Source organism: Porites lutea, chromosome 6 (genome assembly GCF_958299795.1).
Source record: "Porites lutea chromosome 6, jaPorLute2.1, whole genome shotgun sequence".
Taxonomy (NCBI): Eukaryota; Metazoa; Cnidaria; class Anthozoa; order Scleractinia; family Poritidae; genus Porites; species Porites lutea.
In genome coordinates this window covers 15,121,178-15,191,779 of record NC_133206.1, presented here as the reverse complement: position 1 = coordinate 15,191,779, position 70,602 = coordinate 15,121,178, and the positions used below count along the sequence as shown (strand labels likewise).

The 70,602-nt window shown below is 40.2% G+C and overlaps 5 protein-coding genes, 1 long non-coding RNA gene and 1 pseudogene across 6 annotated transcripts; 1 reads left to right on the top strand and 6 right to left on the bottom strand.

Annotated features, from left to right (window-relative positions):
• Positions 1-1,744: 1,744 nt before the first annotated feature.
• Positions 1,745-2,755, bottom strand: LOC140941925 (melatonin receptor type 1B-B-like; annotated as a pseudogene).
• Positions 2,756-8,213: 5,458 nt separating this feature from the next.
• LOC140941623 (beta-2 adrenergic receptor-like) lies at positions 8,214-9,443 on the bottom strand. Its single transcript, XM_073390645.1, has one exon. It carries the CDS (start codon positions 9,425-9,427, stop codon positions 8,396-8,398), a length of 1,032 nt encoding a protein of 343 aa, XP_073246746.1. The 5' UTR covers positions 9,428-9,443; the 3' UTR covers positions 8,214-8,395.
• Positions 9,444-12,787: 3,344 nt separating this feature from the next.
• LOC140940757 (melatonin-related receptor-like) lies at positions 12,788-15,773 on the bottom strand. The gene is made up of 2 exons (XM_073389719.1): positions 15,720-15,773; positions 12,788-14,761 (listed from the first exon to the last, which is right to left on the bottom strand). The coding sequence occupies exon 2, from the start codon at positions 14,720-14,722 to the stop codon at positions 13,694-13,696; it is 1,029 nt and encodes a 342-aa protein (XP_073245820.1). The 5' UTR covers positions 14,723-14,761; positions 15,720-15,773; the 3' UTR covers positions 12,788-13,693.
• Positions 15,774-19,913: 4,140 nt separating this feature from the next.
• Positions 19,914-22,428, bottom strand: LOC140941924 (allatostatin-A receptor-like). Its single transcript, XM_073390929.1, has 3 exons — positions 22,301-22,428; positions 20,408-20,800; positions 19,914-20,202 (listed from the first exon to the last, which is right to left on the bottom strand). The coding sequence occupies exons 1-3, from the start codon at positions 22,426-22,428 to the stop codon at positions 19,914-19,916; spliced, it is 810 nt and encodes a 269-aa protein (XP_073247030.1).
• A 3,028-nt stretch (positions 22,429-25,456) lies between these two features.
• LOC140941716 (coiled-coil domain-containing protein 57-like) lies at positions 25,457-54,789 on the top strand. Its single transcript, XM_073390730.1, has 16 exons — positions 25,457-25,846; positions 26,654-26,819; positions 28,080-28,195; positions 28,475-28,610; positions 41,463-41,756; positions 42,834-42,973; positions 44,255-44,413; positions 45,287-45,449; positions 46,533-46,899; positions 47,746-47,934; positions 48,717-48,817; positions 50,095-50,295; positions 51,008-51,131; positions 51,649-51,819; positions 52,950-53,198; positions 54,093-54,789. Exons 1-16 carry the CDS (start codon positions 25,644-25,646, stop codon positions 54,560-54,562), a joined length of 3,249 nt encoding a protein of 1,082 aa, XP_073246831.1. The 5' UTR covers positions 25,457-25,643; the 3' UTR covers positions 54,563-54,789.
• A 649-nt stretch (positions 54,790-55,438) lies between these two features.
• Positions 55,439-58,159, bottom strand: LOC140940926 (uncharacterized). The gene is made up of 2 exons (XR_012166386.1): positions 57,998-58,159; positions 55,439-56,573 (listed from the first exon to the last, which is right to left on the bottom strand). It is a non-coding gene; the product is annotated as an uncharacterized lncRNA (long non-coding RNA).
• A 1,498-nt stretch (positions 58,160-59,657) lies between these two features.
• LOC140941923 (uncharacterized) lies at positions 59,658-64,594 on the bottom strand. The gene is made up of 3 exons (XM_073390928.1): positions 64,365-64,594; positions 61,224-61,549; positions 59,658-60,089 (listed from the first exon to the last, which is right to left on the bottom strand). The coding sequence occupies exons 1-3, from the start codon at positions 64,408-64,410 to the stop codon at positions 59,658-59,660; spliced, it is 804 nt and encodes a 267-aa protein (XP_073247029.1). The 5' UTR covers positions 64,411-64,594.
• Positions 64,595-70,602: the final 6,008 nt, after the last annotated feature.

The window sequence follows — 70,602 nt, the reverse complement described above, 5'->3', positions numbered from 1 at the left end:
ATTTTACCGTATTAGTTTTTAGTGCCAGAGTGGGCAAGTGGGAGCTGTATTCTCGGGCAGGAGGTAGTGATAGTGTAAGTTCGAATCTCTGCGTTGATAACCTCTTCTTCTTCTTTGAACATTTTCTTCTATTTAGTTTTATTTCTGTAAAAAAAATCATATTTCTTTCTGTTTGGCTCGCTTTACTTTATTCTCACTGCTTACCCCCATTTTAGCTTCGCGAGGTTTTTGCAATAACGTATTCCTAGTACTTTATTACAGTCGAACCTCTCTCAGTAATACGGACACCGAAGGGACAGAGCGAAGTGTGCGTATTAGAGACTGAGTGGTGTCCGTATAAAAGAGGTCACCATAATGACGTTACTTTTATGACTCCACTTACAATTTTAAGCGTTCCGTAGCTAAAACCAGGCTCACACTCGTCTTTAAACTGCATTTAAAGTTATTAATTCACAGTACAAAGGCACTGTCTTTCAGTAGCATACAACATTGTACATCTCAGCTACAGACAAAACAAAACGAGCTACAGCGCAATGTTCCATGTAAAAAGTTGTAACGTAAAGCACAATTCTGAAAGTGTCTTTCGCTATTTTGCAAGTGCAGTAAACAGTACCTAGAGTACAAAATGTAATAGAAAAGATCTTTATGCTATCTGTAGTTATTGAGACCTTCAAAAAGTCGGTTATGTTCCTCTGTGCACCTTTCGCAAATCGTTGTTTGGTATACAGCGACTGGGCTTTATATCACCTTGCATAGCTCACCAGCCAGACTAGACGGGATTCACCCTATGCAGATTCACCTGATCGGGAATCGGGATCACCTGATCACCGCAGTGTCCGTAATAAAGAGGTTAAGTTTATACGAATTTACTCCCTGGGGCCGATATTTAGTGTCCGTTGTCCCTATTATAGACTGAGGTTTTTTTAATGAAAATATATGAGAATTTTGTCGGGACATTGGAAACTGTCCGTTATAGACAGGTATCCGACCGAGAGGTTCCACCCTATAGTTTAGTTCGTCGTATGTGAAGTTCGACGTTTGTCGCGGAGACGATCTTCAGACCGTCGTTCTATCCGTCTGAAGCAGACAAATAGACCGTGTTGGAAGATCCAAACTCATTTAGACGAACTTGACTGAGCCAGACGTCGAACTTTTCACGAACTTAACTCACTAAGTTTGGTTCGTCTCATGAAAAGTTTGAGGTTTGGCCTAGGCCTATATTATTTGCACGCTTAAGTCTGAGTGTAACGAAATTTGTAACGGTTCTTATTAAGTTCAGTTAAATTTTTTATTAATTTTTTTCTTTAACGATGCTAAACTGTGAATAGAAACTCGACAGACCCTATCGAAAAAGGTGGCAGCGATGCAAGGGCGAAAATCACGGAAGGTATATTTGATATGGACCCTCGCTTCGATAGCGTACTGGATACCTTTTACAAACATGTAAGACCATACAAATGCACCATTCACGTCAATCTTCTGATTTGCTCTGACAACGGAGGGCTAATCAGTGCGCGACACGTCTACTTCTCAGTCCCCTGACGGAGGCCAATCCACCTTATTACAACTAAGTTGATAAAGCCACGTCTTTGCAAGTCTCTCGACTCTCTCCTCTATACCTGAGTTTTGGGTTTCCGTGATCAGCTGATCGATCTGACTGGCAAAATATATCGGGTTAGCTCTTTCTACCTCAGTTTTATACTATAATTTTTTCATTAGATCTTGTTGTATTTGGGTAATAATACTAATTCCTATTTACATGTTCATGAGGCGTAGTTGCTCTTACTGCCAAAGGTTGTACAACTGCCTGTCGGTGAGAGCGGCAGCATCTGCGGTAAAATAACTTATGATACTCTTTACGAAAGTTCTTGTTAAGCACGCCGTATATCAAAGGATTAATAGCGCTGCTTATAAGAGCTAGATAAGTATATGTTAGGTAAGCCTCGCGAGGGAAGGACCATCTGCCTTGAATCGTGTCCACAATGTCGATTAAAATAATAGGGATCCAACACAGACTGAAAATCATCACTGTCACAAACAGTGTGCGAGCCACTTTAATCTCTTCTACGTTTGCCATGATGACTGGATTCCCAGGACGGTGGAAGTTGTTACTGTGACTGCGAACTGTTTGAAAGACTCTTAGGTAGCAGTAAAGGATATTAGTGCTTGGAATCCCTTAGTAAAGTAGAAGGCAATATGCCACAAATGCACTGTTATCGATTGGAGGATAGCAGAAAAACTTGGAAGCATGGAAAATCATTCTGTGTCCGCCCAAAAAATATGGTAATGGACAACACATGGAATAGAACCACGACAAGAGGATCATGATCATGGTTTTCTTCTTGGTGAAGTAACGGCGGTATTTTGATGGATTGACGATTCTAAAATATCTGTTAACCGCCATCAAGGCCAATGTGTGAACTGATGCAACAGCTAAGGCTATGACTATGTACCCTTGGAACTGGCACGTTGAATCGCTGAACGGCCACTGAGATGTCACTAATACAACAGGTCCCAAAGGAACCGACACGAAACCTCCCAAACATAAGTCGGTAACGGCGAGTGATGCCACGAACATATTCGGAATTGTCCTTATCCGATGGTTTAGCAACATAACAAGGAGGGTTGTTGAGTTGCCAACCATCAAGAACGACAAAAGAAATATTAAAAAACTTGATTCCAGGATGACTGCAACTACGCTTCTTGACTTTAGTTCATTTAACATGTCTTCCAGTTGCTTCTCTGTGGAGTCCATGATGTTTTGCAGAGTCATCTAGTTTCAGCTACGAACATTCGACCATGATACTGCGTAGACAAAACGCTAAAAGAATGTATCTATAACACCTCAGGGATTGTATCACATTTGATCTAAGCCATATAAAGGTGGGAAGAACTTACACGGTCTATCGTCTCAGCAGATGGCTCAAGTTTGGGAAAATAAATAATTTATATTTTAGTCGCTATGGCATCGAGTGCCCTCCAAAAACGTAAACGAAGCTGCCGATCAGTTCTTTAAGTTAGAAAAAAAAACTTGCAACATTAAATTGTTTTAGTATTTAATTTGTAAGCAGCTCCTTTTTTTCATCTGAGCTTATGTCTTCGAACAGTCAGGGCTTTTTATTATGGGAAAGTGTGTAAGGATTTTATGGATAGCCGTTCATGCCTGTCCATATTGAGCAAATTAAAACCCTGTTTGAATGATTTAAACTTTATTTATTCAGTTTTAACTCCGGCTTTGGAAACAAAATGTATTTAAAATTTGACTTTAAAACTGATTAAATTCAACATTTTATCAAACTTCTTATATTTTGTTTCTTTTCACTTTACCCCGAAACAGCGTGATTTAATCTTTTTATTTGCTCTTTAAATATTCATTTAAAATTCAAGTCTTTTTTCAAATCGTTTTTTGATTAAAAATTTGGTTATTTTGTCTCTTGAACTTCTATCAATTTGCATTACAACTGCTTTAAAAGTTTATTTACACTTTTCCAATACGAACTTTGATTTCATCGTCCTGACTGTCTAGCTCGGCCAAAATGGCCATTTTTCTCTGCACCTTTCCGGAGCAGCTAACGAAGTTAGCGTCTTTGCCTTCTGCTATTTTTGTTAATTTGGCCAAAGAAAATAGGCCATGAACCAGCCACATTGATTGATTGATTGATTTACATTCTCTTCCCACGTGATCGAAGAAACATGAGCGAACGATTGGTTGGTTCACGAGCCAATTAAAGACTGCTGTGTCTGAATTTGCAACTACGTTCCACAGCAATACTTTTTCCACGTAGTATGGTGTGGTCCCCGAACAGATTTGCTTGAATGGTATCCCTTGTTAAAAAATTCCCCAAAGTCCAAGAGTTAATATATAGTTGATGCAACTAGATGTATCATACCCTCTTTTCCAGGAAAGTCATAATCAAGAGAAATAGGCATTGGACGCAAAAAATGGATTTGCACAAATTTTCTCTTCGCAAATATATCGCAAATATGTAAATAATGAGGAGTAAATATATGGCAGAGATGGTAAATGCCACATTAACATACCAAACAACAGGAGGAGTAAATAACTAAGCAAATGTGGCATTTACTATGTTTGTCATATGTTTACTCCACAGCGTTTAATATATCTTTGCGACATATTTGCAAGGAGCAAATTTGTGCAAATCCATTTTTTGGTCCCGTGAGGGAAGGCATGATCGTAGGCTAGGGGTATTGATAGATGAAAAAAATAGCTGTAAATGTCATGTTAATATGATTTGTAAGAAACCTAGCGCGGGCATAGAACCACGAGGCGTATCAGGAATTTTTGTTTCTGTAGACACATTGGAAAAAGAGAGAGTATAGCCGCGCTCTGGATACCGTTCCCCTTTGTGGCACACCCGCAGCAAGACATTGAAAGATAAGCTGCCAAGATTACTAAAAACAATAATTTGCTGCTAAGGTTTTTAAAGGTACCAGTTATGATATTAGCTCGGCTAATCTAACCCTAACCCTAACCGCCCGTAACCAGCCTTGCGGATCCTCCTCCCTTGTGTCACCTGTGAAGTCATCAGTTTTAACAATTTTAGACAAGTTTGACCTAACTTGACCGGAGGAAGAAATCTTTCAAACCATAGCCAATAGACAGCGATTCAGTTGAACAATTTCCATGTTTGGCACGAAGCCAAATAGAGACTTTTTGATGCTTGAAATTTATGACAAAGACAATTCCAGATTTTTCTTATTGCAAAATATGGAAACTTTAATGTTTGCCAATTTCCAGAATTTATACGACTCAAAATAAAGAAATTTTGATAAGTGACTTTTATAATAAAGAAAAATTCCATATTTTACCCAATATAGAAACTTTGACATTTGCCAATTTCCATATTTTGCAAAACACAAAATAAAGAAATTTTGACACGTGACTTTTATATCAAAAACAAAATCCATTTTTTACCAAATGCACTAAATAGAAACTTCTTTTTTTTTCCAATTTCCAGATTTTGCACGGCGGAAAATATAGAAATTTTGACATTTCACTTTTACAATAAAGACGAATTCTATATTTACCGTTTAATAAGTCCCTTATATAGAAACCTAGATATTTCCAGTTTGCAGAATGTTCAAGACGCAAATTATAGCAATTTTGATATTTCACCCAGGTCATACAAAAAAATCCATATTTTACCTAATGCACAATATAGAAACCTTAATTAGGGCTTTCCACAAGTTTCAAGAGATTTCCCAAAAATTTTCTCGTAATTGCTCAAAAAAGTTGCTCAAAAGATGCTCAAAAAAGGCAAAAGTTGCTTTTTGTAACGAAAGTTGCTCAAAAAAACTTTTGATAAATTTTGTCCTCAATTTAAACAAAAAAATGTTCTCTGCGTTCTCCTGAAATTGCCGCTTTTGTTCAAGTACTGTATTGTTCCTGCTTCTGCGGCTACCCTATAAGGACCTGAATAACCTTCTTTACCTGAGACGCTCTAATCAGTCGAGTGTGTGTCACAGACCTAGCAGCTCGGCTGCCCCGGGGGAGGAATTGGCTCCATATTCACAGGAAATTAATAAATTGTCTGCTAATACATTGTGAAATATGAAAGCAAGGCCAATTTAAGCACTATAAGCTGCTCCGATATCTCAGAATTGATAGAAGACTAGAAATTGCTAGGATTTGGAAAAAGTTGCCGTGTAACTTGTGGAAAGCCCTAACCTTGATAATTGCTAATTTTCTAGATTTTACACTGTGAAAAATGTAGAAATTTTGGTATTTGACTTTTATAATAGACAAAATTTGTATTTTACATAATGCACTAAAGAAATTTTAATATTTGTCAATTTCCAGATTTTAGACAACGCAAAATATAGACATTTGACTTTTATAATAAAGACAAAATCCTTTTTTTACCGCATGCACTTTATAGAAATTTTGATGTTTGCCTATTTCCAGTGTTTGCACGAGGCACAATCTATTTTTTACCAAATGCACTAACTAGAAACTTTGATTTTTCCAATTTCCAGATTTTGCACGACATAAAATATAGATATTTCGATACTTCACGTTCATAATAAGGACACATTCCATCTGTTACTTAATGCACAGTATATATAACAAATATATATCAAATTTAATATTTGCAATTTTCCAGATTTGGCGAAATCAAAATATAGAAATTTGAAATTTGACTTTTAAAATAAAGGCAAAATCCATACAAAATGCACCATATAGAAATTTTGATAGTTGCCAATTTCCAGATTTTGCAAAACCCAAAATATAGAAATTTTGATAGTTGACGTTCATCAATTTGTAGATTTTGTACGGTGTAAAATGGAGAAATATTCATATTTTTCGTTCGTAATAAACAAATTTCCATAATTTCCTTCTGCACAATTTGGAAACTTTACTATTTACAAATTTCTTGATTTTTCACGACCCAAAATAGATAATTTCTTATATTTTCTTTTATTATAAAGACACATTCCAAATTTTTCCTGATGTGCAACATAGAAACCTTAATATTTGCCCATTTCCAAATTTTGCAGGACGGAAAATGTAGACATTTTGATATTTGACGTTCGTAATAAGGACCATGCATAGAAACTTTTAATTTTCTATTATTCAACTTCCAGATTTTGTATGTTGCAATCAAAATATAGAAATTTTGCAGATATTTTAATTATTAATTACGACAAATCCCATATTTACCTGACGCCTAATACAGAAACCTTGATATTTGTCAATTTCTGGATTTTGTACCATGCAAAATACAGACATTCTGGTACTTGATGTTCATGATAAAGACAAATTCATTATGATATACGGGAACCCTTATATTTGTAAATTTTCAGATTTTGCACGACGCAAAATATGAAAAGAATTCCTTATTTTACTTTATGCCCAATACAGAATTCTTTGTATTTGGCATATAGGAACTTTGATATTTACTAATTCAAGATTTCGCACGATGCTAAATGTAAAAATTTTAATATTTGACTTTTATGATATAGCCAAATTCAATCTATATTTTACCTAACACCTGATACAGAATTATTGATATTTGAACCAATGCTTAATATAGAAAACTTTATATTTGCCAATTTTCAGATTTTCCACGAAGCAAAATAGTGAAATTTTGATGTTTGACTTTTAGTCAGGAGGGAAAGGCCATGTCTATTGTTTTCATGTGCTTGTCTGTGACAGATTCATCACTGCCAGTGTGACGTCACATAGTAACGGGCTAGAGCTTCGGGTCGCTTGTGCAAGTTTGCAAGGGACATCATAGTCATTCGAACAAGAGAGGTCGGGGAAACATTAAAAGCTAGGCAAGTATTGCTATACATCACTAATTTGATCTTAAGTGTGAGCTTTGTTGTTGCTTTTATCTGATTTTTGTAAACCGTTTTGGTATTTTGTGTCCGTAATTGTGTAATTTTGTTAATTTGTGTCGCGGGTCGTGTTGCGGGATCGACCCGAAACTCTCGCCCGTTTGTATGTAACGTCACACTGGCAGTGGTCAGTGAACCGACGTTTACCTTGGAGATGGCCCTCTCTCCTGCTTTTAATATAAGACAAATTCGATAGTTTATCTATTGCACTCTCCTCGCTCCTCGCCGCTAGCGTTGCAGTGTCTCTCTCTCTTATTGTCAGTATGGACAAGAGTGGCTGAAAGGGGTGCATTATTTGGAGGATATTTGACAAGAATTTTTATTTATATGGGAATACATTGATTTGTATATCTACCCGATTTTTTGAAAACCAACCTAACGAAATCTGCAGTCATTTGTGTGAAAAAGCGTCAATAGGCACGTTTCTTAAGCCCGAGAAGCTCCAAAATCATAATAACGAAGAAAAAGGAAAGGAGAAAAAGAAAGAGCGAGGAAAAGGAAAGGAGGAGAAGAAAAAAAAGCGATGGTTGCACTCTTAGTTTTTATAATAGCGACTTTGGACATAGTTTTTGGCCGAAAAAAAACTGTTCGACACAAAAGGTTCATTTGGCGATAACGTTATCAAAATCCGGCTAGATATATAAAGTAAATGATGATGATGGTGATGATGATAACTTTATTTACGTCTCAAATTTCTAGTGTAGCACAAGTGCTGAAACTAATCGGGAAGGCATAATAGTAAATATTCAGTCATGCCTTTCGAATATTTCCAGCCCTCACTCCATACTTTTTCTAAAGGTTTGCTCGGCACATACCGGCGCAATGACTCGTCCTAGTTTTTGTGGTTGTCATTGTTTGGCTTTTAAATGCAACTGTTCCAGCAGAGAGGGAATGGCTAAAAATTCTACTAGACTGTCAGCTGGCATGAAAAGATATCGGTCTGAAAACAAACTAGTGTTCTACTGTGTATGTCGACTTCCATGTCGTACGTATAAACTTCATTATTGAACAGAACATATAGACGAACAAAGTTTTAGTTCAACGCGTTCTTCTGCAGATGAAGCGCTTGTCTCATCTTAATAACATTCACTCTTCCATCCATAGCCAACGGTTCTACAACGACCTGAGATCGGCAGTATCTGCAACATAGCAACTTCAGGTAATCAGTCCTAAAATTCCTGTTAAGTACTCCGTAGATCAAAGGATTCAAGGCGCTGCTAACATGAGCCAAAAAGGTGTATGCTACGTACACCTCTCTAGAAAAGGTCCATCTTGTTTGAATAGAGTCCACAATGTCAATCAGTAAAATTGGAATCCAACAAAGATTAAAAAACACCACCATTACAAACAATGTGCGCGTCACCTTAATTTCTTTGACGTTTGCCGCGCTGACTGGATTGCGAGAAAATTGAATGTTGTTATTGTGAGTGCGCACTGTTTTAAAGATGCTAAGATAGCAGTAAACGCTAATAATTGTAGGAATACCTATATAAAGAGGAATACCGTAGGCCGTGAAAATGTTGTTATCTATAGGAACAAAGCAAAAAAACTTGGATGCAAGAAAAACTGTTTTGTGTCCAGACAAGAAATATGGTAATGGACAATAAATGGAATAAAACCACGACACCAGGAGCATCATCATGGTTTTCTTCTTGGTGAAGTAGCGGCGATACTTTGATGGTTTGACGATTCTAAAATACCTGTTAACCGCCATCAACGCCAGTGTGTGAACTGAAGCAGCAACTAATGCCATGACTATGTACCCCTGGAACTGGCAAGTTGCATCATTGAACGGCCAATGAGATGTCACCAATGTGGGAATGCCTAAAGGAACGGAGGTCAAAGCCCCTATGGAGAAATCTGAAACAGCAAGCGATGCCACAAACATATTTGGAATTGTTCGCAATCGACGGTTCAGCAACATGACCAAGAGAGTTAAAAAGTTTCCAACCAACATAAGTAACGAAAGAAACCCGAAAGAAACCGACTCCAGGATGACTTGCTCTTTGCTTCTTGACTTTAGTGCAATTAACATGTCTTCCAGTTGCTTCTCTGTAGATTCCATTTTTTGCAACTTTGATCAGATTGAAAGCTGCAGGTAACGAGGAAAAACATATGCAAATAAAGTAAGCAATGGACATGGAAAAATGAGTTTATGATATTTTTCGTTTTATTATTCTCGACTAGTTTTCTTCTCATCCTCCAATTCACTTTCATGGCGGGTTTATAACCGAGAAGACAAATCACTTAAAATTTATTCAGTTTAATTTTTGCGTCTGAACCGCACAATTCGTATGATTTGCAAGCATTTGACCCTAAGAAAACACCCGGCTATACTGCGCTGATTCAATCGAGTCTCACCATCTACGAAGCTCGGTTTTGTATCGAGCAAATTGCGTCCGATTAACTGTAATAAGCATTCATTTGCATGGCCGTATCTTCACTTAAAAAAATTGAATTGAAAAAATTGTTTTTTAGTCTTGAAAACGCCCTAGATGCATGCATACACACAAGGAGCATGTTTTTTCTTCCTGTAATTATGCTTTTGCGCTTTCGCCATAAGCCTTCTTTTCCTTTCAACTGAGATGAAGCTCAGTCTTACGCAGACGTCATTGTATACTTGACTGTAACATGCTTTAATTCACAATGGTATTAAGAAAATGAAATGTATGAAAATTACGAAAATTTGGTCGCAATTCTAAACTTGAAGAAAATCAAGAAGAAAATCCTTATGAGCAAAAAAACTAACCTGCAGTCAAACGATGTTTTCTTCCGGCTTTTACAGAATAGAATGTCGAGCACATTTAACGAACTTGAGAACGTGCTCAGTTTGGGAAGGATACAGATGTTGTTATTAAATTCTCACCTCACTTACTATGCTTGTGTCTCTTCCCAGCCAATCGAAGCATGAAGTTATGTAGTACGTATCCGTCAGGTCTGCGGTAAACATTTGAATAAGTGCTTTAAATTAAGTAATACGTCCAGAATTCAGGTTTCGAAAAATATCTGTTTGACGCTGTTTGAATGACTAAAATAAGCAAACAAATTTCCATATAACCCTCCTCTTAGACAATCTTCTTTGCTTTTTGCAGGGTATATATGTCCTTAAAAGACCAGTAGATGCCTTTCATCAAGCTTAAGGCAGCTGACTGACACAGTTAGATAGGTTGTCAGTGGTTATCGGCATTCATATCCATTGGGTTGTCCTAGCTATTCAACACTCGCTGCAGGCAAAAGGTCTAATTTGGCGTGAACAAACTAAATATGATTATTAAACATTACTTCTGCTGGGTTAAACCGAAAGATTTCTATCTTTGCCATTGCAACATGGATGATATAAAACCACACTAAAACTTTGAATTAAGGAGGTGTAAGCATAAAACAACCGATTAGATTGCCTTATAAATTGAAACAGTATTGAAAAGTATAAGACGTGTGTAAAATATCTAACGTTTAAAACTATATATTTCGCAATAATGATCTTCAGGCGAGAGTTTTTAATACTTTTCTACATGATCAGCGGACCACCTGGTTTGGCAATGAAGTTTCTCCTTTTTTCTGCTGATTTGCGTCAGTGTTGGTATAAAAAAATCAGGGAAATTTTGTTAAAATTATTGTAAAAAGATCAACTAACATTTTTATGACAAAATCCTCACAAGCAGCAAACTTACTCATCTATAATGGACGTTTCAGGAGTTTTTGTTACAGAACAGTGCCAAAATTGGTTTTGAACGCAACAACTTATAACTGCATGTGAACGTTAGTTTTAGTAGCAACAAAATTTAACATGATCAGCTTTTATGCCGCTAGCATAAAGATATAGGCCATCTGTAAAAATTCTTTGAATTAAAATATCGCTTTTTTTCTTGAAGTAATATGCCTCAAAGCGCTGGTTTAATTAATGCTCGCAGAAAGTAGGTTTGGATTCATGCTGACGTTAAATGGTGTATTCTGCCTGCCGGCAATGCCCCTAAAGATAAAGATCGCTTATTTTGCTGAGAAAGAATCTGCTCGGACACCTGAATTGTCCTTGCCATACTCGAAAAATTTCCTGGCTTCTTTGGTTTTTATATATTTTCCCAGATATAAAAGGTACCGCAGGCCTAGCCGTTAGATCCTAATTAATTTTAGAATTTTAATTATGCATAAAAAAATTGGACTTCATCTCTTTTTGTACGTATTTGACGAAACGGTCAATTTTTCACCAGAATCATACATCTTGTTTTGCATATTACTACTGTTACTGATTCTCCGTTTTCTGCCCAAATTATTCACGGAAATTCCTGTTTCTGGCGAGAATGCACGCATTGCTTTTTCTGCTCGAAAATCTGCCAACTGGATTTATCCTTATCTTGTTTTGTATATTACTACTGTTATTGTTGTTAGAGTGATCAGCCGACACTTACAGAAGAAAAAAAGAACACCGAAAAAACGAATTCGAAATCCTTAGGAATCTTTTCAATTGATAGAAGGGTATAGCGTCTCGTAATTGAAAGAGAAAAGTCAATTAAGTTAGTAAAAGCTTGCGATGCGCGCTGAGGACCACTAAAGAAATAAATAAAAATCCTCATTTATCACGGACGCATTAAACATCATTACCTGTCGATGCCAATGTATGTAACTGGAATACACTTACGAAAAGTGAACTACGCAAATCTAAAAACTATTACCGCAAAGTTCATCCATTATTTAACCGATGATCGCTTTCTGACAGACAGACACTGCAAATCCCCATTAAATTTTCTCTCTTGAATATCACCTTACCGTCACCTTTTTATGTAATGTACAAAAAAACCGATTCAATAAATTTGGCATTGTGTTGAAACGTCACCAAGGGAACTTTAGTAAATGAAGTAACCCGCTCAGCCAATCACGAGCGAGATATTTCACGCCCGACCATTCATATATTTGTCAAGATATCTACTAAAAGGTCTCGTTGATAACCAGAAGTGCTGTCGTTTGGTCGCACTTTGTAATAACACTTGCCGCACTTTGTAATAAAAAAGTTGTCGCACTTTGTAATAAACTTGAAAGGGATGGTCGGGGGACAAGTGCTCACGGATCAAGTGCTCAAAGCCCCAAAATTAAACATTGCAAATTTTGTAATGCAGGATTACAGAAGATAATTTTGCTCTTGACGTTATAACAGTAAAAACGTTTCAGTGATTAAAAATTCTTGTACGAAGATACTTTAAAGTCTCAAGCCACAACGTCTATATTAGGTGTGATTGCCTAATCAAACCGGAAGGAATTCAGAATCGGCTTCATCCTACGAGCGGAAACAAATCAACAAAGGCCTGAACCGGGATTACGTAACTCGTGCTCCCTCCATTTGATGCAAACCACGGTCCAGTTAAAAATTGTAAAGTTAATCGGTTTTCTATGCACTGAAGAAGGGTTATACTGTCTCACTCGAAACGTCTCCTTCTTTAAATATATTTATCGCAATTTTTTATGTTTTGTTATAATATTACTCTATAAGCTGTCTTACTTAAGATACTCCTTCCTATGTCGTTTAACATAACACTTGTTTGTTTTTGCTTCTTGCTGTGGTAAAAATTTATTGTCTTATTTTTATTGATATCTTTGCAACGAAAAGGCCTTGAGTCGAATTCTTCATGAGCTACAACTAACATGAAAAACATATCGGTCCAAATTAAGAATATGTCCTGTTGAATATGTCCGCCAACTCTACATTGTATATACAAATATAGTATAGATCGTTTTCACTGTCACGCAACAAAAAAATAAATTGGAAACCGTCCAGTGGAAGAAGCCAAGAAAACGAAATGTTATAAAAGACTAATATATAAACAATTTGTCCCAGCCTCAGGCCTTTGTGGCCCACAGTTTCTGAGTTATTTGCCGAAACGTTTCACCCACCTTTGTAGAGCTTTGTATGGAGACGCCATATTGGTGTACCGTTTTGGTGCACCAATATGGCCGCCGGAAATCAACAAAAACATTTGGAGTTCACTTTTTCTATAAAAGTTCTTTCTTTTCACTCGAGAACTACCATACGTGCGCAGAAACATATCTTCTAATACTTGAAACGGTTATACTGCTGAAAATCAAGAGGAGAGACTTTTTTTCAACGAGACAACATTCCTCGTTTGGTGTCACGCACTGTGAAAACACGGAAGTTCCAATTGCTGTATTTTCGAAATGAAACGTGCTACGGGAATGGAAACTTGTTCGAAGATTTACTTTTTGTTTATCTTCAGCCCAGTGTAAATAGGAATTCGTAAAACTTCACTATTTTAACTTTACAATTTGATGACGTCACTGTGAAAACCATCTATAAAAAAGAACATGCATGAGAGTAAAGTTTCTAATTTGCATTTTCCTCCTTATCAAGCGTTGGTCCCATGTTCATAACATTTGATCCTCCTTCCAACGCCAACGGTCTTACTACAGTCTGAGAGCGGCAATATCTGCAGCATAGCAACTTCAAGTAATCCTTACGAAAATTCTTGTTTAGTACTCCGTATATGAAAGGATTCAATGCACTGCTGATATTGGCCAAAAAAGTGTATGCTACGTACACTTCGCGAGGGAAAGTCCATCTCCCAAGAATCGTGTCCACAATGTCAATCAAGAAAACTGGGGTCCAACAAAGGTTAAAGAACACCACTATCACAAATAGAGTGCGTGCCACCTTAATTTCTTCTACGTTTGCCATACTTGCCTGATTTCCAGGTAGGTGGAAGTTGTTATTGTGACTACGAACCGTTTTAAAGATTTTAAGATAGCAGTAAAAGATTATACTTGTAGGAATCCCAATGTAAAGTGGAACACCATAAGCGAGGAAAACAGGATTATTTATTGGAGGATAGCAAAAAAACTTTGAAGCATGGAAAACCATTTTGTGTCCAGCCAAGAAATATGGTAATGGACAACACATGGAATAGAACCACGACAAGAGGATCATGATCATGGTTTTCTTCTTGGTGAAGTAGCGGCGATATTTTGATGCTTTGACGATTCTAAAATATCTGTTAACTGCCATCAAAGCCAATGTGTGAACTGACGCTACCGCCAAGGCTATGACTATGTACCCTTGGAATTGGCACGTTGTATCGCTGAACGGCCATTGAGACGTCAGCAATACAGGAATGCCTAAAGGACCTGAAGTAACAGCCCCTATGAAGAAATCTGAAACAGCAAGTGATGTCACGAACACATTTGGAATTGTTCGTAATCGACGGTTCAGCAACATTACCAAGAGAGTTAAAAAGTTTCCAACCAACATTAGTAACGAAAGAAACCCGAAAGAAACCGACTCCAGGATGACTTGCTCTTTGCTTCTTGACTTTAGTTCATTTAACATGTCCGCCAGTTGCTTCTCTGTGGGATCCATTTTTTGCAGCTTCAATCAGATTGACAGTGTTCAGTCCACCTGCAGAGGAAAGTACATATGCAAATAGAATAAGCGATGGAAGTGTAAACATGAGTTCATGCACGGAATATCATTCACTTTTAATTATTGTCTTCGACTATTTTTCTTATTTTTCAAAATTGCTATCGTAGCGGGCTTACAACCATGATAACAAGTCACTTGTTCACTTAAAGACATAACTTATGATTTACTCTTATTAGTGGACCCCTTAAAACAACACCTATTATACTACTGCGTTCAATCGGTCTCGAGCACCATCTATAATTAAAACAACCTCGGGGCGTATAAAGCAAACTTTTTCCTCTTTACTGTAATGTGCCGACATCGTAGTCTTCTTTGGTCTGTTTCAGGTGTTTAGCCGGATAGGGGAATGTGTGGCGCGAAGTCGGATTAGGTCGAGGAAGAGAGGGAGAGTTTTTCCTTCGGATACCGTCACCACAAACTGATCATGAACGCCTGCCGGAACAAACTAATCTATCCTAAGTACTTATTAAAGACTGAATACTACTTTTTAAAACCATGATCAAAGCAAGCGAGAGGGCGTAAAAACGGCCTACTCGATAATCGTTTTTTTTTTCCTTTCTTTCTCTTGCTGTTGAGCTTTTTCCCTGGTTCAGCCTTTGTTTTCATTTTACAAGGAGCTCGTATGCTTATTATCGTGATTAAAAACCAGGTTTTACACAACGTTCCATCTATTTATGTTCTAAACTTTATATCAAGCTCTAATCTTCGGACGATTCGTTATTGCATATCTTTTCGTTTTAGTTAAAAATGAGACAACCTGTTTTGACCTTGAAATTTCTATGGCTATTTTTTCTATATTATTTTTTTAAGTTCTTATTCGTATCATTATATTTTGCCTTTTATCGTTTGTTTGTAAAAATCATAAGAATTGGTTTGAATGACTTTGAAAGAATGAAAATCATATTTAAAAAAGTCTCTTAGGTAACAAACTAACCTCGACTGAACGGCTGATTCAGTTTTCAGAGCAGAACATATTGTCCGTCTGCGCAACAAAATTGCGAACGTCTGTCGACTTGTTTTAACAGTTGAACTATGTCATTAGCCGGCCAATCGGAGGTTGAAGTTTTATAGCAGCCATTAGTGTCATCTGTAAACATTCATTGAATAATTGCCGTCAGCGCTTGCTTCGCTTACCTCGCGGAGAATGTGAAGTTGTGAAAAATATTGTTGATATTCTGGATATTGGCTGGTGGGGAAGTTTGTTCCTGTTTCACGGAAAGTAAAGCTCTCATTTGACTCTAAAGAACAATTATTTTTACATGTCAGATTCAGTAAACAACATTAAAGTCGTGACATCGGGAAAATATTATCTCATTTTAACTAATTACTATCCTATCACTATTGTTCTTGTTAAGCCGAGCTGGATAGGCAGCTGTTCAATATTGTGTTTCTGCTCTGACGGCTAGGATTGAATGACTAAAATAAATGAATAAACAATATGAAATTGTTAACCTGCAAATACTAAGTTTAATGGTTAGTCAGAATATAGCATACGTGTGTTAATTAGACTAATGTTTTTTATTGGGAACGTATAACTTGTGAATAAGGGTAAAAAAATGAATGTATGCAAGAGCCATAATGGTGATGTATGATACAGCTATGTCATGATTAGAGCGATTTTCGTGTGACCTTGAAAAATGGTTTCGGTAAGGGTTCGTTATTTGTTTTATCAGCGAATGGATGAAAAGATCAAAACATGGACTCTTCGTTTTCCCGCCAAAGAAAACCCTAACATGGAGAAGGCGTTGTTTGATTGGCCAATCGTGTTGCAGTATGACGTCAAGCGAAGTATCGCTTGATTTGTAGAAAGTTCTCGGGCATGAAGTTTATTCACCCGAGCGTTCGCTTAACCAACCAAAGGCCACGCGCGTTTGTATCCGTTCGATAAACTAATCAAATCGCTCTTTTTCCGTTTGTTTGTTGTTTCTGTTTTGTTCGCCCGTTTTCATTTCAAGGTCATGCGAAAATCGCTCTATAGCCATTATGAATACATTTATTTTTAAATTCATGAAAATAACAAGGAAGCTTATTGAAACCGATGTTAGGGTGATATAAAGTAAAACATGCATGTCGGTACAGTGCGGGAATCCCGGCTTCTTGAAGGCTTGAAAAAGCGAATTGGTTCAAATTATCGGCAGGTTTGAAAAATCGGGGGTTAAATAACAGTGTTTGATTGGTGAAGGAAATTTACGTTTGGTTCGAATTATCGGTAATTTCAAAAAACTGAGGATTCGAAAAATCGGGATTCCTCTGTAATAGATTGTACCCATTGTACTGTATGGAGGGATGTTTATCAGCAATAGACATCTCTCAACCAATAAAGAGCTCTTCCTCTGTAATATGTCAAGTTTAGCAGCACTCTTTATTTAAATCACTTGGAATTGTGGGTTACCCACCTGTATAAACGAATAAAATGATCTTAGTATTGGATAGGCGTAAATATACTTTGTAGCATGCATTTCCTCAGTTAAGGGTCAAAAGTCTTGCAATAAGTAGAGACCAAACAACCTCTTCGGTATATTTTGACTGAAATGATTTAGTTACAAAAACGAACCGGTTATAACCATCATTTTATCCAGCTTGGATAAAATGGGCAAGAATCGTAAAAAATATTGCTAAATATATGTAAATTAATCCCGTGAAGTGAAAACTTAGTATATATCAACAAATTTGCCAGCGCATGACAGTTGAGACCATAACTGACTTATGACTTATGACGACTAACTTAAAATAACTCACACTGTGTAAGGAGAAGGTGCTTGGCAGACATTTATACTGAGCACAAAATTAGTAACTGCACCTTAACGCCGATTTAAATGGTAAAATTTTCTCGTATGCGATGTGCTTACGATAAACCTACAAACGCGTAAATATCTACGACAATTGCAGTACAATTTGCGTCGATGGTACTCCATGAAGCCCATACATCGCATGTAACAAAGTTGTACCTGGTATGCATTTGCGCACACAAATGCTGTCAGGGTGAGCAGGTTTATGCGCATGACAAGAGTGAGCTTGAGGACTGAGTTAAGGAACACGAAGACTTTATGCGAAAACCAAGAAAACAATGGGAGACAGAGCTTTCCAGGTAGCTGCTACTTTCCTATGGAATAAGCTGCCAAGGTCCGCGCGCGAAGCAACGAACTTAGAATCTTTTAAGACTTTAATTGAGACATTTTTATTTAAGGAATCATTTCAGTTATCTTGGTATATCTATATCTTTATATATTTGTAATTATCTTTTACTCATTTAAATGTAAATATTTTTAAGATTTATGATAGAAAGATTTGTAAAATTACTATTGTGATGCGCTTTCGAATATTTTTATAGAAAAGGCGCAATACAAATACTAAATATTATTATTATTATTATTATTATTATTATTATTATTATTATTATTATTATCAAAGGCTGCCTAAAAACGTAATATAATAGTGAGGAAGTTGACTTGATAGTATAATGTAATTAAGGCATTCATTCTCTTAAAGTTCTTAAGGCAGAAGCATTTCAGGAGTCTTGCCCCGAAAAGCAAAGTTGGGTTTTGTTGCCAGTAATGTGTGATTTAGTCGGAAAAAAGTATAGTCAATCTCCGTTAATACGGACACTGAGGGGGCTATAAAGAGTGCCAGTATTAAAGGGGTGTCTGTATAAGGCAGGTTGAATTTTGAGAAAATGTAAGAGCTTTCTTTCCCCAGGGACAAAGCAAACTGTCCGTAATTATGAGGTGTCCGTATTAAAGGGGCTGTGTCACGGCAGTCCAGTTCATTTTTTTTAATTTTTCCAATTACTCGCCCTCAATCGCTATGGAACTTAAAGTAAGCAAAGAAATTACATGTAAATGACAAAATCAGAGATCCGAGACAAACAAATATGTCTCTTGAGCATTATTTTTGAAGTTGCAAGCAGCAGGGATCAACTTTGAAAAACTGTTAGGCTGAACAGTTTTCAAAAACCCTAATTTCAATCCATTTCAATCTTCTTCAGTTTTACCCATCCGGTTATTTTTATGTTTCTCTTAATTTCAGGGGCATTTTGTAATTACATAATTTGTCTGAATTTCATGACACAGCTCCTTTAAAGGGGTGTCTGTATAAAGCGGGTTGAATTTAGAGAAAATGTAAGGGCTTTCTTTCCCCAGGGACAAAGCAAACTGTCCGTAATAATGAGGTTTCCGCATTAAGCGGGGTTTGACTGTACCGCATTTACTCCAATAAGCGCCGCTTTTGAATAAGCGTCGCATTTGGGACAAAATAGTAAATAAGCCTGGCGGCCCTGATATAATTAAAATTAAAAGACGTTAATTCTAATAAAACCGTAGTTATACTACTACATGAGAAATTTCTGCAATTTGATTGGCTTAGAGCAGTGGTATTTCAGCTTAATTTGAAATACCTGCAGGCGAAAATTACAAACCTTTTGCGGGTAGTAGTATAAACAAATAATAGGATGATTTGTATGTGATATTAGGCATAAATACCACTCATGATATTTCAAAATTGTCTCAGATTTCACTCGCCTAACGGCTCGTGAGATTTTGTATAACAATTTTGAAATATCACTCGTGGTATTTATGCCAAATATCACTACAAATCATGCTATTACCTATACTAAAACAATTCTTTGTTGTGTCTAACTTTCAAATAAACGCCGCCCTCAAATAAGCACTGCGTTCGAGGACTGAAAAATTTAATAAGTTATCGAAAAAACCGCACTCTTCTAGAAAAGAGAAGTAGATTGGTGTAACGCACTGGTTGCACATGACAAAAGACGCCCTCCACCTCAGCTCAAGAGTTGCAAAACTGTAAGGCTACTTAACGTGAAATCAGGACAGAAGATGTCAAAAAATTAACCTTGATAGAGGGTCATTAGGACAAACGCCGAGTTAAGGAATTAAGTCCAACACTGAACGCGGATGAGGGCGTGGACGACCTCCTACATACGGCGCCGGTTAAAGTGACCGATGGCTAAGTCAACCACTCGCTTGATAAAGAAGTTGTGATAAAGTTGAAATATTTCTGTTCTACTCAAAACACAAAACGGATTTCAAATCAAGACGATGCCATACGTTCATCGGGTCAACACGACGCCCACGCCCACGGCGTTTCGTTCCTCCCACCACCGATGGTACTACAACAGCTTGTGGACCGGCGGCAATTTCCTACAGCGTAGCAACTTCAGATATTCTCTACGGAAATTCCTGTTTAGCACGCCATAAATCAAAGGATTCAAAGCAGTACTTAAAGTTGCCAAAACGCTGTATGCTATGTAAGCCTCATGAGGAAAGGTCCAACTTCCGCGTATTACGTCCACAAGGTCAATTACCACAACCGGAACCCAACACAAAGTAAAAAACACTACTGTCACAAATAGCGTGCGCGCCACCTTGACTTCCTCCACGTTTACAGCGTTAATTCCACTACCGGAGAGATGAAGGTTATTGTTGTGACTGCGAACTGTCTTGAAAATTCTAAATGATGCAAGATGGAATTCCATTGAAAATTGTCTCGAAGGAGCTCAGTGCAGTGGTGTCAATGTGGAGAAAGCAGATGAACTTGGCCGGCTGAAAAATCATTTTGTGCCCACTGAGGACGTAGGGAAACGGAACTCATATGGAATAGAGCTACGCCACAAAGATCATGACCATGGCTTTCTTTTTGGTGAAGTAGCTGCGGTATTTCGATGGTTTGACGATTCTAAAATATCTGTTCACCGCCATTAAGGCCATTGTGTGAATCGATGCAACACTCAAGGCGATAGTTATGTAGCCTTGATATTGACAGGTTGTATGATCAAAAGGCCATTGAGGTAACAGTGATACAGGAACACCCAAGGGACATACCATGAAAACATCAAACGATAAGTCCGAAACAGCGAGTGATGTTACGAACATGTTCGGAATTGTTCGCATCCGAGGGTTTAATATCACAACCAGGAGTGTTAAGAGGTTTCCAACAAACAAAAACAACAAAATAAGCACGAAAACTCCTGTCTCCAGAATGACTTTCTCTTTACTTCTTCACTTTAATTCTTTCAACATGTCCGCCAGTTGCTTCTCCGCAGAGAAATCCATCTTGGGCCCGTCAGTTCTAGCTAAGAAGAGATAAAAATTGAACGTAACAAAGACGCAAACAGATATATTTATGGAATTCAAAAAACTTATCTATTATTTATTTAAACAATTTGCCCATGGTCGGTGGTAATCTTCCCTACAAGACTTGAATCTCGAATATAACCCCCAACTTGACATCTGTTTCCCAAAAGTTGCTACAGAAGACAAAAATATACAATGTATATTAAATTCCGTATATTCCATATTCGTAAAAAAGATTCTGAACAGCACTCAAAGAAACCTCTTCGATGGAGGGCTGAATTAAAGCGCCAACATTTAGGGCAATCTTCTATTGACGTCCGTTGGCCAAAAGTTGCTTCAAAAGACAGAAATGTACATTATATATAAAACTATGTATATGCCGAACTTCATAATCAAGCTCTAGTCTTCGGAAGATTCATTATTGCATATGTTTTCTTTTGGTTATTGGGGCCACCTGGTTTGGACCTGAAATTTCTGTGGCTATTTTTCTATATTATTCTTGGTATCATCATTCTTTCTTTGCCTATTATCGTTAGTTTGAAAAAATCATGAGATTTGGTTTGAATGAAGTCAAAATAAAAAGGTGGCCCGAACCTACTTATATGCGTGCTGGTTATGTTTTTGCTTTGCGTTTTTCAGAATGAAAGATTCAACCGATTTCTATGATTTTTAGCATACTTAATAAATCATAATGGAACTTTAAGAAAATGTTATTTATTTTCTTGTAGATGTAAAAATCTTTGAAATATCGGCATATATTTAAAACCGCATTTTTACGAAAAATGTATACAAACTTCGAAGTCCCACGACAGATTTTTCCCTACCTTTATCAAACAAGCCTCAGAAATCTCTAGTTTTATATCTGCAAGTTTGAAGGCAATCGTGATCGTAGAACTCGCTGCACGAAATGCTGGTCAAATTTAACCTCAAAATGCTACCCTACGAAAAATGTATATAACTTCCTAATTGAACTTTAAGAAAATGTTATTTATTTTCTTGTAGATATAAAAACCTCCTCTTCATCCTCTATGTACCTGTCGTAAATTGAAATAAAAGTTGTCGAGAATTGTAATAACCAAGCTATAAAGAGTAGGCAGTGCGTAATGCGACTTAGGACTTATTTTTCCATATTCAAAACGTTTTAAGGATTGGGATTCCAGATTCCTGGGTTGCTGATCATGAAATTCCAGACTTTTTGGATCCGAGACTCAAAAGTCCTCTCTCCCCCTAGAGACCGACACACACGTTGGAGGGTCTCAATGGGGTTAACCGATAGGCGTAAAACGCCCAAAAATTTAGTCGATAGCCGTAAAAATTGAAAAATTTTAACCGTTAGCCGTAATTAGGGTTAAAAGAGTTAACCGTAAAAAAGCATTTGTTTCATAGCTAGATTTGTTAATTTCAAGGAAGTTGCTAAACTCACCTATGACCGGTTGCGTTTCTTTTTTTGGCGGCTTCTTTGACTCCGTACGCTAACGCGTCTGCCTTTGCTTTTTCACGATCTTTTTCAAATGAACTGTTATGTCTGTTATCAGGAATGATTCTTTTCATCCCTTACGAGGGTGACGTTGAGATTTTTGGTTTTTTTGGTTCGGTTTTTCGGTTTTTGTACTGAAAAACTTCGGTTTTTAGGTTTTGTTGGCCGTTGCGGTTTCCGATTTTTCGGTTTTTTAGCACCCGGTTTTTTGGCAAAAAAAAGCAGGTTAGATTCCTCTCTGAGTCTCTCCGCAGTCCGGATGTTAGGCTATTTTATATGTGTCTATTTTACTGTCAATCCAGGTCAAATTGCAATGTGGGATTCTGGATTTTTCATTGAGGTTTACAATAGGCCGTGCCAGGCTCTCGGTCAGTGTAGATGAGCGGAAAAAGCGAACGAGAAGCGAAAGAAGCACGGGAGCAGCGAAAACGTGAGTGAGCGAAAAACGGCGGGAAGGGAGAAGGGGAGAGCCTGTGGCATCCTTTTAAATACCTCAATTTGCCCACTAGCCCGCCCACCTCGCGTAAACATGTCAAATTGTTAAAATTTGCAAGGGCAGATTCGCGCGAGCTCGCGGGTTAAAATGCTTTCGAAGGTGGCGTTCTTCTAGATTCCATATCTAGGCCATCTTTCAAGATCGGCCTGCTTTGAAGGAATTATACGACATATCCCCCAATGTCTTGGGGCGAAGGTTCCTAGAGTTTCTTTGTTTACAGCAAAATTCGTTGTATCGCGCTGTGCGTTTTGCAAACTCTGAAGGGATTTAGGGTTTCCAAATCACAACGTAATTTGCCGCAAAAACGAAACTGAGAATAACTCTTGACTGTTCAAAATAGCAAAGGAAATTGCGATGGTATTTTTGTCAAGGGAAGGAGGTAGACTTTGACTGTTACAAGTTAGGCCGAAGAAGACATTTCCAGGGCTGTCAACTTCCCACGTCATCAAATATTGAGAATTGATACGACAAATGACCTCATTTGTGCCAAAAATGCTCGCTGATTCCGATCGACGTATGTAGCACATAAACAGTTCATATTTAGCACATTATCGCTTAAATTACAGTGGCATACCAGAATTTATGGGGAAACGTTTCATGTTACAGTAGCTCAAACAACGCAAAATACTTGAAAGTTTATGGTCGGAAAGTCGAGTCTACAAGAAATAGCAACTTTGGCGATTACCCGGGAGATATCAGACTCTAATCTGGATACCGGGAGCAACAGTCCAAGATCTGGAGTTTCTCGGATTATCCGGGAGAGTTGACAGCACTGCATTTCATAAGAAAGATCAGAACCGCAGCAGACAAGTCGATAATTGCTCGAAACAATCCACCAATCTCAAATTACAAACCATGACCTTTTGACTCTCTTTGAAATGAACATCTGTTGCCAAAGAGGTCCGCTAAGATGATTGACAAAACAGAAAAACCTAAAATTCCTTCGAAGTTTGCAAAACGCGATGCAAATAATTTGCCTGTAATATTGTACGAAACAATGAGCTGGTTGCCTACACAGACAGGGAATCGCTTGTCTCAGCCGATGTTTTTGGTTTCCAGTCGCTTTCGATCTTGAGCGAGACTAAAAAACTTTTGTCTGTCTGGAGAAATAATGCCGGTCACTGGGCCGTTTTGAAAATTGAGCTGTATAAATCTTCGGTTGTGATGGTTTTGTATTCGGTTTTCGGTTGTGATCAATCTATCGCAGTTTTTCGGTTTAGGGTAATTTTTGGAACGGTTTTCGGTTTTTTCATAGACCCCAATGCCCCCCTTCTTGACTGACAATAGCTTAAATTTTTTTTCATTTGATTTTATAAACAAAGAGCGCATACCATTTTAAGAGAATGAGAAAACTCTTATATTCAAAGATCTTCAAAGCGATACTCCTCAGCTTGGCTCAGGCGCTTGTAAATGTGACAGTCACACAGAAAGTTTTTAATTCGAGTTCTCAATCTATTTGCTCGTCGTTTTTCAGTTCATGTTGTACCTGTAGTCTGTTCTTCAAAAACCCTATCCTGGTACGTATACTGAGTAAAAAGAGGAGAGGGTACCGGTGCATGGCAAAAAATCAACACCAACAACGAATCAGTAGCACCAAAGAAAAGGTAATCAAGCCAAGATGTAAAAGAAGACAAACGTCTTGATCTTCTTTTTCGTAGTTAACATTTCTATGCCTAAAGTAATATTTAAAGTGGAAAACAGTCGAACCTCCCGTAAGCGACCACCAAACATGCAAAGACTTAGTGGTCGCTTACGGCCTTACGGAAGGAACCACGGAGGGCCTCTTCCGAGGAAAGGTCCGGGCACATCTACTTTAGAGAAGATAATTTATTGAATGCAATTTGTAAGTGACGCCATGTGTAGTTCCATGTTGTTACTAAAGTTCTTCATATATTCTAATAAGTAGCATAGTGCACACAGCGAACACAGAGATCAGAGAATGTGTCAAGTGGTTGCTTACAAGAGGTTAAAAACATTGGGAAATAATTAAACTTTTAGGCCCAAAAAGTGGTCTTAGTCGCTTACAGGAGGTGGTCGGTGGTCAACTGTAAGGCTTTGACGGGGAAAATGTTGGTGTGTTGGATTGGCGGTCGCTTATGGGAGCTGGTCGCTTACGAGAGGTGATCACACATGGAGGTTCGACTGTACTTTAAAAGTATGATCTATCAAATATTAAAATTTATCAAAAGAATAACTAATTTCATCCGGAGATGATCCTAAGAAGGCTTTAAATATAGGTTTATTACTATTTGCATGTAACTCTTTAAAACAAAGGAAATTGATTTTTAACTCTTTTTAACCGTAACTGAAAAAAATTAACCGATAGCCGAAAAAGAGCCAAACCTTTAGCGATAATCGTAAAAGACACCACCCCATTGAGACCCTCACGTTGGGGTCGACCTAGCCTAAGATCATGCCCTCTCCCTATTATCCCTTTATGTCTCTCACGGGAAGAGAGCGTTATTTTTTTTCTCCTCTCGCCTCGTCCGCCCTTGAAAAAAAAAAGGCCTGATCGCAGGTTAGGGTCGACAAAAAAAGAAGCGAGACTTTGGGAACGAGGCCGCCTCTCTTTTGGCCGCGTGGCTGGGAGGTCTGGGGTGAATAGTAGCAATGGCGGCAGTTTTCATTTGACAGTCTGTGTCCATGGTTTTTAAGAATTTTGCTGAGTTCAGCTGGAGATATCACAGCTGTTATGTAGCTCCTAACAATCTCATTTATTACTATGATCCCTCGTGCGAATGTAAGTGCTACAGATGTCACAATCACTGTGCTAGACATTGAAAGTTTTCATTTATGGCTGGCTTCGAAACGGCCACTTTGCAGGAACTCGTTCAACAGAAAGAAAACGAGTGGAGAGAAGCGCAAGAACTCCAGATCAAATCGCTACAAAGTGCTCTGAAGGAAAAAGAGAGGCAGCTCTCCAACGAAAAAGTCCGATTTAGGAAGTTGAAAGAGGATTTCGAACACAATTTGAAACTGTTAGAAGAAAGGGGAGAGTTGAAAAAACTGACCCCCACTCCGCGGACTACCCACTGACCCCACTCCGCGGACTACTCTACGGACTACTCCGCGGACTACTCTACGGACTAGTCCGCGGACTACCATGCGGACTACCCTAACTAATCAACCAAATTTACTTTCACGGAGAAAAGAGTTAGAAGAAGCGTACCTGCCTACAAGATCACACTTGATAAACAGCCGCCATCTTGATTTTCGCCATTTTACTCGACCCAGCCCTTCTTCTTCATTGCTACGTCCATTGCAGCTTCCGTTCTTGGATCGTCACGCAACGCTTCTCTCCAAACCTCGCGTGACGATCCAAATAACGACTGCGTGCCCTACGTAGGAGAATACGTCTCCAAGGGCCTTGTGGGCCAGGTGAATCCAAAAATATGGTGACTTCCAAGCACGGCTATAAGTAAGTTCTTAAAAACATTTTTAAGCTGAATATAACAAAAACTGTTACCAGCGCCAATAGTGGTCATCGATTGGCTGAACGGCGTGCTCTGACTTGTGGCCGATGAAGACTGGGGCGAGGCTAAAGGAGAGCTGGGTCGAGTAAAATGGCGAAAATCAAGATGGCGGCTGTTTATCAAGTGTGATCTTGTAGGCAGGTACGCTTCTTCTAACTCTTTTCTCCGTGAAAGTAAATTTGGTTGATTAGTTAGGGTAGTCCGCATGGTAGTCCGCGGACTAGTCCGTAGAGTAGTCCGCGGAGTAGTCCGTAGAGTAGTCCGCGGAGTGGGGTCAGTGGGTAGTCCGCGGAGTGGGGGTCAGTTTTTTCAACTCTCCCTAGAAGAAAGAGACCAAGAACTTCAGAGATATGATGCACTGTTTTTGCAAGTGAGAAATATTAACAGTGCAAGAGATGGTGAAGTTAGTGACCTGAAAATTCAGCTGGATGAGCTCAAAGTCAAACTATTACATGGAGAGAAAGCTAAGGAAGAGCTGCAAAGGCACTACCAACAGGTATCAGATTTCACAATAACGCACTACCATAAATCCTCTATTAAGCCCTCCCCTCTCAAAAAAGCCCACTTCCTCCAATATGCCCCCTCCCCCTTTTCACGGGAAGAAAGTGAATAAGCCTTCCCTCTCTGTTAAGCCTCCATGCCTCCCCACCCCTCCCCATCCCTCCCCTTCCCAAATTGTTCTAATAAATGATAGACTTTTTTACTCAATCACAACCGTAAAACTTTGTGTGGACTAATCCAGGATGGTTTATTTACCAACTGGAAGTTCGGATTTCATACTGATCTTCAGCTGCATGACCTAAAACTTCTTGTACTTGAGCTTTTCCACTTGGTATTCTAGTTCTTTGTGGAGTACTGATACCATCGTCTTTGTTGCGGGCATCTTGGGTAGACTGCAAGCGGAAGGAATTTCCTTTAGTACTCCATTGTTAAAGTTCTTTAATGGGCCATTCAACAAAATGAATGCATCACATGTTTGAACATATTCTTCCAACAATAAAACTCTTTTATAGCCAATATCTCTCGTGAATATACACAAATAAAGACACCAGACAATGGTTTATTCCCTCCCCTGAGTGATTTTGTCTTTAAAATACCTAGCTCTAAATGTCAACATAAGCTTCCATTCAGTTAAATCTTTGGTATTTAGGCAAGGCAGCAACAATTTTCCAGTGAATAAAGCCAGATGGTCCACCTATCCTTAACAGTGGCAGATCCAGGGGAGGGGCCCCGGGGGCCCAGCCTCCTCCCCCTTATTTTTTGACCCAAAAAATTTTTTTGGAGACTTTATCTCGAGGTCTGGATTCAGCACTGCTTAAGTACCTAGGGAGAACACTGCAATAGAGAAACACTGTGTTCACGGGTCTGTACATTTGTATTTTGTTTAAATTCATTGCATCAGTCAGTAATGCTTGGACCGAAACAGTCATTTCATAAAAAGCATGGCCCAGAGACAGTTGGGCAGCAGTTGGCAAAGGATCATGGAATAAACTATTGAGGAGCTCAGTACGGGTCAGTTACAGCAGGAGGGATCTCCGTGATCCACATCTTTTCACCAATTTTAGCCATAATTACATGTATACTAAAATTCAGAATAGTTTCAAATAAAACAAATTTATCCTATCCAAATTGTTAATTTTTCACGATGGAGTGCTTAAAATACAACTGTAGCATGACTCAGTTAAAATTAAACAGGATGTTGGCTTTAGACAACTTACAGTGTTCATGTACATGTATGTAAAACCTTTATTGACAGCGCTTGAGAGAACACCAACAGGAATTGAACCAGTTTAGGCTCGTCAAAGAGAATGAGGTCAACAAAGAGCGAGAAGAGTTTGAGTCTTTCAAAAGAGAATTACAGATTCAACTGAGGTACAGTGTATTATTTTTCAAGCTTAGTTTGGACAGTAGGCCTTACCCGAGGAAAGAGATTCATTTAACAAGCACAGTTTTTGAACCACTTCCTTTGCCAATATTACAGCAACACACACACACAAAAACTCAACAATAAGGAACTGAATACAAGTCTCATCTGTACAAGCATTGTCAAGTATCAATAACTGCAGTTCTTAACTGTTACAGTTTACTGTTGGTTTTTTTCACAAATACACTTTGAAGGTTTGTTTTGATAAGTTATCCCATTACTTGCAGGGCAGCTGAAGAAGATGTGGAGTCACAGAGACAGGAACTAATGGCAGGGTTTGATGATGCTCTGCGCAAGAGAGAGCATGAGTTTAGAAAAAAGGCAGATGACTTAAGTAACTCCTTACTAGCCAGTGAACTAAAGGTAGGCTCAACCTAAAAATGAGTTGGATTGTAACATAGTTAGTTTAAAAGACAGCTACATGTACGTTCATCTTTTAGCGTTGGTAAATTGTGCGGACCCAGGTCCAATGAAGGGAAATATACCAGTAGCTGTATATAGCCAAAGCCCCTTAATATCACTCACTCACTCACTCAACCTTTTCATCCTGGCTGGGACATAAGAGCCCTTAATATGGACACCGAAAAGCAGAGCTAAATAAACATATTACAGAAAAAGGAATTAATGTTTTGTAAGGCAGGATTGTATTAACCCATTCGCCCCTGAACCGCCCGTAACCGCCCGTGCGGATCCAGGTCCTTTCTACCCTTTGTGACGTCATCAGTTTTAACGGTCAGGGACAACTTTCTTCGGTAACTTGTGCAGAGTGAAGAGATCTTTCAAACCATACCAGAATGACCACAATTCAGTCAAGGACACCGGAGAAAGAAGCAAAAAACCACGTGACAAGGACCTGAAAATCTCCATGAAAATCTTGTTCCATTACCCACCTACCTTTCCTTTCACCTAATCCTAAGATCCTAAAAGCTTTCCTAAAAACTCTTCCCACCAAAATGAAGCCTACTAAATGCCCAGCAAGAGAAAAAAAAAATGAGGCAAGAAAAGCGAAAAAAGAAGGGAGGAGAGAAAGCGAAAAGTAAAAGTCAAGACTGCTGTGTCACTTTTAAACCCAAAAACTATGTCGAAATTTTGCTTTCTGCGCATGCCCGAACTTCGCAAGCTGATATTTTGCATCTGGATCAGAAGGCCGCCAAGTGTACGACCTGTAGACCGGTTTGTGGTAAGTTTTAGCTCTTTATAGCACGACAGTGACCAGAAAACCACTCGACTAGCTTCAAAACGCGTTTTTCGGCAAAATCTCCAGGAGCGAATGGGTTAAGCAAAGTACCAAGCTTTTTGAAAAAAATCCACTTTTCAGCATAAAACAACCAAATCTGTCTATTTCAAGTAAAATCAGGTGAAAAAGTTGGTAAAAGGCCATTTTTAGGTTTTTTGATTAACCCATTCGCCCCTGAACCGCCCGTAACCGCCCGTGCGGATCCAGGTCCTTTCTACCCTTTGTGACGTCATCAGTTTTAACGGTCAGGGACAACTTTCTTCGGTAACTTGTGCAGAGTGAAGAGATCTTTCAAACCATACCAGAATGACCACAATTCAGTCAAGGACACCGGAGAAAGAAGCAAAAAACCACGTGACAAGGACCTGAAAATCTCCATGAAAATCTTGTTCCATTACCCACCTACCTTTCCTTTCACCTAATCCTAAGATCCTAAAAGCTTTCCTAAAAACTCTTCCCACCAAAATGAAGCCTACTAAATGCCCAGCAAGAGAAAAAAAAAATGAGGCAAGAAAAGCGAAAAAAGAAGGGAGGAGAGAAAGCGAAAAGTAAAAGTCAAGACTGCTGTGTCACTTTTAAACCCAAAAACTATGTCGAAATTTTGCTTTCTGCGCATGCCCGAACTTCGCAAGCTGATATTTTGCATCTGGATCAGAAGGCCGCCAAGTGTACGACCTGTAGACCGGTTTGTGGTAAGTTTTAGCTCTTTATAGCACGACAGTGACCAGAAAACCACTCGACTAGCTTCAAAACGCGTTTTTCGGCAAAATCTCCAGGAGCGAATGGGTTAAGCAAAGTACCAAGCTTTTTGAAAAAAATCCACTTTTCAGCATAAAACAACCAAATCTGTCTATTTCAAGTAAAATCAGGTGAAAAAGTTGGTAAAAGGCCATTTTTAGGTTTTTTGATTAACCCATTCGCCCCTGAACCGCCCGTAACCGCCCGTGCGGATCCAGGTCCTTTCTACCCTTTGTGACGTCATCAGTTTTAACGGTCAGGGACAACTTTCTTCGGTAACTTGTGCAGAGTGAAGAGATCTTTCAAACCATACCAGAATGACCACAATTCAGTCAAGGACACCGGAGAAAGAAGCAAAAAACCACGTGACAAGGACCTGAAAATCTCCATGAAAATCTTGTTCCATTACCCACCTACCTTTCCTTTCACCTAATCCTAAGATCCTAAAAGCTTTCCTAAAAACTCTTCCCACCAAAATGAAGCCTACTAAATGCCCAGCAAGAGAAAAAAAAAATGAGGCAAGAAAAGCGAAAAAAGAAGGGAGGAGAGAAAGCGAAAAGTAAAAGTCAAGACTGCTGTGTCACTTTTAAACCCAAAAACTGTCGAAATTTTGCTTTCTGCGCATGCCCGAACTTCGCAAGCTGATATTTTGCATCTGGATCAGAAGGCCGCCAAGTGTACGACCTGTAGACCGGTTTGTGGTAAGTTTTAGCTCTTTATAGCACGACAGTGACCAGAAAACCACTCGACTAGCTTCAAAACGCGTTTTTCGGCAAAATCTCCAGGAGCGAATGGGTTAAGCAAAGTACCAAGCTTTTTGAAAAAAATCCACTTTTCAGCATAAAACAACCAAATCTGTCTATTTCAAGTAAAATCAGGTGAAAAAGTTGGTAAAAGGCCATTTTTAGGTTTTTTGATTAACCCATTCGCCCCTGAACCGCCCGTAACCGCCCGTGCGGATCCAGGTCCTTTCTACCCTTTGTGACGTCATCAGTTTTAACGGTCAGGGACAACTTTCTTCGGTAACTTGTGCAGAGTGAAGAGATCTTTCAAACCATACCAGAATGACCACAATTCAGTCAAGGACACCGGAGAAAGAAGCAAAAAACCACGTGACAAGGACCTGAAAATCTCCATGAAAATCTTGTTCCATTACCCACCTACCTTTCCTTTCACCTAATCCTAAGATCCTAAAAGCTTTCCTAAAAACTCTTCCCACCAAAATGAAGCCTACTAAATGCCCAGCAAGAGAAAAAAAAAATGAGGCAAGAAAAGCGAAAAAAGAAGGGAGGAGAGAAAGCGAAAAGTAAAAGTCAAGACTGCTGTGTCACTTTTAAACCCAAAAACTATGTCGAAATTTTGCTTTCTGCGCATGCCCGAACTTCGCAAGCTGATATTTTGCATCTGGATCAGAAGGCCGCCAAGTGTACGACCTGTAGACCGGTTTGTGGTAAGTTTTAGCTCTTTATAGCACGACAGTGACCAGAAAACCACTCGACTAGCTTCAAAACGCGTTTTTCGGCAAAATCTCCAGGAGCGAATGGGTTAAGCAAAGTACCAAGCTTTTTGAAAAAAATCCACTTTTCAGCATAAAACAACCAAATCTGTCTATTTCAAGTAAAATCAGGTGAAAAAGTTGGTAAAAGGCCATTTTTAGGTTTTTTGATTAACCCATTCGCCCCTGAACCGCCCGTAACCGCCCGTGCGGATCCAGGTCCTTTCTACCCTTTGTGACGTCATCAGTTTTAACGGTCAGGGACAACTTTCTTCGGTAACTTGTGCAGAGTGAAGAGATCTTTCAAACCATACCAGAATGACCACAATTCAGTCAAGGACACCGGAGAAAGAAGCAAAAAACCACGTGACAAGGACCTGAAAATCTCCATGAAAATCTTGTTCCATTACCCACCTACCTTTCCTTTCACCTAATCCTAAGATCCTAAAAGCTTTCCTAAAAACTCTTCCCACCAAAATGAAGCCTACTAAATGCCCAGCAAGAGAAAAAAAAAATGAGGCAAGAAAAGCGAAAAAAGAAGGGAGGAGAGAAAGCGAAAAGTAAAAGTCAAGACTGCTGTGTCACTTTTAAACCCAAAAACTATGTCGAAATTTTGCTTTCTGCGCATGCCCGAACTTCGCAAGCTGATATTTTGCATCTGGATCAGAAGGCCGCCAAGTGTACGACCTGTAGACCGGTTTGTGGTAAGTTTTAGCTCTTTATAGCACGACAGTGACCAGAAAACCACTCGACTAGCTTCAAAACGCGTTTTTCGGCAAAATCTCCAGGAGCGAATGGGTTAAGCAAAGTACCAAGCTTTTTGAAAAAAATCCACTTTTCAGCATAAAACAACCAAATCTGTCTATTTCAAGTAAAATCAGGTGAAAAAGTTGGTAAAAGGCCATTTTTAGGTTTTTTGATTAACCCATTCGCCCCTGAACCGCCCGTAACCGCCCGTGCGGATCCAGGTCCTTTCTACCCTTTGTGACGTCATCAGTTTTAACGGTCAGGGACAACTTTCTTCGGTAACTTGTGCAGAGTGAAGAGATCTTTCAAACCATACCAGAATGACCACAATTCAGTCAAGGACACCGGAGAAAGAAGCAAAAAACCACGTGACAAGGACCTGAAAATCTCCATGAAAATCTTGTTCCATTACCCACCTACCTTTCCTTTCACCTAATCCTAAGATCCTAAAAGCTTTCCTAAAAACTCTTCCCACCAAAATGAAGCCTACTAAATGCCCAGCAAGAGAAAAAAAAAATGAGGCAAGAAAAGCGAAAAAAGAAGGGAGGAGAGAAAGCGAAAAGTAAAAGTCAAGACTGCTGTGTCACTTTTAAACCCAAAAACTATGTCGAAATTTTGCTTTCTGCGCATGCCCGAACTTCGCAAGCTGATATTTTGCATCTGGATCAGAAGGCCGCCAAGTGTACGACCTGTAGACCGGTTTGTGGTAAGTTTTAGCTCTTTATAGCACGACAGTGACCAGAAAACCACTCGACTAGCTTCAAAACGCGTTTTTCGGCAAAATCTCCAGGAGCGAATGGGTTAAGCAAAGTACCAAGCTTTTTGAAAAAAATCCACTTTTCAGCATAAAACAACCAAATCTGTCTATTTCAAGTAAAATCAGGTGAAAAAGTTGGTAAAAGGCCATTTTTAGGTTTTTTGATTAACCCATTCGCCCCTGAACCGCCCGTAACCGCCCGTGCGGATCCAGGTCCTTTCTACCCTTTGTGACGTCATCAGTTTTAACGGTCAGGGACAACTTTCTTCGGTAACTTGTGCAGAGTGAAGAGATCTTTCAAACCATACCAGAATGACCACAATTCAGTCAAGGACACCGGAGAAAGAAGCAAAAAACCACGTGACAAGGACCTGAAAATCTCCATGAAAATCTTGTTCCATTACCCACCTACCTTTCCTTTCACCTAATCCTAAGATCCTAAAAGCTTTCCTAAAAACTCTTCCCACCAAAATGAAGCCTACTAAATGCCCAGCAAGAGAAAAAAAAAATGAGGCAAGAAAAGCGAAAAAAGAAGGGAGGAGAGAAAGCGAAAAGTAAAAGTCAAGACTGCTGTGTCACTTTTAAACCCAAAAACTATGTCGAAATTTTGCTTTCTGCGCATGCCCGAACTTCGCAAGCTGATATTTTGCATCTGGATCAGAAGGCCGCCAAGTGTACGACCTGTAGACCGGTTTGTGGTAAGTTTTAGCTCTTTATAGCACGACAGTGACCAGAAAACCACTCGACTAGCTTCAAAACGCGTTTTTCGGCAAAATCTCCAGGAGCGAATGGGTTAAGCAAAGTACCAAGCTTTTTGAAAAAAATCCACTTTTCAGCATAAAACAACCAAATCTGTCTATTTCAAGTAAAATCAGGTGAAAAAGTTGGTAAAAGGCCATTTTTAGGTTTTTTGATTAACCCATTCGCCCCTGAACCGCCCGTAACCGCCCGTGCGGATCCAGGTCCTTTCTACCCTTTGTGACGTCATCAGTTTTAACGGTCAGGGACAACTTTCTTCGGTAACTTGTGCAGAGTGAAGAGATCTTTCAAACCATACCAGAATGACCACAATTCAGTCAAGGACACCGGAGAAAGAAGCAAAAAACCACGTGACAAGGACCTGAAAATCTCCATGAAAATCTTGTTCCATTACCCACCTACCTTTCCTTTCACCTAATCCTAAGATCCTAAAAGCTTTCCTAAAAACTCTTCCCACCAAAATGAAGCCTACTAAATGCCCAGCAAGAGAAAAAAAAAATGAGGCAAGAAAAGCGAAAAAAGAAGGGAGGAGAGAAAGCGAAAAGTAAAAGTCAAGACTGCTGTGTCACTTTTAAACCCAAAAACTATGTCGAAATTTTGCTTTCTGCGCATGCCCGAACTTCGCAAGCTGATATTTTGCATCTGGATCAGAAGGCCGCCAAGTGTACGACCTGTAGACCGGTTTGTGGTAAGTTTTAGCTCTTTATAGCACGACAGTGACCAGAAAACCACTCGACTAGCTTCAAAACGCGTTTTTCGGCAAAATCTCCAGGAGCGAATGGGTTAAGCAAAGTACCAAGCTTTTTGAAAAAAATCCACTTTTCAGCATAAAACAACCAAATCTGTCTATTTCAAGTAAAATCAGGTGAAAAAGTTGGTAAAAGGCCATTTTTAGGTTTTTTGATTAACCCATTCGCCCCTGAACCGCCCGTAACCGCCCGTGCGGATCCAGGTCCTTTCTACCCTTTGTGACGTCATCAGTTTTAACGGTCAGGGACAACTTTCTTCGGTAACTTGTGCAGAGTGAAGAGATCTTTCAAACCATACCAGAATGACCACAATTCAGTCAAGGACACCGGAGAAAGAAGCAAAAAACCACGTGACAAGGACCTGAAAATCTCCATGAAAATCTTGTTCCATTACCCACCTACCTTTCCTTTCACCTAATCCTAAGATCCTAAAAGCTTTCCTAAAAACTCTTCCCACCAAAATGAAGCCTACTAAATGCCCAGCAAGAGAAAAAAAAAATGAGGCAAGAAAAGCGAAAAAAGAAGGGAGGAGAGAAAGCGAAAAGTAAAAGTCAAGACTGCTGTGTCACTTTTAAACCCAAAAACTATGTCGAAATTTTGCTTTCTGCGCATGCCCGAACTTCGCAAGCTGATATTTTGCATCTGGATCAGAAGGCCGCCAAGTGTACGACCTGTAGACCGGTTTGTGGTAAGTTTTAGCTCTTTATAGCACGACAGTGACCAGAAAACCACTCGACTAGCTTCAAAACGCGTTTTTCGGCAAAATCTCCAGGAGCGAATGGGTTAAGCAAAGTACCAAGCTTTTTGAAAAAAATCCACTTTTCAGCATAAAACAACCAAATCTGTCTATTTCAAGTAAAATCAGGTGAAAAAGTTGGTAAAAGGCCATTTTTAGGTTTTTTGATTAACCCATTCGCCCCTGAACCGCCCGTAACCGCCCGTGCGGATCCAGGTCCTTTCTACCCTTTGTGACGTCATCAGTTTTAACGGTCAGGGACAACTTTCTTCGGTAACTTGTGCAGAGTGAAGAGATCTTTCAAACCATACCAGAATGACCACAATTCAGTCAAGGACACCGGAGAAAGAAGCAAAAAACCACGTGACAAGGACCTGAAAATCTCCATGAAAATCTTGTTCCATTACCCACCTACCTTTCCTTTCACCTAATCCTAAGATCCTAAAAGCTTTCCTAAAAACTCTTCCCACCAAAATGAAGCCTACTAAATGCCCAGCAAGAGAAAAAAAAAATGAGGCAAGAAAAGCGAAAAAAGAAGGGAGGAGAGAAAGCGAAAAGTAAAAGTCAAGACTGCTGTGTCACTTTTAAACCCAAAAACTATGTCGAAATTTTGCTTTCTGCGCATGCCCGAACTTCGCAAGCTGATATTTTGCATCTGGATCAGAAGGCCGCCAAGTGTACGACCTGTAGACCGGTTTGTGGTAAGTTTTAGCTCTTTATAGCACGACAGTGACCAGAAAACCACTCGACTAGCTTCAAAACGCGTTTTTCGGCAAAATCTCCAGGAGCGAATGGGTTAAGCAAAGTACCAAGCTTTTTGAAAAAAATCCACTTTTCAGCATAAAACAACCAAATCTGTCTATTTCAAGTAAAATCAGGTGAAAAAGTTGGTAAAAGGCCATTTTTAGGTTTTTTGATTAACCCATTCGCCCCTGAACCGCCCGTAACCGCCCGTGCGGATCCAGGTCCTTTCTACCCTTTGTGACGTCATCAGTTTTAACGGTCAGGGACAACTTTCTTCGGTAACTTGTGCAGAGTGAAGAGATCTTTCAAACCATACCAGAATGACCACAATTCAGTCAAGGACACCGGAGAAAGAAGCAAAAAACCACGTGACAAGGACCTGAAAATCTCCATGAAAATCTTGTTCCATTACCCACCTACCTTTCCTTTCACCTAATCCTAAGATCCTAAAAGCTTTCCTAAAAACTCTTCCCACCAAAATGAAGCCTACTAAATGCCCAGCAAGAGAAAAAAAAAATGAGGCAAGAAAAGCGAAAAAAGAAGGGAGGAGAGAAAGCGAAAAGTAAAAGTCAAGACTGCTGTGTCACTTTTAAACCCAAAAACTATGTCGAAATTTTGCTTTCTGCGCATGCCCGAACTTCGCAAGCTGATATTTTGCATCTGGATCAGAAGGCCGCCAAGTGTACGACCTGTAGACCGGTTTGTGGTAAGTTTTAGCTCTTTATAGCACGACAGTGACCAGAAAACCACTCGACTAGCTTCAAAACGCGTTTTTCGGCAAAATCTCCAGGAGCGAATGGGTTAAGCAAAGTACCAAGCTTTTTGAAAAAAATCCACTTTTCAGCATAAAACAACCAAATCTGTCTATTTCAAGTAAAATCAGGTGAAAAAGTTGGTAAAAGGCCATTTTTAGGTTTTTTGATTAACCCATTCGCCCCTGAACCGCCCGTAACCGCCCGTGCGGATCCAGGTCCTTTCTACCCTTTGTGACGTCATCAGTTTTAACGGTCAGGGACAACTTTCTTCGGTAACTTGTGCAGAGTGAAGAGATCTTTCAAACCATACCAGAATGACCACAATTCAGTCAAGGACACCGGAGAAAGAAGCAAAAAACCACGTGACAAGGACCTGAAAATCTCCATGAAAATCTTGTTCCATTACCCACCTACCTTTCCTTTCACCTAATCCTAAGATCCTAAAAGCTTTCCTAAAAACTCTTCCCACCAAAATGAAGCCTACTAAATGCCCAGCAAGAGAAAAAAAAAATGAGGCAAGAAAAGCGAAAAAAGAAGGGAGGAGAGAAAGCGAAAAGTAAAAGTCAAGACTGCTGTGTCACTTTTAAACCCAAAAACTATGTCGAAATTTTGCTTTCTGCGCATGCCCGAACTTCGCAAGCTGATATTTTGCATCTGGATCAGAAGGCCGCCAAGTGTACGACCTGTAGACCGGTTTGTGGTAAGTTTTAGCTCTTTATAGCACGACAGTGACCAGAAAACCACTCGACTAGCTTCAAAACGCGTTTTTCGGCAAAATCTCCAGGAGCGAATGGGTTAAGCAAAGTACCAAGCTTTTTGAAAAAAATCCACTTTTCAGCATAAAACAACCAAATCTGTCTATTTCAAGTAAAATCAGGTGAAAAAGTTGGTAAAAGGCCATTTTTAGGTTTTTTGATTAACCCATTCGCCCCTGAACCGCCCGTAACCGCCCGTGCGGATCCAGGTCCTTTCTACCCTTTGTGACGTCATCAGTTTTAACGGTCAGGGACAACTTTCTTCGGTAACTTGTGCAGAGTGAAGAGATCTTTCAAACCATACCAGAATGACCACAATTCAGTCAAGGACACCGGAGAAAGAAGCAAAAAACCACGTGACAAGGACCTGAAAATCTCCATGAAAATCTTGTTCCATTACCCACCTACCTTTCCTTTCACCTAATCCTAAGATCCTAAAAGCTTTCCTAAAAACTCTTCCCACCAAAATGAAGCCTACTAAATGCCCAGCAAGAGAAAAAAAAAATGAGGCAAGAAAAGCGAAAAAAGAAGGGAGGAGAGAAAGCGAAAAGTAAAAGTCAAGACTGCTGTGTCACTTTTAAACCCAAAAACTATGTCGAAATTTTGCTTTCTGCGCATGCCCGAACTTCGCAAGCTGATATTTTGCATCTGGATCAGAAGGCCGCCAAGTGTACGACCTGTAGACCGGTTTGTGGTAAGTTTTAGCTCTTTATAGCACGACAGTGACCAGAAAACCACTCGACTAGCTTCAAAACGCGTTTTTCGGCAAAATCTCCAGGAGCGAATGGGTTAAGCAAAGTACCAAGCTTTTTGAAAAAAATCCACTTTTCAGCATAAAACAACCAAATCTGTCTATTTCAAGTAAAATCAGGTGAAAAAGTTGGTAAAAGGCCATTTTTAGGTTTTTTGATTAACCCATTCGCCCCTGAACCGCCCGTAACCGCCCGTGCGGATCCAGGTCCTTTCTACCCTTTGTGACGTCATCAGTTTTAACGGTCAGGGACAACTTTCTTCGGTAACTTGTGCAGAGTGAAGAGATCTTTCAAACCATACCAGAATGACCACAATTCAGTCAAGGACACCGGAGAAAGAAGCAAAAAACCACGTGACAAGGACCTGAAAATCTCCATGAAAATCTTGTTCCATTACCCACCTACCTTTCCTTTCACCTAATCCTAAGATCCTAAAAGCTTTCCTAAAAACTCTTCCCACCAAAATGAAGCCTACTAAATGCCCAGCAAGAGAAAAAAAAAATGAGGCAAGAAAAGCGAAAAAAGAAGGGAGGAGAGAAAGCGAAAAGTAAAAGTCAAGACTGCTGTGTCACTTTTAAACCCAAAAACTATGTCGAAATTTTGCTTTCTGCGCATGCCCGAACTTCGCAAGCTGATATTTTGCATCTGGATCAGAAGGCCGCCAAGTGTACGACCTGTAGACCGGTTTGTGGTAAGTTTTAGCTCTTTATAGCACGACAGTGACCAGAAAACCACTCGACTAGCTTCAAAACGCGTTTTTCGGCAAAATCTCCAGGAGCGAATGGGTTAAGCAAAGTACCAAGCTTTTTGAAAAAAATCCACTTTTCAGCATAAAACAACCAAATCTGTCTATTTCAAGTAAAATCAGGTGAAAAAGTTGGTAAAAGGCCATTTTTAGGTTTTTTGATTAACCCATTCGCCCCTGAACCGCCCGTAACCGCCCGTGCGGATCCAGGTCCTTTCTACCCTTTGTGACGTCATCAGTTTTAACGGTCAGGGACAACTTTCTTCGGTAACTTGTGCAGAGTGAAGAGATCTTTCAAACCATACCAGAATGACCACAATTCAGTCAAGGACACCGGAGAAAGAAGCAAAAAACCACGTGACAAGGACCTGAAAATCTCCATGAAAATCTTGTTCCATTACCCACCTACCTTTCCTTTCACCTAATCCTAAGATCCTAAAAGCTTTCCTAAAAACTCTTCCCACCAAAATGAAGCCTACTAAATGCCCAGCAAGAGAAAAAAAAAATGAGGCAAGAAAAGCGAAAAAAGAAGGGAGGAGAGAAAGCGAAAAGTAAAAGTCAAGACTGCTGTGTCACTTTTAAACCCAAAAACTATGTCGAAATTTTGCTTTCTGCGCATGCCCGAACTTCGCAAGCTGATATTTTGCATCTGGATCAGAAGGCCGCCAAGTGTACGACCTGTAGACCGGTTTGTGGTAAGTTTTAGCTCTTTATAGCACGACAGTGACCAGAAAACCACTCGACTAGCTTCAAAACGCGTTTTTCGGCAAAATCTCCAGGAGCGAATGGGTTAAGCAAAGTACCAAGCTTTTTGAAAAAAATCCACTTTTCAGCATAAAACAACCAAATCTGTCTATTTCAAGTAAAATCAGGTGAAAAAGTTGGTAAAAGGCCATTTTTAGGTTTTTTGATTAACCCATTCGCCCCTGAACCGCCCGTAACCGCCCGTGCGGATCCAGGTCCTTTCTACCCTTTGTGACGTCATCAGTTTTAACGGTCAGGGACAACTTTCTTCGGTAACTTGTGCAGAGTGAAGAGATCTTTCAAACCATACCAGAATGACCACAATTCAGTCAAGGACACCGGAGAAAGAAGCAAAAAACCACGTGACAAGGACCTGAAAATCTCCATGAAAATCTTGTTCCATTACCCACCTACCTTTCCTTTCACCTAATCCTAAGATCCTAAAAGCTTTCCTAAAAACTCTTCCCACCAAAATGAAGCCTACTAAATGCCCAGCAAGAGAAAAAAAAAATGAGGCAAGAAAAGCGAAAAAAGAAGGGAGGAGAGAAAGCGAAAAGTAAAAGTCAAGACTGCTGTGTCACTTTTAAACCCAAAAACTGTCGAAATTTTGCTTTCTGCGCATGCCCGAACTTCGCAAGCTGATATTTTGCATCTGGATCAGAAGGCCGCCAAGTGTACGACCTGTAGACCGGTTTGTGGTAAGTTTTAGCTCTTTATAGCACGACAGTGACCAGAAAACCACTCGACTAGCTTCAAAACGCGTTTTTCGGCAAAATCTCCAGGAGCGAATGGGTTAACTTTGCCCTAATATGGACACCGAAAAGCAGAGCTAAATATACATGTTACAAAAAAAGAAATTAATGTTTTGTAAGGCAGGATTGTATTAAGTTTGCCATCTTTGGGAGAAACTACATGTGTAATAGAGAGATATGTGTGCATATGGAGGGATACAACTGCGTTTACATGTTAAGCTACGAGAAGTTGTAGATACTGTAGGTTGCTACTCAATAATAATTTTTTTTAACGTTGTTGCCCTTCCTTGGTTTAAAAAATCTGTATAGGAATGCCCATACATGTAGTTTTCAAAGAACTAAATCCCCCCCCCCCCCCCACTGTTCATGATGCTGAGACAATGTTTATTCTAGAGATATCAATTGATACTGAAAATGTTTATGATAATACACACTGTTGTTTACTTTAATTTTGAGTACTATCACCATTTCTTGCGGCAGAGTATTATATCACTACAATATTATAATAAATGTTTGGATTTTGAAAGTTTCACATAATTTGAAAATGATCAACATACATGTATATGTATGTTAGAGGTCAAAATTAAATTCAGGTTACAAATTTTTTAACCTAGGTTGATTTCCTTTTTCTCTCAGCCCTAATTATACATGAATTAGGGCTGGGAGACAAAGGAAATTGAGCATCAACCTACATGTAAGTTAAAAAATTTTAATCTGAATTTGATTTTAACCTGTAACATGCACTTTAAGGTTAAAATGCTTACAAAGGAGCTGGAGCTAGTCAGAGTCAGTGGAGAAAAAACTAAAGACGATCTGGAAGGATCTGAAACAACTGTTTACGATTTGGAAAAACAGCTGAAACGGAAGGATTGGGAGTTAACAGATCAACAGAGCATGCACAGAGCTAAAGAGGCTGAAATGGAAGCAGAGGTTGAACAACTGAGATCTGCTTTTAGCAAGGCACAAGATCGATTTCAGCACAAGCATGCAGAGCTGGATCGTTATACTAAAGAGAAGGAACAAGCCCTTGTTGCAGCTAAAGAAGTATGCATAGCCTGCAAAAACATCTGTTTCTCCTCGCTCTTCGCCGCTAGGCACATTGTGCGAGGAGGAACGTCTGTGACTCAGCGACAGAAATTCCATACTGATGACATAAAATCTGTCCAGAATCAGGTCAGAAGTGCTGATTGGTGGACGGAGTAGTTACATTGTTTTAGTTATTGTTTACGAATGACAGACAAAAGGCCACAAAGGTCAAATGTTAAACGCAAAGAGTCTCTAACAAAACAGTCAATATTTGTGGAATATAGTCTTCCCTAGAAGAAGCATTTGAATTTTGCTGGAGCTAGTTGGCAGATGAACTCAATACTTTTCCAAAATCGACCACAAGACACGTAAAATTGGACAAATGTGCATTCGAAACCCTATGACTACCACATTTATTATCTAAACATCCATTTGCGTCATCAGTATGGAATTTCTGTCGCTGAGTCGCAGATGTTCCTCCACGCAAAACTTCCCTAGCAGTGAAGAGCAAGGAGAAGCGGATGTTTTCGCAGGCTTAAGTATGCATGGTTTAAGAGAAACAATCCCAGAATGCAATCTATGATGCTATAACTAGATGCTGATTGCTGATTACATTCTTGAGAAGCTGTCTCTCTCTTTTCTTCAACAGAAACCTCAGCATGACAAAAGTGTTACACTCAAAATTCTTACCTTACACCCTGAAATCCCCTAGATATTTATAATAAATATTAAAATCTGTAGATCTGAAAATAGCTTTTGTTACCGATCTCTCTTTAACTCTTCTAAAATATAAGAGCTTACACTTTGCATCCCTTGTGCAATAACAGCATAAATTTTTATGTCATCCAATTTAGTGTTTCACTTTCACTGCCTTAGTTGCTTGGAATAGTATTGCATAGCATATTCAAGATGTGTTCTAGAAAATACCCAAGAATACCTCACATGAAAGGGTTTCTGGCTTTAACTTCCACACCGCTCCAGAAATTCAACATATACATGTAATTTAGCTTTGAGATTCCTCTCTATGTACATCACTGTATGACCTTCCAATTGTGAAGTAAAGAAAACTTGTTTTTAATTTTTGTTTCCCATAAGAGCTACAGTGAGCTTGAAAGAAGTTTAGAAGAGAAGATCCGTACATTGCAAAATCAGCTGGAAACAGAACAGGTTGAGTGTCGCAGATTGGTTTGGGCTAATAGTGATGCCGTGAAGGAAAGACAGCTGGAAGTGCAAAGGTATGAAAGAGTTTGTGATACTACATGATGTTGTTGCGATTTAAGTTCCTACAATGTCTGAAAGCTTTCTATTCTTGTAGACCATGGCTATGAATTCCAGAAGAAAAAAGAAAATAATGGTGAATTTGCATTAAATTTTCCCAACCAATCATATGAGGCCTCGTTATATCTCTCAGGTGCCTCTTTACTTATACATCTGACAAGAAATTTGATCATCTGTAACATCAAGTGAGCTCAGCCATAACAGGTTTTATGGGTTACAGCCCTCAATGAAACTTCCGCTCCATTTTAATATCATTATTATTTAATGTTTACGTTATTATAATTTTTAATATTACCTCATTATTCTACAGGGCCCAGTTCCTGAAATGCTAAGTAGTGCTAATAATAATAAACTTTATTTATATAGCGCTCATATCCTGAGCTCATGGCGCTTTACAATGTAAAAAAGGGGAAAATGAAATGATTTACATATCACAAGCATGAAACAAAAAATATATATATATTAAAAATCTATTTACAATCATTATATTACAGGTCTTAAAATCATAAAGTTTACAAAAACAATGACCCACTCTCTAAAAATTGCCTAAAAAGATATGTTTTCAATTCTTTCTTAAAACCAGTTAAAGATGGTGACTTACGCAAATCTAATGGTAGTGAATTCCACAGTTTAGGGGCACACATTGAAAAAGCCTTGTGCTAATCAATTTGTGTTAATCTAGGAAGAAATTTTTTGTTGACAATAACTATTGTATTTACTTTCCTATAGACCTCTTTAGCTTGTATGTTTTGTTTTCCCAATTGAGGTCCCAGGAGAACTTGATCCTTTGTCTTTTCATAAATTATGTGTACATATACACGTGAATAAAACGAAATTTGAAAGAAACAGTTCTCTAGGGTATTGTCACATGACTTTTATTAGGAAAACAAAACATAGAAGCTAAAGAGGTCTATAGATTGTTTAGAGTATCATTTTGTGTTATCATTGCTGCAACTCAGATTATAGACTAGGTTATACTGTTATTGTAGATGTACCAGTATATTAAGCTTTAGGTGCATGTTCCTTGACTTGAAAATGGTGCTTAAAAATTGGCTAGCCCTGGATGACACACTTGAGTAAAAGGGCATAGACCTTTATGGCAAGTACTATTATGACAATTAATAATTATTATTATTTATTCTGCTGTTTTGGCATTATTTCACCTTTCTGTTAGCTGAAGTTAAATTAAGGAGCAATATTTTGTCTCTCTATTCTGTCTCCCTGTTAACATATATTAGGTTACAAGCAACCATAGCTGATCTAGAAAACAAGCTAGACAAGCAAGCAGCTGAGTATTCTCAGTCCACAGTAGCTCGTGACATGGAACTAGAGGCCCTAAGACAACAGGAAGAGAAGATGAGACTTGAGACTGTACAAATCAAAGAGGCTACAGACAGGTTAATGCTTTGTTTTTAAACAACTGATAGTTACTGCCGTGAAACTTGTACATGTATCAAGGGGACACTCATATTAATAATAATTTAATAATTAAGAATTTATATTGTGCAGTTTTCATGACAAGATGATAAACTGCACATTACAACAATACAAAGAATAAAAAATAACTAAATGATAAATAAGAATTACATCATGTGTTGTGTATAATATCAAAAAACCTAAGAATAAAAAGCCTCACTGAAGGGTACGTCTTAAATAGTTTTGCTAAAAATAAATAAAAATTACATAGTTGTGTTAGGTATTAAGTAATCCTAACTGTGAATGAAAAGCCTTGCTAAAAAGATGTATCTTCAAAATTTTTTTAAAAGTGTCAACAGATTTGGACATTCTAATTCCCAGAGGTAAATTGTTCCAGAGTTTAGGCGCCAAAGCAATGAAAGTACGGTCGCCCAGGGTTGTTTAAGTTTTCATAGGACCTTAACTGGTGTCTGTTCGATGAAGGTGTCTTCTTAGTTCAGGTTTGTTTATTATGTAGAGCTCATGGAAGGCTTGTTTTGCAAACCTAATTATCAGGCATAATTATACATTTACCGATTGATTTTATTTGATTTTTGTTTCATTTTCACAGTTATCTTTGATGTAAGCATTAGTTTATCGTTTTTTTCTTAGAACATCATGTAGTTTTTGGACCTCATAGTGGGGCTTTCTCAGTCTTCCAGGCCTCTTGGCAAAGTTTGTACAGCTTTATATAAATATTAAAATAGTTCGTCACAGATACTAAGGAAGAGAATTACTACTTTTGGATGTACTGTATGTGTTATTGCTTGTGCTTTTGCTTTTGGTGTTAACGATTTTTAATTACTGTAATCTAGGTACAAAAAAGAGCTCACTTTAGCAATGGAGCGAGAGGCTTCCTTAGAAAGATCTAGAGCCCAGTTGGAAGTTGACTGGCAGCGGCGCTGTGAGGACACTGAAAGAAAAGTGTACAGCAAGCAGGAGCAACTCATTACTGGTCTCACAAAGCAAAGAGATCAGGTAAATGTACAATCGTTGGTGTGATTTTCTGGAAAAGTGAATTAAAGCTACAACCATGTCCATTTCATCAGATTCTGAGCCTGGCATTAGACTATTTTCTTTGGTTTAAGAACAACTGGCCCAGGGACGCAACATGGTGGGTACTAACTGAGGGCTCTGTGCCTCTACATTTGAAAACCAATGACACTTTTACCATTAAAGATGTGTTTTGAGAGGATTCCAATTTGGTTTTGTAATCTTATGAGTGATTAACAAATACGGGGCCATCCGATTTGTTTAGTCATGAATATGATCTCAGACTGAATTGGACAACAGGAAGTTCTGTTACCAATCAGTCATAACTACAACAAAATCTGTTATGCTTTAAGTTTTTTAAAGAATAAAATAAAAGATATTCCGAGAGTATTTTGCTAGAAGTGAAAACAAAAACATTCTATTGCACACGCATGATGCCACGTACTGTCCAATTACTTAGGCATAACGCATAGTGTCCTAGGCTGTCCTATTAATGCTGAAATCAGTGCAGTTGATAGCCAATCTGATTTGAGAATATTATATTATTGTTGGGATTAACACTGATATTACCTGATGGCATTATCTTTATTTTGGAGAAAGTAAGCTATAATACAGTTAAACCTCCTCTCCTGGTCCCAATGATACCAAATTTCATGCAGTGTCTACCTCTACAATGAAGGCACCTTTCTCTATTCTAGACAGTTCTCTAGGTCTTAAAGATACCAAAAGTCATACAGTCCCTACCTCTATAATACAGACACCTCTCTAATAAGGAAACTTAGCCCTGTCCCTTTGGTGTCCTTAATAAGGAGTTTTAATGTAGTGTCAAATGCTACTCAGCAGGGTTGTCACTAAGATTTCAAGTTGCCGGGTACAACAGGTAGGCGGGGAATCAAACAGCTTAGGGATTTCTTTTGGTTTTATTTGTCTTCTATTTTCATATGAAAGTACCCAGGGGCCACGTTCATAACAGCCGGAGAAATCCCCGCCCCCCAGCTCTTAATGACAACCCTGTGCTACTGTAATTTCTGGAAGTATAATAATGGCTTTGGTGTTTATTTCTGTCAGTCTGTGGCATTAGCTCAAGAGCGAGAGCGGGAACTGGCTCAGCGGGATAGCCTGATACGTGTATTGACTGAGACCAGAGATCAGGCCCTTGCCACGCTTCAGAGACATGGTCTTGCCATTCCAACGCAGTTACCCAGTAAGGACAAACAGACGGCAATCAATGCACATGGCACTGCTGATCGACAGGATTTACCTGCAGAAGAGAAGATCAAAGCCTTGGAAGTTCAGAATGCTGATTTAAGGGCTGTGATCAGACAGATGCGACATGACATGGAGGATCTTAACAACCAGCTGGCTGGCAGGCCTCCTTCTGTTTTGGTACGAGGCAGAGATGATGGGGAGGGGCCTTCTGTACCACTTACCAAAGGTATGTTGCAGTGCCTGGTTGTCGTGGTGATGTCACTGAATTCAGTATAACCCTTTATAACACTGTAGTTACGTAGAACAAACTTAGTGACTTAGAACAAACGCAACTGAATTGTAGTCAGCAGTCACCAGCACCTTTCAAACGACTCACTGACAGACTGGGGCAAAACTGACAACCATTGACTGGTCAACTGACAATTTGACTAACAATTAAGAACCGTTATAACTGTGAAAAAAGACGGATCGAACCCCCCCACCTCACATTTAGAGTCTTTGTAGCCTATAACAACGATCAATAAGATTGCGATTTTATTGACCAATCAGGTCAATAATCAGAGTCAAATACCATCAACTGACTTGCTTCTCACAAGTTGTCAAAACATCGGTCACTTTTAACAGTCCTATTCAGAACTTTATTCACCCGGACGATCATATTCTACCTACTCATGAATTCAGTATGTCACATGCCTGGAAATGATTTGTGAACACAACAAGCACTTCTTATAATAATCTACATAAATTACTAGAAGCAATGAGAGGAGTACTTTGAATTACCTCTATCTTACATGTCATCTTTCGTTTCAAAATGATAACTAGGTTAAAATGCATCCATAAACTGTTACATTCAAGAATTTAACGCGTATTGCTTGTTCATTTCTGTATTTGTATGCACTCACCTTCTTCATCAAACATAATTAACCTCTTCAGACGATCAAAACTGCCTAGTATTTATTATTTTTATTTTTAAAAAACACGATTCTTTTACCACAAACATGTCGCCAGTTTAAGTGCTCAAAGACCTCACAACTCCCAGACTTACTGACTTGCCAATAACCTCCCTCGCCAGAATACGTTGAGTCATTGGAGAAAGAAATCACAGAATTAAAATCAAAGAACAGAACACTGCGACAGAGGATGGAAGAAGTGGCATCTAAAGCCTCCAAACCTCCTCCGTATGGTCGGCCTGGGCTACCTGGAACTCAGACACAAGATCCATTTATACAGGCCCATATCAAGGAACTGAACGGAGCAGTCGGTAATGATAATAATGATAATAGTTATACTAATAATAAACAATTATTGGATGAGGTTTTTGTGATATCCCGAATAATCAAGGTCGAGGTAAGAGTTATCAGCCGAGCCTAACTAATCTGTAGGTTGCGCTGATTTCCAAAATTAGCTGTAGGCTCTTAGCCAATAAGAAAACAGATGATGAGTACAATGTGTAATAATAATAACTGGTAATAACTAAAGGTTACGGAGTGCGGGCGACAGCAATCGAAGGTCAAAACGCTTTTGCTCCATCACTCTGCTTTGCTTAAGTTTCACGTGAGAGATAGTCAAAACACGCGTAATCAGATTACAAGTGATAGAAGGTCCAAACGTGCGTGATCAAATTGCGTTCTATGCGTTCCATTCATTCTTAGTGGAAGTCTAAACGAGTGCTGGCTACGTACATGCGACGCATGCGTAATAACAACGTGGAGATTAGGACTGCGGACTCCTCCTGTCGCCCGCAATAAAACAGTCAACTCTATCTAGGACTGACAACTTTGGGACGGGCACTAAGTGTCCGTCTTAGAGAGATGTCTATCTTATAGAGGTATCCCTTATGAGAGAGACGACTGTAAAATCAAGGAACTGCATGGAGCAATCTAACATATGGCACACGGTGATGCCAGATTCTGGTATCACGAATCAGAGGCGATGAAAAAAGTCTACTGGCTCCCATACCGTTCGTTCTTCTCTCCACACCACCCTCCCCTGGGAGCCCATTCACAAGCTCATGGATAGGCTTCATACTTTGTCTTTGAGCAGGCGCTTTACGTCAGGAAAAGCTTGAGCTGTCCGCACAAGTGAAGAAGCACCAAGCTACTGTGGATCATCTTCAAGGATCATTGAACCAAGTTCATGAGGAGGTATGGCGATAAAACATACACTGTACATAGAGGTATTGCTATTGCCCGTTAATGTATTGCTTAGCGGAGACATTTTTAGATTTGCTCTGTTCACTGGACTGTCTTTCCCCATATGAAAATTGAATACGTGTCGGTATCACCAACTCAGGGCTCTCATTAACATTGAAAGTAGCAGAGAAAGTAGCCGGTTATTTGGCCAACGAATCGTCCCATATTTGTTATGTTTGACTCATCTTCAAACTCAGAATAGCTGGCTGACTTTGCTAACAAAAGGTCAATATAAACTGAAAATTATCTTTTACCAATGATGTTATATGGAGCAGAGTGACTTACCTAGGGAGACAAAAATACAAGTTTTTTGAGGTCAAACAAAATTAAATCTCAACATTTTAATTAAAAAGGTGGAAGCCCTCAAGAAAGAGCTTGGCAGAAGAAATAAAGGGTATAGAACCCACGTACCCGACCAACACACGCAATTAAACTGTAAATCAAGATTACCTACAGCAAAGAAAACTGTTATTGAGACATACAATTTGAATAATATTGTGGTAGGCCATTTTCACGAAATAACGAGTGCCGTTTGTGTCCAGTACCGTAAATGACCTAATAGACACCTACTTTCAAATAAATGCCCCCTTTATGCTGTTAAATTTGTTTTAGACGCCCTTCTCTAATAAGTGCCCCCCCGTCTAATAGACGCCCCCGATAAGAATTACTCCAAAATACCAGGAATTAGCAAGAAGGAGCAAAATCATTCAACTCATGCGATCAATCAGTTTCTTGCTTGATTAACCAGGGTTGACGTATTTCATGTTGTTCAATGTCAAGTTCAAACTAAAGTAAGGATAGACAATGATAACACAAAAACCCTGAGCGAGGATTCTGACATCGATGTTGGGATTTGAAAGAGCGATATGGATCTCTAGACGGCCTAGACGTATCAATTGATGGAGTGGGTAATTCGCTGTTTTTAAACTTAGTTTATATGTTTAACGAAAGCATATTAGTTTTGTTGAGCTTGTTACAGTTATGAGAATAAACGTCTATTAAACGCCCCCGCTTGGACGCGCCCTATAATTAAATAGACGTCCTGGGTCCAGTTGCTTGAAGCATGGTTAGCGTTAACCAGCGTTTAATACCTTGACAACGTATATTTGGTTTTGATACTGCTTAACCAATGGTTAAAGCTAACCATGCTTTGAGCAACTCAGCCCTGGGCGTTTAGTAGGTCATTAACAGTATTTAACTGTAGTTGTCTTAATGGCTTTGTGTTTTAGGTTCGCCAGAAACAGTTAGCAGTAGATCAACTGCAGTACGAGCTTACAACTCAAAACAGACGTGCAACTGATGAGCTTAGTGCCCTAAAACAGCGAATAACAGAACTGGAACTGCAGCTTATTCAGACCAGAAGAGAGGCTGATGAGTACTTCAAAAGTGGACTGGAAAGGAATGCTGAGGCCACTTCCTTGGGGAATCAGGTAACACTTCAAATACATTCATCACTTTAACATTGCCTGTAATAAAGACCTTTAGGGGCCGACCATTTAACTCTTGAGGGGGGCTGGTGGGTGATTTCTGGTCATCAAGAATTTTTTTTCTAGCAATCCGGTGGGCAGGATATTTTTCTCCCTTTTTTTCCCATAAGCTTTCTATTACATTTGTGCTGCATGCAATTTTTTTCTTCCGACAAGCGCTTGCAGGAATTTTTTTTTTCAAAATCACCCACCCCCACCCCCCCCCCCTCAAGAGTTAAATGGTCGGCCCCTTAGTGTCTAAGACGAGGACTGACGACTACGAGAACGAGATGTTCCATGGATGTTCTCAATGCCCAGAAGTGCGCGCGCGTCAACCAGCGTTATTTTGGCGGGAAAACATCCAAATCGAGGTTTAAGTGTTTGGCAGACAATAATGTGATAAAACTATCTTTTGGCAAAACAAGATGGACTGGTTTGCTACCTAGGACCCGCTCTTTTAATCTTGAGATTTAGATTTGAACATTTGTCCATAGAAACTGGTCATCAGTTAAAAAATTGTGTCATAATTCAAAAGTATGATCTCTTGGCTGGGCTACATTGACACAACGACGAAGTCAAAGTTCAACTTCGAACGCATTGCATTGTCCTCGCAAGATGCTAATCTCAATTTTGATGATATGACCAACTGATTTGGATTTTCTTTTCTCTACTTCAGCTGTCAACACTTAAAGTGGAACTGGCATCCCAGGGGGGAGGGGGTAAGCTGTTTAATCCTCAGGCCTCAGTTGTTAAACAGCTTCAAGAAGAAATTCTTCGTCTCCGAAGACAGCTTTTGTCAGGTAGGTATAAACTTCATTCACTTCGCCGCATATGGAAGTCATTCTGATGTGCGTAGAACATTTAGCAGTAGCGAAACAAGCGGATACCAAACAGCATGCTTACTACTCCATTCAGTGTTGTTCAGGATCTCCTGCATAAGTGGATCGCAGCCTTTCAAATAACTCGTTATTGCCGATAACCCTTCACCCGGACAGCAATCTATAAAGCGACTTTGAATGAAGTACAAAGTATCCAGTGCCGTGTCGAAATGTTTTTAACCGCGTATCACTTTCATGGAAAGTAGTGGTGTTTGCATATATTACCTTGAAAAATCTATTAGAAACGGTTGCAAGCCCCTTAACTAATAAACTAAAGTGCTACTACTAAGAATAAAAATACGATAGAGTATAAATAGGAAGGGACAAACATTTACCCTAGTAGCATTGACATGGAACGCGTTATTTTTTTTTTAATGCTCGTTCTGTCTCCAGTATGCAGCACATCTTAATTTTTTACTTTCTTTATATGTTCAACTAGGTGTTCAAACCAGCGACGAAGCCTCCTTCGACCCATATCCTGCCTCTAACGTGTCTCGGTTACACAGCAAACTGCAAGAAGCGGCGAGGCGCATAAGCCAGCTGTCTCAAGAGAAAGAACAGCTCATTCAGATGGGAAACAGATTGAGAGCTGAACTGACAAACTTTACAGGTAAAGTCTTCTTTTTTGGTGAAATATCTCGTGAAATATACTGTAGAGCTGTAGATTAGCCATCAGTTAGTCAAGGACTTCAGCAATCCAACAACATGACCTAACAGTTTCAATCTGGGTTTGGGGAGTCGTCAGGAAAGCCACATAAAACAGTTCTGATCTTTTTCAAATACAGATAGATCGTTTAGATTCAACTTTTCATTTTAATTGCACCTATTCTGGGCAGAGAACCATATATTTTTGTTTTCTTTTTTAGATATAATTGCCTCATAACTCGCTGGTTTTTCGAACCTGCTGCTTTCGTTTAAAGTATCAAATAAAATAAAGGCGATTTGCAACTGTTTTTATTGTACGAAAATGCAATTTAAGTTTCGTTCATGGCTCTGACTGGTAGACAGAGTGGTACCTATATCTATCAGTGTGTGTCTAAGATCAGGGAGTTCTAGCAGGCCCATGGCCAGAGGGACTGAACGTTTCTCAAATATTGTTAGTGATAAATATCAATCTTGTCAATAAATGTAGCGTATTAGTATATATATCACAGCTTGTAAGGTATCCTATACAATTCAGTCTTCCGACTGCAAAAGGGACAATAAACCAGTGATTTGATTTGACTTCATTTTTGACGTGGCTTCGTATGAAATAAAACGCACCATACAGACAATTCTAGTAGCAGACACTTTTCAACGGTCTTTGTCGCTCCTCAGTCACCTGTCTACAATGGACACTTAGTGAGTAGCTCAGAGACGCTTTCCATTTAGTCAAAATTTCCCGAATTTCCGTTTCGGCGGTAAATGGAACACGTTTCGTCGGTTCGTCCCACTGGAAAATTCCCAGAAAAAGTGGAAAATCTAAAAAGGTGGGCCCGTTTTCCCGGTTGGAATTTCCGAACGGAATGTCGTGTTCCATTTACGTTTCTCGTAGTTTGTACCAGTTCCAGGTCCACGGTCAGGCACCGCGACGTACTGGGGTTTATGACCAAATGGAACAACTTTTTACCGATCGGAAATTCCACTTTTGCTCCCACCGAAATTTCTGGGTGTTTTTCCTAAATGGAAAGCGCCCCAGATGTGTCCATCTTAAATTAAAGGAGTCTCACTCTGTCGCGTAACACTTGTGTCAAATCACAGGTGGTAGAAAGAGTGCTCCCCCTGGTTCCATATCTGTCCAGGCGTCTAAGCCCCATACCGCCTCTATGGGAAAGACCCCAAAGGAGCTGAAGGATGATATTCACAGTCAGCTTAATGCTGTGGAAAAGCTTCAGTACCAGCTCACCTCTCATGAGCTCCAATACGCTCAGCGCATGGCTCAGAGCGAACAACAAGCCGTCGACAAGGTCAAGGTCACCGTTGTCTCAAGTTCCAGTGATTCTAATGAAGGTTTGTGTGTTAACTTATGGGCGAATGTGCACGGTCACAACGTTTATCCTTCGCCTGCGTGGCAGGCGTTTGAAAAGGACAGGAAAGGGGGTTTTGGGCGCGAGGGATACGCGAGGGGCGCGCCCCCTCGCGTTTCTCTTACGCCTAAAACTCCCTTTCCCTTCCCTTTCAAACGCGTGCTACGCAGGTTATGCGCTTTATTGCTGTGATGAAGTAAGAACGAATCTAACCGACGACGTAAACAAAAGCACCAAATACATACGCAGTAGCATGCAAATCTGTAGTGCCTTTCTCTATGACAATAGGCGCTGTAGATTACAATAAATAAATAAATGAATAAAAATAAGTAAGTAAGTAAAGATGTAGAGGTAACAATTCCACATAGTGGTTATTCGTCTACCATTCCCGATCGAATTGGAATTTGAAAATGTTGGTTTTTGAGGAGAGGGGAAAACCAGAGCACCCAGAGAATTATCTTTAAAAACAGAGAAGAATACTAGCAGCAAACTTAACTCCTATTTGGCGTCAATTCTGGGCCACGATTGTGAGAGGACAAAGCTCTCACCACCGCGCATACGCCGGTCTTGTCTTCCATCAACAACTGACTGCGCCTGCGTGTGTTGCTTGTGCTTTGCTTACGTCACAGTGTAAGCTGGGTCTTAGGAAATTCATGGATTTAATTTGCAGTTTTTTTAGTTTTATGAAAGAAAGAGCGTAATCTGTACCTGGACCTGTATGTGAGGCGTTTCCCTGCTGAGCATTCTGCGAAAACAACAGGACTTGACTTCTTTACGTGTATTGCGTCTCTTTTGCGAAAATGATTAACTTGAACGACTGTCCGAAATTCGGGTTGTTTACTTTTGTTAAAGATAAAATTATGTTCGTGTGATTTAGACGGGAGAGCTCCGGAGCCTCTAAAAGAATCCCAAGAGATGGAGTCACGCGATGTAAGCGCAAAGATAGACGTACCAGCAGAGGATAACGTGACCAAGCCTTTAGTCATTCAGAGAACATCGTCTCCTGTGTATGAGCAGTCGCTGTTCACTTCATCCTCTGAGGGTCAAGCTTCGTTACAGGAAATCTGGAAAATGTTAGATGCTGAAGAGAGTTTCCGGAGCCCGACTCCGAGAAAAGGGCGACCCAGCTCTCCTCAAAAACTTGCAGTCGAGCGAAATGTGGAACCCGACTATATCCCCGCACGCGATTTGCCGGAACGCGACGTGTTTGCTTTGAAAGGAAGACGAACGGAGGTTCAAACCAGGCCTGCCAAACATCGACCAGAGATGTCTAAAAAGGCATCTGGGAAGGTTAAACTAACTCCGAAAAAGATAAAGGTCAGAAATTATAACGTCAAAGATGATTAAACTGAGTTTATGAACAGTTAAAAGAGTTTAACCACCTAGTTGGTTGGTTGTTCTCTGCTATGTACAGTCTACCCAACTCTGTTGGGACAGAACTGTCTAACAGAGTAGCCGGGAACGTCAAGCTTTTCCAAAAAAATGTTTAAAGTCACGGATAAGAGCGTCGAGGATAATTAGCGTTTATGGCCAATTGAACTAAGGTGACAACCTGTCGGTTCGTCTGTGCTCCTAATAGTCCATCTACGTTGCTCCGAAGAAATAGGAAGTCAGGGCGCATAGACCAGTTGGCTCCTTAGCCTGCGACTGCTGCGAGCAAGCTTTCCATTTATGGCAAGAGAACGCGCGAGCGAGCACTTGCGTCTCCTTTCGCGTGTTGCTCTCGCGTGACTTCTCGCGGCTCTCCAAATGGAGGGCTTGCTCGCAGGTAATTGGCTCCGAGGCTGAGGGATATAAAGCGAAGGAAAACGCAGTGTGTGTGCGTTTAATTTCAGGGATGAATTAGGGAGTCGGCTGAAGGATTACATTCTGCTTCCTTTCCCCCCCCCCCCCCCCCCGTCCCGCCCAAAGGAAGACACTGCCCTACTGCAGTCTAGAGAGCACAATGTTCTTCAAGGACAAACGACAGTAGACACGAAATCAAGCTCTTACCTTTTTTTTTTCTTTAACTCTTGTAAGTTCTGTGCTACTCTGTTTCAAAGCTTTGTTCAAATGCGAGGAGTATTGTAGACTCTCGATTTTGGTTGGCGGGCACTCTCATTGATGTTCTTTACAAGCTCAACTCACTTCAATTCGCTTTCCCGTTTGGATTACAAGATCAATGTTCTAAAGTAGCGTAAAGGATAAATATTTCTTCACCGCTTTTGGTCGATCAAGTGTATGCCCTGTTTTTCTCTTTATTCCTAAAAAATTTTCTTAAGAGCTATTTATAATATTAAATTACTTGATACTAAAGTACTTATTTATTTACACAAAACTAAAAGTGTAAATACTTCCATCAGTTTTTCCACAATTTCCATCTTCAAGTTTAAGTTTAAGCTGTTTTTCTTGTAGCTTGTTGATTATTAGTTAGTATCGCTATTAGAAAACCTCTACTCAGTTTATAATACTCTAACGTGATCCGCTATATTACGCTACAAAATGCTAAAACTAACAAGGATCTTTTCTACGTGCTACTTTTTCTGCAGGAAAGCTTTGTGTCACTAATGGTTTGCGTGTCATATAAATATATTGGCCAAATAATTATCGTAAATCTTGAACTAAACTGGTTCCAGGCGCTTGTTTTATTTGAGTCAACAAGGAGATTGAGGTTGATAGTGCTCATGTTCGGAAAAAGGGACTCCTTCTTTATTTCCTGAATCAGTTATTGTCACATGTATGGCCATTAGTCTCCCACACAGCCGTTTTTAGTGTCGTCACGTAACGCTCCTCCCAACTAGTGGAGGGGATCTGCCGTTAGTGGGGAGGAGCGTTGCGTGAAACGTGAAAACGGCTGTGTAGCAGACTAGTATGTCCATTTGCTTTGTTCAGTTTAATTTGTAATGTAACGTTAGTGAATAAACAGGATCTTTTATCTCGGACAACTTGTTCACAAAACTAGACACAAATGTTAATTTATCCTTTTATTGTCTGTTTAGTTTAAGTATTATGTTTTGAGAACTGTGGCAAATAGCAAGTTATAAATCCCCGTTGTCTCATGTACCCTAAAGAATATCATTATTTAATTATTTATTTATTTTTGTTTCCGCGAGGTTCCAGAAGGATGGGCGGCTATCAATAGATTCGTCCCAGCTGATTCTTTTCTTGAAATGCCGCATCCATTTCTCTCATTTTTCCTTGGAAAAGGTGTGTTTTACAAAAATCCTACCTCAGTCTAAGCTTTTGGCTATCAAACGCTTTTCCTACGAAAGGCGCGAACACCGTGTTAATTCTGTATCTTTTGAAACTTCGCTAAAAGTTCTTTTCAGTTTCCTTGAAATGCTCTTCGTTGTGACATTAGCAGATGAGCTGTGATATCCTGGAAGAGAAAAGAAAGTTGCGGAATGTTGAAAGTCATTATCATTTTGCATTTTCGCTTTACATCAAGATAAACAAAGCGAGACGGTTACAATTCCTATTGAGGTATCCCGTCATTTTCTTTGTTTCCGTGTTCGGAGATCTTCCGTGAACCTAGACTGTCGTGCCGAGTTTCAGCATTCTACTGAAGAACTTACAGTAGAATGGCTTAGTTTTATCAAACGCATTGGTAGACTGCAAAACAGTCCATATTTTTGCGTAAATTCAACTACACACGAACAGTCAAACAGAAGCTGAAACGGAGAGCGAGACTGGGGAGAGGGTTTTTTTTCTGTCGCCTCACACGCCTTACGTGCGCGTGAGTCTCGCGCTTTACGCTTCTCTTACTCTACTCTAAACCGATTTTGAGGAAGCCTACTTTTTTTTAGCAGTCTAACGCATTGGCGGATCCCGAATTTTTTTTAAAGAGGTGGGGTGAGAGAGGGTGAAGTAAATTTATGCACACCTTTGACTAAAATCAATTCTACCCCTAACCCGCTGTTTGTCACGCGTTGCTGACCAGTAAACTTCAACTTCGTGCTGACCATTATATAAGATCTTCCAGTAGTAAAGAATTAGGTTTTAAATTACTACGTTAATTATTTAACAATTAATGAATGAGGCTGAGTATCTTTAATATGAAGAATTATGGAGATCGAGGAGGGTGTTATCCGTCGAAGCCGTAGGCCGAGGCGGATAACACTCTCCGAGATCTCCATAATTCTTCATATGATACGAAAGCCGAATTCAATAATTGTTTTATTATTCATTCAAAATAATTCCTACTTTAAAAACATGGCTAAAACATGCTAACCTCCATCGATCCATCGATGTTATGTTCATCTTCGATAGTGCACGTTTAGGTTTGTCCAACTCTGCAAATATTCTCCAAATAGCAGATGTCGCCCTTCGAGTTGTCTTCTTGCTGCTCTTGCCATGTTTTTAGCTATGTTTTCGCCTAATTCTTACTCTTGAAACGAGTGAAATGTCCGCCATTTTTCAAGTTCACAATCAAAACAACTCAACCTCGTCCCCAGGTCTTCTCGGTTAACAGTGCCTTAACCTGCGAAAACACTGCATTTCTGACGTCATTTCCTCGTTAAACACAAAATTCTTCCAAATTTGGTCATCAGTAACTGGTTATGGTGAATTAAACGAGTGCTTTTAGCCAATGAGAATCGGGAAAAAAATTTTGAATGAATAATAATAAAAGTTAAGTAGGTCTATTCTATTGAGCGGGGTGTGGGGAGCCGGGGGAGGTGGTCCAGACTCCACCATACCCTCAGGTCTTAACCTTAGATTCGCTGCTGATACTCCGCATTCGGTAAACTTCTCTAGAAGTTTTTTTTTTTTTTTTCATTAAAAATCTGGTTAAGTTTAGCTTACATAAAAAGGAGGATGCCAACAATAACAGTCGAGAGAAGGCTTCTGAAAGCTGCTGTGCCTGTGAATACAAGCAAAAGAGACATTTCGTCACAATTGCTACTTTGCTGCCTGTGCTGCAAGTCAGGCTGAAAACGAAAACAGTGGTACTACATCGGGGACCCGGGGGGGTACTCCCTTGCAATAGGCTAATGGGGATGTGCCGTTGGATGGGGTCGCATTTTCACGACTGAGGTGACTAATGAGGTCGCATTTTCAATAGAGTTACTAGAATGGGGTCGCAAATTTTTGGATTTTGGGGGTAAGTAGGGATTCAAAATGGGAAGATTCTCGGTTAAAAAAATCAGAAAGTTGTAGTTTATTAAATTTAACAATAAGCTCGCAGTGACCGCATTTCATTCCGTTCTTGATAAAGGAGATGCATAAATAGAAAGTGACTAAGTTGAGATAGCGAAAATTACATTTTCTAAAACGTGACTAAGATGGGGTCAATGATTGGTCCAAAAATAGACTATAATGGGGTAGGGGCTCTGAGAGGCCAGCGGCACATACCCAGCAAACATTAACCCAAGTACCCCCCCCCCCCCCTCTTCCCACTGGAAGGTCGGGAAGAGGGGGTAAAACACAATGATTTAGCTTCATCACCTGTGTTGCGATAAAGTGAGCCTGCCATCGTTAAAAGAAGCTATTAACTTTTAGATCGCTATCTATAATTGTCAAAGTGACATATCCAAAGTTGACTGGAGGTATCTTTAACTCTTCGGAGGCTGACTCGTTATGCGCTCGACGGTAGGAGGGGGTGATGCGCGCCACTAGGAAGAGCTTCAGCAGAGATGACTGGGGACGAATCAGCTTCGGAGAGCTGACCCGAAGACTTCGAAATATGTCTGGATTTTACAAGAATTCTGTAGATTTCCGAAGAGCTTCCGCACTAAATCTAAGAATTTTTGAAGGAACGCCCCTAGAAATTAACATCGACGACTAATGTTATTTTTGAGGTTAGAACGGAGGGATGGACGTCAACACAGCTGTTTCTATAGATTCACAAAAGCTAAATGTAGCTTAGCAATATTTATCTAAATCGTCCAGTTCTGCTAGTTTAGCTGAACAATATTCTTTGCAGTTAACCTTTTTGGTTCGCTTCGATATGCGATTGGCGGGAACTGTAGAGTAAGAGGGACACCACTCAGTTGCTTCAACCTGACCACCCACATTAGAACAAGTGTCACTGCAATCTTTCTCAAAAACGGTTAATTCCGTACAGTTAAATGACGCCGAAAAAGAAGAACAACATTTTATGAAAAATATGTGGATCATGATTTTAGGAGGGGGTACGCTAATATGTAAGAGATACGTTTTTTTCTGCTGTGAAGGCTGTGGTTGTTGAGCAGTCTAGTTTCGAATAGGGCATGGAAATCTCGGAAGAGGGAATTCATATAATTTTGGTCTAGGAACAAGTGATTCAAGCTGGCCACAGACATTTTTCTTTTTTCGACAATTCAACAGAGCGCGAACAAACCCGAGAGAGCGGTGCGGTGTATAAATCTCCCGCCGTTTTTGTTTTTATACGCGCGCTCGACGATCTTTATAAAGAAAATAAAGGTTGTTGTGAGCATGCTACAAGTGATGATTTGCTTTGGAAACCGATCATTGATACTAAAAATTAACTGCAAATGTAGATCAAAGCCCCCCAAAAACCGTGAGGTAAAAACGCAAACGTACGTGAAGTTGAAGGTATCAGAGCCTGAGTTGTGGGTGCAGAGCTCATAGTTGTGGCAGCAACAGTTGAACTAGGGTCTTGATGAACACTCGAACTCGCTGTTAATGTTAGGCTTACTGAGGAAGGACCAGGTTGACTGCTCACTCCTAACGAAGCACTGCTTGTGAGGGAATCACTCTGACGGGGGGGCGAAATGTGGCTTGTGGTTCCTCCGATTGATGAGTTATGGTCGTTATGCTGTTGCTGGGTAACAGACTTTGACGTGTTTCTCCCCGGAGAATGGGCAGATGGAGAAATTTCGGCCTTCGTCGTGACACTTATTTTCACCGAAGAGTTCGGCGTAGTGTTCGATAGAACTTTGGTGCCTTGAATGGTCTGTGAAATAGAGATGGTGTTGTTGGTTTAATAATATTCCTAAGACTAAATTAATAGAATATGGACGGCCAAACCGGGTCTAAAGACCGAAAAAGGTAACAAATAACGTTATTTAGGAAGGGTGACACTTGAAAACTTGCTAGAGACACTTTCCAGGTCGGAAAATCTGGTTTTTAAGGAGAGGGAAAAACCAAAGTGCCCGCTGAAAAACCTCTCGGCGGAAGGGAGAGAACCGTCAACAAACTCAACCCACATATGGCGTCGATGCCGGGACTTAAACCTCGGCCACATTGTGGGGAAGGAAATGCTCTTGCGCGTGTCATCGGTGTTCCCCAGGTGGGCACCCATGCCCTGTTTCCCCTTCAAGAGAACCCTTTTATATTACTTGGGAATTTAAGCAACGACGTTTTTGAGCGACACACGTCAACCGGAAGTGAGCCTTTTTCTCTTTTAAAATACTTTGAAGCTACCAAGTTTGTATTACTAAGTTTCTTTGCTCTTATAGAGACGATTTGCAAAAAAAATTTGTCCAAAATCACGGCTCAAGAGTGTAACATGTCCACTTCCGGTTGACGTGCGTCGCATAAAAACGTTGCTGCTTTAACTCTCTATTATTTTGCCTGACCAACTCCAGCCTTCATTTGAGGTCTTGTTTTCCATGAGTTGTTTATACAAAAACATGATACATGGGCGTGGCTAGGATTTTTCAAAGGGGGACGGGGGGTGCACACTGTTTCACACCCAGGGTACTTACTTGATTGGCATGTCGACATCTACCCCGTGTTTTATAGACTTGCCCACAAGTAGAGCTCAAAATGTTTCTCGAGCGCAAAGTGTGAGGTAGTTACCGGAAGCAGAAACGAGAAGGGAAGGACTTTGAGAAAGTCTATCGTCGTTTACTTAAAGTGACATTTTTCAGGGTATGAGCAGTGAGCGTGGGAGAGGGACAAGGCTATAAAATAGCAGGAAAAGATTTATTGGATGTTGATTCTTTGGATTCACACGTTTTCATTACCTGTATTATAGGGACATAAAACAATTATCTCATAAAGGGGGAGTCACAGGCACCCCAGGACCCGCTAGCTACGCCCTTTTGATAAAACGAAATAATGAAATTTAAGATTATAGCTTTACCTGCGATAGTGTGGTAGGTGACACAGACTGAGAACCATCCTCGCTTGTTGTATGTGCTGCTGCTGATGTAAACGATGATGACGGTGGCAAAACAACCGGTTTTGCAGTAGTTGTAGCCACTGATGAGCTCGGGGTTATCATAGGAATTGATGTTGATGATGGGTTTTTCAAAGGAACTGCTGATGAGCTTGGATTGACCGAGGAGGACGTATTGGAGGAGGAGGACAGTGAAACTGGCCCGGAAGTTGATGGTGATTCTAAAGATTGTGATGGAGCAGTCGCTTCTGTTTTTGAAGTGGTTGCTACTGTTGTTGAAGTAGTTGTTACTGTTTTTGAAATCAGAAAGGTGTAGTTTATTAAATTTAACAATAAGCTCGCAGTGACCGCATTTCATTCCGTTCTTGATAAGGTAGATGCATAAATAGAAAGTGACTAAGTTGAGATAGCGAAAATTACATTTTCCAAAACGTGACTAAGATGGGCTCTATAATTGGCCCAAAAATAGACTATAATGGGGTAGGGACTCTGAGAGGCCAGTAGCCTGAGATCATGCCCTTTCCCTATTAGCCCTTTATGTCTCTCACGGGAAGAGGGCATGATACATTTCTTTGTCGGATCACATGTAAAAATGCCAGAATCTGGACTTTTTTCTGATTGGATAGGAAACAATACGCATGATTTGCGCTGTTTCGATTGGCCAAAATGCCGCCATCCGTTAGTTGTTGTTGATTTCAGTCTGCATTTTTGCTTGCGTAATGAGCAGTGAATACACACGCGAGTTCGTTCTGAAATTTCTGCCGGCTCAGTTTTCTTGAATTTGAAGAATGCCTAAATGGAAGTTTCATCCATTGAAATATTTTCCATCTCATCGTATACTTAAAACAGGTGCAGTCAAAACTTCACCGATCATTTGAATGCAATTTGATACCGGCTACAAGTTACAGAAGCGACAAACGGGTTCTCTATTCAAATAATCAATTCATGAATGGAATCTTGACCTGGTTTGACTGTAATTCCTCCTTCAGAAATCATGCTGCGGATTATTCTGAGCGATCTTCGCTTTCACAACACCTTCCGGTGCGTGAAATATGGTGCTTCAGCCTAATTTTTTTTTTCACTGCTTTTGGCACAGAACGAAGTCAACGAGCTTTAACCAGTAAATTCTTTATTATTTGTAGCTGTTACATGTAAATAAAGGTACGGCAGCTCCAGCTAGCAGTATTTCATCACAAAAACAACACATTAAAAATTTTTTTAGGAAGCGCCATCTGAACATGGACGTACTTAAAAATTTTCTTTTTCAAAAGAGACATTATTCTCTCCAAAATTTGATTCCCGTATGGTAGACGCTTATTGGCTAATAACATGACAGGTCAAGCAGACGTTAGATTATGTAAATTAGGGGGCGGTTGACTGCTTGTTGAATAAATGTATCAGGCGTTATTATTTTTTTTCCCTCTCGAGCCAAGGAAGCAAAGAAGCAACAAAAAAATAATAATAACGCCTGATCTCAGGTTAAGAGGCCAGCGGCACATACCCAGCAAACATTAACCCAAGTACCCCCCCCCCCCCCCGGAAGGTCGGGAAGAGGGGATAAAACACAATGATTTAGCTTTATCACCTGTGTTGCGATAAAGTGAGCCTGCCATCGTCAAAAGAAGCTATTAACTTTTAGATCGCTTTCTATAATTGTCAAAGTTCCATATCCAAAGTTGACTGGAGGTATCTTTAACTCTTCGGAGGCTGACTCGTTATGCGCTCGACGGTAGGAGGGGGTGATGCGCGCCACTAGGAAGAGCTTCAGCAGAGATGACTGGGGACGAGTCAGCTTCGGAGAGCTGACCCGAAGACTTCGAAATATGTCTGGATTTTACAAGAATTCTGTAGATTTCCGAAGAGCTTCCGCACTAAATCTGCGAATTTTTGAAGGAACGCCCCTAGAAATTAACATCGACGACTAATGTAGTTTTATGCCGCTAAATTTTATTTAGGCTAAGTTAACCTCGAGCCAATGCAGCCAGCGGTGTCCCCGTATTAGCATGCGTGACATGCGGGGTGGCCCACTTGGGTTTTCAGGGCCGCTTTCATTTTGCATTATTTTGCAAGCTATTCTAGCTGATCGTTGCGGATCACCGTGTTGCTTTGTGCTGGCGAATCTTTGCGGATTCTTGCCCCCTCTCCTCCCTCCCTGCTGTCATGCGGCCCGGGTGTGCAGGTAAGTATTCCACGTGGGTAAGTATTTTCCACTGAGTACCCTCTCAGTGTGACGGTGCCAGTTAGCGGCTGCTGGCAGGGGTGGTTCCCGCTTCCAGGGTTGCCTGGTTACCTCCTTTGCCGTATTTTTCACAGTTGGCCCCCCCGCTAACCTTTTAGGCACCAGTTCCCAAGCTCATCAATTGGCGATGAGTTTAATTGAGGTTAGCACGGAGGGATGGACGTCAACACAGCTGTTTCTATAGATTCACAAAAGCTAAATGTAGCTTAGCAATATTTATCTAAATCGTCCAGTTCTGCTAGTTTAGCTGAACAATATTCTTTGCAGTTAACCTTTTTGGTTCGCTTCGATATGCGATTGGCGGGAACTGTAGAGTAAGAGGGACACCACTCAGTTGCTTCAACCTGACCACCCACATTAGAACAAGTGTCACTGCAATCTTTCTCAAAAACGGTTAATTCCGTACAGTTAAATGACGCCGAAAAAGAAGAACAACATTTTATGAAAAATATGTGGATCATGATTTTAGGAGGGGGTACGCTAATATGTAAGAGATACGTTTTTTTCTGCTGTGAAGGCTGTGGTTGTTGAGCAGTCTAGTTTCGAATAGGGCATGGAAATCTCGGAAGAGGGAATTCATATAATTTTGGTCTAGGAACAAGTGATTCAAGCTGGCCACAGACGTTTTTCTTTTTTCGACAATTCAACAGAGCGCGAACAAACCCGAGAGAGCGGTGCGGTGTATAAATCTCCCGCCGTTTTTGTTTTTATACGCGCGCTCGACGATCTTTATAAAGAAAATAAGGGTTGTTGTGAGCATGCTACAAGTGATGATTTGCTTTGGAAACCGATCATTGATACTAAAAATTAACTGCAAATGTAGATCAAAGCCCCCCAAAAACCGTGAGGTAAAAACGCAAACGTACGTGAAGTTGAAGGTATCAGAGCCTGAGTTGTGGGTGCAGAGCTCATAGTTGTGGCAGCAACAGTTGAACTAGGGTCTTGATGAACACTCGAACTCGCTGTTAATGTTAGGCTTACTGAGGAAGGACCAGGTTGACTGCTCACTCCTAACGAAGCACTGCTTGTGAGGGAATCACTCTGACGGGGGGGCGAAATGTGGCTTGTGGTTCCTCCGATTGATGAGTTATGGTCGTTATGCTGTTGCTGGGTAACAGACTTTGACGTGTTTCTCCCCGGAGAATGGGCAGATGGAGAAATTTCGGCCTTCGTCGTGACACTTATTTTCACCGAAGAGCTCGGCGTAGTGTTCGATAGAACTTTGGTGCCTTGAATGGTCTGTGAAATAGAGATGGTGTTGTTGGTTTAATAATATTCCTAAGACTAAATTTATAGAATATGGACGGCCAAACCGCGTCTAAAGACCGAAAAAGGTAACAAATAACGTTATTTAGGAAGGGTGACACTTGAAAACATCAAGAAGTGATAAACCAACCTTTTGATAAATCTATGACCCTCTAAGTGATCCCACTAAGGAGGTTGCATGGCCGAGCGGTTAGAGCGCTGGACTTGCGATTCGGGGGCCCCGAGTAAAGTCCTGCCCTGACCGCCAGCTGGATTTGTCATGATTTGTTCACGGTAATCCCGAGATCAAATCCTCGACCACGCTTGTAAATAGCCAACTGGATTGCCTCCGGCCAGTTGGGCGGATTCTTAACCCCGTTGATTTTCATTTGAATTATTTGTTTCAGGCACTTGCTCAGCCTCACTAGCGTCACTGCTATAAAATACTGCCGAGGGTAACTGACGAAGCACATTATTATTGCTAAAACTTGCTAGAGACACTTTCCAGATCGGAAAATCTGGTTTTTAAGGAGAGGGAAAAACCAAAGTGCCCGCTGAAAAACCTCTCGGCGGAAGGGAGAGAACCGTCAACAAACTCAACCCACATATGGCGTCGATGCCGGGACTTAAACCTCGGCCACATTGTGGGGAAGGAAATGCTCTTGCGCGTGTCATCGGTGTTCCCCAGGTGGGCACCCATGCCCTGTTTCCCCTTCAAGAGAACCCTTTTATATTACTTGGGAATTTAAGCAACGACGTTTTTGAGCGACACACGTCAACCGGAAGTGAGCCTTTTTCTCTTTTAAAATACTTTGAAGCTACCAAGTTTGTATTACTAAGTTTCTTTGCTCTTATAGAGACGATTTGCAAAAAAAATTTGTCCAAAATCACGGCTCAAGAGTGTAACATGTCCACTTCCGGTTGACGTGCGTCGCATAAAAACGTTGCTGCTTTAACTCTCTATTATTTTGCCTGACCAACTCCAGCCTTCATTTGAGGTCTTGTTTTCCATGAGTTGTTTATACAAAAACATGATACATGGGCGTGGCTAGGATTTTCCAAAGGGGGACGGGGGTGCACACTGTTTCACACCCAGGGTACTTACTTGATTGGCATGTCGACATCTACCCCGTGTTTTATAGACTTGCCCACAAGTAGAGCTCAAAATGTTTCTCGAGCGCAAAGTGTGAGGTAGTTACCGGAAGCAGAAACGAGAAGGGAAGGACTTTGAGAAAGTCTATCGTCGTTTACTTAAAGTGACATTTTTCAGGGTATGAACAGTGAGCGTGGGAGAGGGACAAGGCTATAAAATAGCAGGAAAAGATTTATTGGATGTTGATTCTTTGGATTCACACGTTTTCATTACCTGTATTATAGGGACATAAAACAATTATCTCATAAAGGGGGAGTCACAGGCACCCCAGGACCCGCTAGCTACGCCCTTTTGATAAAACGAAATAATGAAATTTAAGATTATAGCTTTACCTGCGATAGTGTGGTAGGTGACACAGACTGAGAACCATCCTCGCTTGTTGTATGTGCTGCTGCTGATGTAAACGATGATGACGGTGGCAAAACAACCGGTTTTGCAGTAGTTGTAGCCACTGATGAGTTCGGGGTTATCATAGGAATTGATGTTGATGATGGGTTTTTCAAAGGAACTGCTGATGAGCTTGGATTGACCGAGGAGGACGTATTGGAGGAGGAGGACAGTGAAACTGGCCCGGAAGTTGATGGTGATTCTAAAGATTGTGATGGAGCAGTCGCTTCTGTTTTTGAAGTGGTTGCTACTGTTGTTGAAGTAGTTGTTACTGTTTTTGAAATCAGAAAGGTGTAGTTTATTAAATTTAACAATAAGCTCGCAGTGACCGCATTTCATTCCGTTCTTGATAAGGTAGATGCATAAATAGAAAGTGACTAAGTTGAGATAGCGAAAATTACATTTTCCAAAACGTGACTAAGATGGGCTCTATAATTGGCCCAAAAATAGACTATAATGGGGTAGGGACTCTGAGAGGCCAGTAGCCTGAGATCATGCCCTTTCCCTATTAGCCCTTTATGTCTCTCACGGGAAGAGGGCATGATACATTTCTTTGTCGGATCACATGTAAAAATGCCAGAATCTGGACTTTTTTCTGATTGGATAGGAAACAATACGCATGATTTGCGCTGTTTCGATTGGCCAAAATGCCGCCATCCGTTAGTTGTTGTTGATTTCAGTCTGCATTTTTGCTTGCGTAATGAGCAGTGAATACACACGCGAGTTCGTTCTGAAATTTCTGCCGGCTCAGTTTTCTTGAATTTGAAGAATGCCTAAATGGAAGTTTCATCCATTGAAATATTTTCCATCTCATCGTATACTTAAAACAGGTGCAGTCAAAACTTCACCGATCATTTGAATGCAATTTGATACCGGCTACAAGTTACAGAAGCGACAAACGGGTTCTCTATTCAAATAATCAATTCATGAATGGAATCTTGACCTGGTTTGACTGTAATTCCTCCTTCAGAAATCATGCTGCGGATTATTCTGAGCGATCTTCGCTTTCACAACACCTTCCGGTGCGTGAAATATGGTGCTTCAGCCTAATTTTTTTTTTCACTGCTTTTGGCACAGAACGAAGTCAACGAGCTTTAACCAGTAAATTCTTTATTATTTGTAGCTGTTACATGTAAATAAAGGTACGGCAGCTCCAGCTAGCAGTATTTCATCACAAAAACAACACATTAAAAATTTTTTTAGGAAGCGCCATCTGAACATGGACGTACTTAAAAATTTTCTTTTTCAAAAGAGACATTATTCTCTCCAAAATTTGATTCCCGTATGGTAGACGCTTATTGGCTAATAACATGACAGGTCAAGCAGACGTTAGATTATGTAAATTAGGGGGCGGTTGACTGCTTGTTGAATAAATGTATCAGGCGTTATTATTTTTTTTCCCTCTCGAGCCAAGGAAGCAAAGAAGCAACAAAAAAATAATAATAACGCCTGATCTCAGGTTAAGAGGCCAGCGGCACATACCCAGCAAACATTAACCCAAGTACCCCCCCCCCCCCCCGGAAGGTCGGGAAGAGGGGATAAAACACAATGATTTAGCTTTATCACCTGTGTTGCGATAAAGTGAGCCTGCCATCGTCAAAAGAAGCTATTAACTTTTAGATCGCTTTCTATAATTGTCAAAGTTCCATATCCAAAGTTGACTGGAGGTATCTTTAACTCTTCGGAGGCTGACTCGTTATGCGCTCGACGGTAGGAGGGGGTGATGCGCGCCACTAGGAAGAGCTTCAGCAGAGATGACTGGGGACGAGTCAGCTTCGGAGAGCTGACCCGAAGACTTCGAAATATGTCTGGATTTTACAAGAATTCTGTAGATTTCCGAAGAGCTTCCGCACTAAATCTGCGAATTTTTGAAGGAACGCCCCTAGAAATTAACATCGACGACTAATGTAGTTTTATGCCGCTAAATTTTATTTAGGCTAAGTTAACCTCGAGCCAATGCAGCCAGCGGTGTCCCCGTATTAGCATGCGTGACATGCGGGGTGGCCCACTTGGGTTTTCAGGGCCGCTTTCATTTTGCATTATTTTGCAAGCTATTCTAGCTGATCGTTGCGGATCACCGTGTTGCTTTGTGCTGGCGAATCTTTGCGGATTCTTGCCCCCTCTCCTCCCTCCCTGCTGTCATGCGGCCCGGGTGTGCAGGTAAGTATTCCACGTGGGTAAGTATTTTCCACTGAGTACCCTCTCAGTGTGACGGTGCCAGTTAGCGGCTGCTGGCAGGGGTGGTTCCCGCTTCCAGGGTTGCCTGGTTACCTCCTTTGCCGTATTTTTCACAGTTGGCCCCCCCGCTAACCTTTTAGGCACCAGTTCCCAAGCTCATCAATTGGCGATGAGTTTAATTGAGGTTAGCACGGAGGGATGGACGTCAACACAGCTGTTTCTATAGATTCACAAAAGCTAAATGTAGCTTAGCAATATTTATCTAAATCGTCCAGTTCTGCTAGTTTAGCTGAACAATATTCTTTGCAGTTAACCTTTTTGGTTCGCTTCGATATGCGATTGGCGGGAACTGTAGAGTAAGAGGGACACCACTCAGTTGCTTCAACCTGACCACCCACATTAGAACAAGTGTCACTGCAATCTTTCTCAAAAACGGTTAATTCCGTACAGTTAAATGACGCCGAAAAAGAAGAACAACATTTTATGAAAAATATGTGGATCATGATTTTAGGAGGGGGTACGCTAATATGTAAGAGATACGTTTTTTTCTGCTGTGAAGGCTGTGGTTGTTGAGCAGTCTAGTTTCGAATAGGGCATGGAAATCTCGGAAGAGGGAATTCATATAATTTTGGTCTAGGAACAAGTGATTCAAGCTGGCCACAGACGTTTTTCTTTTTTCGACAATTCAACAGAGCGCGAACAAACCCGAGAGAGCGGTGCGGTGTATAAATCTCCCGCCGTTTTTGTTTTTATACGCGCGCTCGACGATCTTTATAAAGAAAATAAGGGTTGTTGTGAGCATGCTACAAGTGATGATTTGCTTTGGAAACCGATCATTGATACTAAAAATTAACTGCAAATGTAGATCAAAGCCCCCCAAAAACCGTGAGGTAAAAACGCAAACGTACGTGAAGTTGAAGGTATCAGAGCCTGAGTTGTGGGTGCAGAGCTCATAGTTGTGGCAGCAACAGTTGAACTAGGGTCTTGATGAACACTCGAACTCGCTGTTAATGTTAGGCTTACTGAGGAAGGACCAGGTTGACTGCTCACTCCTAACGAAGCACTGCTTATGAGGGAATCACTCTGACGGGGGGGCGAAATGTGGCTTGTGGTTCCTCCGATTGATGAGTTATGGTCGTTATGCTGTTGCTGGGTAACAGACTTTGACGTGTTTCTCCCCGGAGAATGGGCAGATGGAGAAATTTCGGCCTTCGTCGTGACACTTATTTTCACCGAAGAGCTCGGCGTAGTGTTCGATAGAACTTTGGTGCCTTGAATGGTCTGTGAAATAGAGATGGTGTTGTTGGTTTAATAATATTCCTAAGACTAAATTTATAGAATATGGACGGCCAAACCGCGTCTAAAGACCGAAAAAGGTAACAAATAACGTTATTTAGGAAGGGTGACACTTGAAAACATCAAGAAGTGATAAACCAACCTTTTGATAAATCTATGACCCTCTAAGTGATCCCACTAAGGAGGTTGCATGGCCGAGCGGTTAGAGCGCTGGACTTGCGATTCGGGGGCCCCGAGTAAAGTCCTGCCCTGACCGCCAGCTGGATTTGTCATGATTTGTTCACGGTAATCCCGAGATCAAATCCTCGACCACGCTTGTAAATAGCCAACTGGATTGCCTCCGGCCAGTTGGGCGGATTCTTAACCCCGTTGATTTTCATTTGAATTATTTGTTTCAGGCACTTGCTCAGCCTCACTAGCGTCACTGCTATAAAATACTGCCGAGGGTAACTGACGAAGCACATTATTATTGCTAAAACTTGCTAGAGACACTTTCCAGATCGGAAAATCTGGTTTTTAAGGAGAGGGAAAAACCAAAGTGCCCGCTGAAAAACCTCTCGGCGGAAGGGAGAGAACCGTCAACAAACTCAACCCACATATGGCGTCGATGCCGGGACTTAAACCTCGGCCACATTGTGGGGAAGGAAATGCTCTTGCGCGTGTCATCGGTGTTCCCCAGGTGGGCACCCATGCCCTGTTTCCCCTTCAAGAGAACCCTTTTATATTACTTGGGAATTTAAGCAACGACGTTTTTGAGCGACACACGTCAACCGGAAGTGAGCCTTTTTCTCTTTTAAAATACTTTGAAGCTACCAAGTTTGTATTACTAAGTTTCTTTGCTCTTA

What these genes read in the sequence shown, in the direction of transcription:
- LOC140941623 (XM_073390645.1), bottom strand. Translation starts at nt 9,427, where the DNA reads ATGGAATCTACAGAGAAGCAACTGGAAGACATGTTAATTGCACTAAAG.
- LOC140940757 (XM_073389719.1), bottom strand. Translation starts at nt 14,722, where the DNA reads ATGGATCCCACAGAGAAGCAACTGGCGGACATGTTAAATGAACTAAAG.
- LOC140941924 (XM_073390929.1), bottom strand. Translation starts at nt 22,428, where the DNA reads ATGAAAAGAATCATTCCTGATAACAGACATAACAGTTCATTTGAAAAA. An exon ending in AGAAACGCAACCGGTCATAG is followed by an intron (nt 20,801 to 22,300) that starts GTGAGTTTAGCA and finishes ATTAAAGTGAAG; the next exon opens with AAGTAAAGAGAAAGTCATTC. An exon ending in GTCATGATCTTTGTGGCGTA is followed by an intron (nt 20,203 to 20,407) that starts GCTCTATTCCAT and finishes TCTCTCCGGTAG; the next exon opens with TGGAATTAACGCTGTAAACG.
- LOC140941716 (XM_073390730.1), top strand. Translation starts at nt 25,644, where the DNA reads ATGGCTGGCTTCGAAACGGCCACTTTGCAGGAACTCGTTCAACAGAAA. An exon ending in CTGTTAGAAGAAAGGGGAGA is followed by an intron (nt 25,847 to 26,653) that starts GTTGAAAAAACT and finishes CCTAGAAGAAAG; the next exon opens with AGACCAAGAACTTCAGAGAT. An exon ending in TGAACTGACAAACTTTACAG is followed by an intron (nt 51,820 to 52,949) that starts GTAAAGTCTTCT and finishes GTCAAATCACAG; the next exon opens with GTGGTAGAAAGAGTGCTCCC.
- LOC140941923 (XM_073390928.1), bottom strand. Translation starts at nt 64,410, where the DNA reads ATGAGCTCTGCACCCACAACTCAGGCTCTGATACCTTCAACTTCAC. An exon ending in TCTGATACCTTCAACTTCAC is followed by an intron (nt 61,550 to 64,364) that starts GTACGTTTGCGT and finishes TTTCAAAAACAG; the next exon opens with TAACAACTACTTCAACAACA. An exon ending in CACCTACCACACTATCGCAG is followed by an intron (nt 60,090 to 61,223) that starts GTAAAGCTATAA and finishes TCTATTTCACAG; the next exon opens with ACCATTCAAGGCACCAAAGT.